At 52.9% G+C, this 58,764-nt stretch overlaps 1 protein-coding gene across 2 annotated transcripts; it reads right to left on the reverse strand.

Annotated features, from left to right (window-relative positions):
* Nucleotides 1-27,343: 27,343 nt before the first annotated feature.
* MCM5 (minichromosome maintenance complex component 5) lies at nt 27,344-52,916 on the reverse strand. Of its 2 annotated transcripts, none has more exons than XR_013399183.1 (17): nt 52,150-52,916; nt 51,759-51,933; nt 48,409-48,535; nt 48,200-48,328; nt 45,700-45,872; nt 43,898-44,053; nt 41,862-42,028; nt 40,118-40,289; nt 38,952-39,063; nt 36,688-36,831; nt 36,256-36,321; nt 35,878-36,054; nt 34,844-34,956; nt 32,379-32,539; nt 30,983-31,188; nt 28,507-28,634; nt 27,344-27,694 (listed from the first exon to the last, which is right to left on the reverse strand). XR_013399183.1 is itself a non-coding variant. In XM_015150118.3 (17 exons), the coding sequence occupies exons 2-17, from the start codon at nt 51,923-51,925 to the stop codon at nt 27,593-27,595; spliced, it is 2,205 nt and encodes a 734-aa protein (XP_015005604.2). In that variant the 5' UTR covers nt 51,926-51,933; nt 52,150-52,916; the 3' UTR covers nt 27,344-27,592. The 2 variants fall into 2 exon arrangements, 1 of the variants encoding a protein (XP_015005604.2); XM_015150118.3 differs by having other exon boundaries at nt 30,983-31,125; nt 32,411-32,539.
* Nucleotides 52,917-58,764: the final 5,848 nt, after the last annotated feature.

Here is a 58,764-nt window from a genome sequence, read left to right on the forward strand (position 1 = left end):
TGCCTCTTTCCCAGGACCCACTCCCTCTCCCTCGTGCTCGCTCGCTCTCTCTCCATATATGTATATATATATGTTTCTATTTCTCTCTCTCTCGTCTCTATCTCTGTATTTGTCCCTCTCTGTCTCTATTTCTCTCTCTCTGTCTCTGTGTTTCTCTCTGATTCACTCCGTCAGTGTCTCCTTCTCTGTCTTTCGTCTCCATCTCTGTCCCTCTCTGTCTCTGACGTGCTTGCTCAGCCCACTGTTGTCTCTGTCTATCTCTGTCCCTCTGTCTCTCCGCTGTCCTGTCTGGAAACACAGACTTGTGACATGAAACAGGTGACAGCACTCAGGTCCAGGCTCTGTGAGGCCCAGTGTCTGTGCCTGGACCCAGGGAGGCTGCGTGTCTGCAGGGAGGGCAGGCCCATGTCATGTCAGGATGGACAGGCAGGCTGAGGTCTTCGGGGAACAGAGAGGCAGAAGCCAGGAGGCAGGAAGTGGCCAGTGAGAGCCCCTTCCCCAGACAGCAAGAGGCCGTCCCCCTCCCCCTGCCCCTGAGCTGCACAGATAGCATCTCAGCCCTCAGCTTCACCCTGAGCAGCCCTCTCCACGCCTCCCAGCCTCAGTTTCCTCATCTGCAAAGCGGGGATAGCAACGCCTTCCTCTCGGAGTGGGTGAGGTGCTCCAGAGTGACATGAAGGAAGCCGCTGGTGAGACCCACAGGCAAGGCGGACGGGACACACAGGGTCCTGTCCCTGTCCCTCAGGGCTGAACTCTACAGCACGTAAATATTTGCTGAACGAGGACAAATTCCGCAAGTGGCAGAACAAGCTTAAAAATGTTCTATTTGCACAAGAACTGGACGCACTGGCACCACGACCCCAGCGGAGGAGTCAAGTTGATTATTGAACACAAACACACACACAGAGCCAACCAGAGTCGCAGAGTCGATGAAAAGCCAGGCTTCCAGCGCCCAGCGCTTCTTTCTCACTTTACAGCTAGTACAGAAAGCGAAGTGCCCTGCCCTGCCCTGCCCGCTGCCAGGCGTTTCCACGTGGTGTTTTATGTAGCCCAGAGGTGACTATGATCCTTAGTGTCACTTTACCATGGAAGAACGTGAGGCGGCCACCCACCTGTTTATTCAACACACATCCACCAGGCACCCGCCCGGCTCCATGCTCCAGGCACAAAGTGGCCGACCAGGAAGCCAGAGTCCCTGTGGCGTGGAGCCTACGTCGTACTGTGGTCGGACAACAGAAATACCACACAGTTCCAGGGTGTGACATCTGCAATAAAGAGAGTGGGGAAGGCCGGGGGCGGTGGCTCAAGCCTGTAATCCCAGCACTTTGGGAGGCCGAGACAGGCGGATCACGAGGTCAGGAGATCGAGACCATCCTGGCTAACACGGTGAAACCCCGTCTCTACTAAAATACAAAAAAAAAATTAGCCGGGTGAGGTGGCGGGCGCCTGTACTCCCAGCTACTCGGGAGGCTGAGGCAGGAGAATGGTGTGAACCCGGGAGGCGGAGCTTGCAGTGAGCTGAGATCCGGCCACTGCACTCCAGCCTGGGCGACAGAGCGAGACTCCGTCTCAAAAAAAAAAAAAAAAAAAAAGAGAGTGGGGAAAAGAGGTGTGGTCAAGGCCAGCGTGGGGATGGGAAGTGGTGGAGTGATCCAGGCGGGGGGTGCCACAGGTGCAAAGGCCTGGGGGCTGGATGAAGCTGAAGGCTCTTGGAGGGCCAGCGAGGAGGGCAGAGTCGTGGAGGCCTAGGTCAAGCGAAGCCCAAGCCCCCTGCAGGTAAAGGCAGGCACCATGTGTAACCCTACTCTGAGGCTCAGCCCTGCTCGTTTTTACACACGGATGAGGGGAGCAGGACAGGGAAAAGAAAAGGGCAGAAGCCAGGGGCTGAGACAGCACAGGGCAGGTGGGGGCCCAGGTGCATCTAAGCCCCTCCCACCCCATCACCCTGCAGGATCAGGCACCTGAAAGGGGATCTTGCCCCAGGGAGTCTCAGTCCCCTGTGGAACCCAAAGGGCCTGGATTCCCTGGAAGCGGCCTTGTCTATGGACAGGTCAGATCCCAGCTGCTCTCCTTACCACCCACGGGCCTCAGGGCTTCCCCGCCTCTCATCCTCCCTTCCTTCTCTCTGGAGAGAGGGGCTCATCCCTTTTACCCACTCAGGAACCGCGGCTGACAAAGCCGGGTGCCAGAGCCGCTGACATCATATGCTGAGGGCCCTCGTCTGCTTCTGCAGGGGGACAAAGGACAGACGTGTTCACAAGGACAGGGACAAAATGAGGCAGTAACTGAGAGCAAACCCAACCCCTGGGTCCAGCACAGAGATAAATGAGGACACAAAGCACCCTCTCAAGTCACCTGGTCAACCTGGAGACACTGCCAAGCTCGAGGCCTGTCTGGGGATTGTCATGAGTCAGAGAACTCTGAGGATGGCAGATCAAGAATTGTCGGAAACAATTGGCCGGCTGGGGTGAGGCTGGGGGCCTCCCCCGTCTCCATGAATGTGCAGTTTGCGTTGGCAGAGCCGCCTGGCAAGGGGGCCGATCTCTGCACCTTGCTGAGGATAATCTCCCCACACTGAGACCCGCAAAGTTTGACTTAAATGTTCCCGTTGCCTGGGCAACCTTCTCCGCTGGTTCTCCCCTGTCATTCTTCATCGAAAACCCGGGTAGGAACTTTTTGCTTCAATTGGAAACTTACAGTTGCCAAGGCAACTCCATCAAAGCATCCTGAGGTTGCAAGTGGGCTGTAGGTGATGGAGGGGTCCCATCTGTTGTTGGCCCAAGGTGGCTGCAGAGAGGGGAGGAGGGGTGGGATAATGGTGGGTAGAGCATGGAGGGGGAAAGATGGAGAGGGAGTTTCCGGGAAAGAGAGGACAGCAGACCTCCACAAGTGCATTCATTCATTCACTTGCTTGTCCATCATTCATTCCTTTGCTCATCTACAACCACTTCAGCACTTGTTATGTGTTGGACTCTCTTTATTTCCTGAGGGCTTAGGGGACGGAGGAGTGGCTAGACCCCTCCTCAATACACACAGTCCTCTGACATGGAAAAGCGTGAGCGGACAGAGTGCTGGTTTTGGAGTCAGATTGACCCGGGTTTTTATCCGGATTCCTAAATCCTTCCTCATTGACAAATGGGGCATAAAAGTAGAACCACTTCTGAAGATGTGGGGAGCCCCAGAAGAGGCCTCGGGTGGAGAGGACCAGTGTCAACACGTTGCTGTGGGGACGGGGTTGTTGGCTGCATCTTCTCATTCGATGCTCCTCCTGTCTTCAGAAATGCCTGGTCAGTGACTGCGGCTCCGGTTGGATTCTCCAGTGGGGGTGAAAGGGCCAACCCCAAGGGTGGCCATTCGGTGGCGAGAGGGTGGCAACGTGGAAACCAGGCGGAGTCAGGCGGGAGAGTCTGGGCAAGTCCTCACCCACTTAGAGACAGCGCTTCCTCCCCTGGAGTCTGTCCCAGGGAGAGGGAAAGGAACAGGGGAGGGAAAGAGAGAGGTGTGTGACCCTGGAGGGGGGTTCTTCCTGCAAGGGCTTTCTAGGCACGATCTCATTTAATCCCAGCAGTCCCGGGAGACAGTTTTCCTTCCCCCTGTTCTACAGATTGGGAAACTCACGTTCAGAGAGGTGGAATAAGGTCGCCCAGAGAGGAAGCAGCCTCTCCGGAACTCAACCGGGGGCCATGTTCTTTCCAGAATCCCTCATCTAATTGTCGTGACAGTCCCAGGAGGTGGATTCCATTATCCCCATTCTGTTGATGAGAAGAACAAATCTGAGAGGTCAGACAGCTCACCTAGGATCACACAGCTCCTACAGCCCCTTCCCTGTCTCCTTCTCAGCCCAAGGCCCAACCATCCCAGTACCGTGGGAGGCTGAGGCAGGAGGATTGCTTGAGGCCAGAAGTTCGAGACCAGCTTGGGCAACACAGCAGGACCCCATCTTTACAAAAAAAGATTTTTAATTAGTTGGGCATGGTGGTGCACACCTGTAGCCCCAGCTACTCCAGTGGCTGAGGCAGGAGGATCACTTGAGCCCAAGATGTTGAGGTGCAGTGAACAGTGATCGTGTCACCGAACTCCAGCCTGGGAGAGAGTAAGACCGTGTCTCTAAAAAAAATAAGAATAAAAATATAAATCTTAGGATGAGTAGGATTTGGCCCAAGAAAGAGGAAGGGCTTTCCAGGCAGAGCATAGAGCATAGCCAAAGCCAGTAACAGGACAGAGCAAGGCGCCGGAGAACTGCCATGTGTCAGCATGGGCAGGGGCACAGAGGCCACGGCAGGGGCAGAAAGACCACGGCTGGGACACAGGGGCCACAGCTGGGACAGAGAGGCCACAGCTGGGACAAAGAGGCCACGGTTGGGACAGAGAGGCTATGATCGGGACAGAGAAGCCACAGCTGGAACAGAGAGGCCACAACTGGAACAGAGAGGCCACAACTGGGAAAAAGAGGCCATGACTGGGGCAGAGAGGCCACGGCTGGGACAGAGAGGCCATGGCTGGGACAGAGAGGCCGTAACTGGGCCACTCAGCATGGACTTAAGTACAGACACAATAGGGGCAAGGAGTCTGGGCCTCTGTCAGTTCCAAAGACACGGCAATTCATTTCTGCACTTGCTGGAAGTTCTTCCCTGACTGCATGGTCGACTCTCCTCCTCCTTCAGTTCTAGGCCTGAGTGACAGCGGCTTGGAGAAGCCAACCCTGACCAGCCCTGAGAAGCGGACGCCTCAGTGAGTCCTCATCTCAGTACCCTCGGTTTCCTGCAGAGCCCGTAAGGGTTGCTTTCCTGTTCCTAGTTCTTCAACCCACCCCGCTGAAAATCCCCCTTTCCTCCTATGGTTTTTCCCCATCTCCCACCAGAGGCAGTGTGTCCTTTCCCACCACACTGATGCTGGACTTGACCATGAGGCTTCCTTTGGCCAACAGAATGTGGGCAGAAGTGAGAGTGTCCCAGTGCTGGGCATTGCAGGTCCCCATTCACTTCTTGCCCATCTGCCACCACCTCGGGATAAACAAGTCCCAGGTGGCCCAGTGGTCCATGGATGAGAGGCCCAGGAAGCAGTCCTGGAGCTTAAGGCCGGTCTAGTCGCTCCGTCTGTTGATCCCCACCCAAAAGACAGCCTTCAGAGTGAGAATAATGAGTGTTGTTTGAAGCCACTAAACCTGGGGGGTGTTTGTTTGTGGCATCATTATAATAGATGACCGATGTCCAGCACTTAACACCTCCCTCTGGTTCCCTCTGTCTCCTCACTGCTGTCTCCTCCCACACCAGGCTGGACACACGCTCCTGGAGAGCCAGGACCCTTGTCTGTCTCACTCCCCGTTGCATCCTCGGGGTCTGATGCCCGGCCTAGGGCACTGCGGAACTTCAGATGTGTGCTGAGTGAGTGAAGGAACAGACACGATGTTTTGTGGGGCCTTCAGCAGGAGTGGAGGGTCTGGCATGTGGTTGGGAAGATGACTCTGGCTGCTGGAAGAGGGAAGGGATGATGGTGGGGAGGACTCTGCAGAGGGGGCCAGTGGGGAGGCTCCCGCCACGGTCCAGAGGGAGATGAAGGAGGCTGGGACTCCAGAATGAGCAGAGACGAAGACACAGCTAAGGCCAACTTCACCTTCCCATAGGCCAGGCTCTCTGCACAGCTCTCTTCATTCGATCCTCATGACCACTGTATGAGGCAGGCGCTTTGATCATTCTTATTTTCTAGAAGAGGAAACTGAGGCATAGAGAGTCTGGCCCTGGGGTCCTCAAGCTGACTCCTCCCCCAAGCCCTTGTTTCCAGTCTCATTTTCAGAGTAAACATCTCCCCACCTGGGGAGAAACCAGGGAAACGGCATTGTTGCTTCCGGTAGTTTTATCAAACCTGCTGGGTCATTCCCCTGGATGTTTTTGTGCACAATGCCAGGCCCCAGGGGTCCCGTTTCCCTGGGTGGACTGGGGGAGGCAGGATCTGTGAAGACTGAGGGGGCTAAGGGTGTAAGGGGGCTTCGCAAGAGCACGCTGCTGCCCGGTCTCTCCCAGCCCCTCTCCTTGCCTGCCCCAGCCTGAAGGCTGTGCATCGTCTCCTCCTTAAGAGTTAGTGAGCTGGCCAGGTGCGGTGGCTCACACCTGTAATCCCAGCACTTTGGGAGGCTGAGACAGGCCGATCACTTGAGGTCAGGAGTCTGACACCAACCTGGCCAACATGGTGACACCCTGTCTCTACTAAAAATAGAGCATGGGCATGGTGATGTGTGTGCATAGTCCCAGCTACTCAGGAGGCTGAGACAGGAGAATCCCTTGCACCTTGGAGGCAGAGGCCGCAGTGAGCCAAGACCTTGCCACTGCACTCCAGCCTGGGCAATAATACGACTCTGTCTCAAAAATAAATAAATAAATAAATAAATAAATAAATAAATAAATAAAATAACAACAACCAAAAAAGAGTTCATGAGCCCATGCAGAAGCCGCTCACACCCTTCTCCCAGGAATGAGAGGATTCCTGATAGACAGAATCTCAGGCATCGCTAAGCTATGTGTCGCTCAAACCCAGGAGCAACAAGGGGCTCTTGTGCAGGCAGCAAAACACTCATGTGGGCTGGGAACCCCCCAAACCCGCCGGGGAAGGAGTGCGGAGAGTAACACTCCCATCTGTTCCACCCTTGGCAGTTTACAAAGCACTTTCCCACACAACTTCATGTCGAATCCTCACAGCCACACAGAGAGGGACCCAGCTTTCCCACCCAGAGCCGGGAAGCCCGAGGCTGATGCTGCACACCCGCAGCCAGGAAGGACCAGCCTTGGGGCTGAACCCCTGGTCTTCTAGCTGCCGTCCCTGAGCTGGTTCTGTCCTCCTAGTGAAGCGCGGACCCCGGCCCCGAGTCAGGGGGCAGAGCAGGCCGACGCCTTATGGTACAGGTGGTGCTGAGGCTCCCGGAGGGCTTGGCTCATGCAGGGCCTCATGACCCACCTGGGGAGTTGGGGCAGGACACTGGTGACCGGAGGACTTGTCTCTGTGGAGGGAACTAGAATCTCTAGAACAAACCCCACCTTCAGAAAAGACTCTCAGAAAGGATTTGGGTGATGAAGATGCTCAGAGAACCGAGGTGAGAGAAATATGAAGGTGGGGGTGCGGTAAGGCCAGGACTAGAGGAGAAGCCAATCTGGAAAATTCTGCGGGCAGAGTTCAGGGAGGCTTCCATTCCTCACTGCTTCCTCCCACTGCGGACGGGCAGCCACTCCCTCCTGCAGGCGCCCTGGGCGTTCCTCTCCACACGCCGTAGTGCTCACCGGGGGCATTCTGCTTGTTCATTTCTTGTCTGCCTCACCCACAAGACTGTGAGCTGGCCTCTGAGTCATCTGCTCGTCCACTCGCTCACTCACTTCCAGGGTGCCCAGCAGCTCTGGGTGCTGGAGGTACAGCAAAGGGGGGTACTAGACAAAGTCTTACGTATGGCTGGCGTGAGACACACTGCTAGAGTCAGGAGAGAGGGCCTCCCTTTCATTTACACCTGGACACTCGGCTTTCTCTGTGGGGAACCCCAGTGCTAGAATGTTCCAGCCGGGGCCTCGTTCTAATGACCCACTTTCATGGGATCATGGCAGGGACACCTCTCCCGGCAGCACCCTGACATACCCTTATTAGGGCTGCTTTTTTCCTTTTGCTCTAGACGTTGCTTCCTGTTAAATTCGGATATACCCACCGGAGGAGAACGCACAGAGCCTCATCCATCATTGTGCTGAGTTTTTTATCGGGATGATTTGTTCCAGTGCTCAGTACAGAGCCTGGCACAGAGAAGCATTTGCTAAACAGATACAGACCAGTCCACTCACTCTGTAAATATGGGCGCAAATGCCCACTATGTGTCAAGCACTGGGCTAAGCAGGAAGATGTGGAGATAAACCAGATGCAGTATCGCTGACCTCAAAGAACACAGGTTGCAGTATGACCCGATTGAGAAGTGCCATCTGGGAGGTCACTCCAATTTTCTGAGTATCGGTTATCAGTAAAAGTTATCTACTCAACTGAATTGAACCAAATGCTAAAACATCTTCAACGCATAGTCAAATGTAGGGCTGAGTATGGTGGCTCACGCCTGTAATCCCAGCACTTTGGGAGGCCAAGGAGGGCCGATCACCTGAGGTCAGGAGCTCAAGACCATCCTGGCCACCATAGCAAAACCCTGTCTCTACTAAAATTACAAAAAATTAGCCGGGCGTGGTGGTGGGTGCCTGTAGTCCCAGCTACTTGGGAGGCTGAGGCATGAGAATGGCGTGAACCCAGGAGGCAGAGCTTGTAGTGAGCTGAGATCGCACCACTGCACTGCAGCCTGGGTGACACAGTGAGACTCTGTCTCAAAAAAAAAAAAAAAAAAAAATTAGCCGGGTGTGGTGGTGCATGCCTATAATTCCAGCTACTTGGGAGACTGAGACAGGAGACTCACTTGAACCCGGCAGGTAGAGGTTGTAGTGAGCCGAGATCGAGCCACTGCACTCCAGTCTGGGCAACAGAATGAGACTCCATCTCAAAAAAAAAAAAAAACAAAAAAAAACCATAGTCAAATGCATCTAACACAGGTTACACTTTCCCTTAATGGCCCAGAAAGCCCATTAGGACTCTGAAACATGCCAGGGTCTGTGTCAGGAGCAGCTGCCCTCAGGTGTATCCACCTGTGAGGTCACACTTATTCCAAATTCACAGGTGAGACAACTGAGACTCAGGAAGTTCCCACAGCTAGGAAATGGCAGAGCTGGGGAGCAAACCCAGGCTGGGGTGACCCCCCAGTCTATGCTCTTTCCAGACAGCCCAGCTCTTGGTTTCCAAATAGAATGTCCACCCGGTAAGTTCCCACCTCCATCTCATTGGCCAGAAGCAGGTCACAGGGTCACTCTGGCCACAGAGGAGTCTGGGAGGTGAGTGTGTTCACTGGGCTGCATGGACATAACTGGCACCTTTAGACAGGAAGAAGGAAAGGGGGACATGGGTGGGCAACTTTGCTGCATCTGCCTCATTTTCTAAATTTTTTGTATAGACAGGGTCTTGCTACATTGTCCAGGCTGGTCTCAAATGCCTGGCCTCAAGCAATCCTCCCACTTCCGCCTCCCAAAGCGCTGGGATTACAGGCGTGAGCCTCTGTGCCCAGCCTCTGCCTCATTTTGGATGATGATGCTCAACACTGCCATAAACGTCACTATTATGATGGCCATTACCTGCCTATCTCCAGCATACTCCCAGACCCGGGCCAGCAGGGCAGCTTCCCCTACCCCTGCCCACCACGCACACAGACCCCACAGGAAGGATCCCCAAATCTCCAACTCAACCACAAGTCACAGGCCATGGGGGCTCTCGCCAAGCTCTGGGCCATGACAGCCCAGGAGGGATCCAGGATGTGCCCAGATGGGGTTCCCAGCCCTGCCCCTCCATCAGCCCCAGCTCCAGCAGGGGCAGCTGTTTTGAGAGCAGCTGGCTGCAGACAGCACCTGGTGATGGAGCAGATCTCACTCCATGCCCTCTGCTCTCTCTCTGCTTCCCCCTTGAGTTACCTGGCAGCTTTCACTCCCCAGCCTCATGCCCCCCTCTCCCCACCTCTCCCACTCAGCAATTCCTCCCCATTGCCTCTCCCCCTCTCTCCCTCCTCCCCTTTCTTCTCTCTCTTCTGTTTTCTCTTCTCTCCCTTCTCTGTTTTCTCTTCTCTTCTCCTCTTCCTCTCTCTCTCTGTCCTGCCTCTCTCTCTCTCTCTCTCTCTCTCTCTCTCTCTCTCTCTCTCTCTCTCTCTCTCTCTCCCCTGCCTCTCAGTTCTAATAAATTCAGTCAACCATTCCTGAGTCCCTCATGATGACCACAGCACCAATGCTAACATGGATTGAGGCTTTACTGTCTGCCAGGCACCAGACTCTTCCTTTGTAGCATCATCTCACTTAATCAGCAAAGCCATGACAAGAGGCAGGAACCATCCCTGCTCCCATTTTACAGATGAGGAAACTGAGGCATAGAGCAGCTAAGTACATTGCTCAAGATCACAGACCCAGTAACGGCAGAGCAGGGGAAACAACCATGTGTTCTGGCTCCTTACCCTCCAAGTCTACGGCCCACGGCTTCCTCCGAGGCCTGCACTGGGCTCAAGGGACGCCATCCTGAAGGAGGAATTCACATGCAGTGGGGGAGGCAGAGCCACCAACAAGTGCAAGGACCTGGCAGACTGGACAGACAAGAGCATCCCCTGTGGGCCTCCGCTGTGCAGGCGGCTCAGGGCTGGAAGCAGAGGAGCTGTTACCAGAAGGTGGTCTGAGCGGGCTGCATTTGGAGAGGTGGAAAGGTGAGGGAGAAGTCCAGGCAGAAGGCACAGCCCAAGGGTGTGAGCAGGTTTGGACAGGAAAAGATTCACAGGCCAGACCAGGGTGAGGTAGGCACAGCACTGGTGTGGCCCTGAGCACAAATTTTGCACGTTGGGGCCAGACACGGTGGCTCATGTCTGTAATCCCAGCACTTTAGGAGGCCGAGGCGGGAGGATAGCTTGAGGCCAGGAGTTTGAGACCCGCCTAGCCAACATGGCAAAACCCTGTCTCTACCAAAAATTTTAAAAAAATTAGCCAGGCCTGGTGGTGCACATCTGTAACCCCAGCTACTGGGGAGGGTGAGGCATGAGACTCGCTTGAACCTGGGAGGCAGAAGTTGCAGTGAGCTGAGATCATGCCACTGCACTCCAGCCTGGGTGACAGATTTTTTTTTTCGACTCCATAAAAAAAAAAATTTTTTTTTTGCACCTTGGGCACCTTGCTCGCCTCACCCTCATGTGGCAATCGAACGAGTGGCAGTTTAATGAGGAATGGCGAGGAAGGTGCAGGGCTGGGCTGAGGAGTGCTGAGAGGGAGGGTACGGTCCCCAGGCTGAAAAGCAAAAGCCACCTCCATGGCTGCCCAGAGGAGGATGCAGTTTCCAGAGCTGTGAAAGGGGGGCCCAAAGGGCAGGGCAGGAGCTAGGACCCCGTGAGAAGGGAGGCCAAGGACACGTACCCTCACCTCACCCTCCTGCCACTGTCCAATCTCCAATGTTTCCATGGCAAACCCAATGGGAAACAAACAGAGCCCACTGATGCCTCCTGTCGGGGGCGGAGTAGTGGCCCCGAAAGATGTTTATGGACAAATCCCTGAAACCTGTGAACATGGCGCCTTCCATGGCAGAGGTGCAGATGAGATCCAATTAAGATGGGGAGATTATTTGGGGATCATCAGGATGAGCCCAATATAATCACAGTCATTAAAGGAGGAGGCAGGAGGCAGAACCAGAGAAAGGAGAGATGGTGACGGGTCCAGAGGGTGGGAGGGAGACTCAGAGGAGCGTGGAATGGGATATGCTGCTGGCTTTGAAGATGGGCTTAGAGGCCCCGAGCTAAGTAATGTGGCAGCCTCTGGAAGCTGGGAAAGGCGAGGAAACTCGGGTGGGGATTACAGCCAGGCCGCCTTCCTAGGACAGGGTCCTGACCCAGAATGGCCTGTGGCCCTGCCCCAGTGGGTTTGGACATGGGAAGGTGATGCAGGCGCAGAGAGCCAGGGCTGGGAAGAGCTGAGCAGCTCTGCACAGGAGTAAAGGGGAGAATTGAGGGGGAGAGGGCACGAAGCCAGGGAGATGGTAAAAGGCCAGGAGCCCCAGCCCATGAGATGTGCAGGGTGCAGTGACCGTTGGCAAACGAGTAGAAACAGCAGGGCCCCCTCATAGAAAACGTGAAGCCCCCAGGTGCCCCTTCTGCCCAGCTTTCAATAAAGCCTTGCATGTTAAGAGAGGGCTTTGGTGGAAACTGAGGAAGGGGCTGAACTCCGAGTCTGGATGCTATCACACATAACAGACAGTGTGTGGAGGTAGTGGCAAGGCCTGGAAGCTGCAGGTCAGGGAAGCAGGAGACTGAAGCCTTTGGGGCCATGTGGTCTGTGGGTGGGGAGGCTGTTAAGAGCTGGATCTGCCGGGCGTGAAGGCTCACACCTCTAATCCCAGCACTTTGGGAGGCTGAGGCGGGCGGATCATGAGGTCAGGAGATCGAGACCATCCTGGCTAACATGGTGAAACCCCGTCTCTACTAAAAATACAAAAAATTAGCCGGGCGTGTGGTGGGTGCCTGTAGACCCAGCTGCTCAGGAGGCTGAGGCAGGAGAATGGCGTGAACCCAGGAGGTGGAGCTTGCAGTGAGACGAGATCATGCCACTGCACTCCAGCCTGGGCGACAGAGCGAGACTCCGTCTCAAAAAAAAAAAAAAAAGAGCTAGATCCAGGCTGGGGAGGGCAGGGGTCCCGTCTGGGACCCATCGGGGATAGCCATTTTCCCTCCAATTTTTTTTTTTTTTTTTTGAGACGGAGTTTTGCTCTTGTTGCCCAGGCTGGAGTACAGTGGCGCAATCTCGGTTCACCACAACCTCCGCTTCCCAGGTTCAAGTGATTCTCCCGCCTCAGCCTCCCGAATAGGTGGGATCACAGGCATGCGCCACCATGCCCAGCTAATTTTTGTATTTTTAGTAGAGATGAAGTTTCTCCATGTTGGTCAGGCTGGTCTCTCCCGACCTCAGGTGATCCGTCCACCTCGGCCTCCCAAAGTGCTGGGATTACAGGTGTGAGCCACCGTGCCCGGCCATTTCCTTCCATTTTCATTCAACTGTGGGAAGCACAGCAAAAAATACCCTCTCCTTTTCCCTCTCAAGCAGACAAGCCGGAGAAGTCACCGAGCAGGCCTGCAGCAGAGGCAGGACTAGAACCCAGACCTCCGCCTCCAAGGCCAGGTTAGGGAGGCTGGCAGGGGCCACCTGCTGGGTCTCCTCCTCCCTCTGCCTGCCCCTCCTGGCCAGGGCTGTGTCCCACTCAGACCCACTGTTCCAAGGCTTCAGGGGACAGGCCCACAAGACAAAGGCTGCAGCAGGAGGACCCAGGAACAAAGCTGCTGCTGGGTAGACCAAGTTCAAAAATAAGCCTGACTCCCCGAGAGTCTGGTCACCATGGCAACGGGCAAGTTGTTCTGCAGAAGCCTCCTCACTGAAAGGCCCAATGGCCACTGCCTTCTTCTTCCCCTCCCCGAGGAATCAAGTCCCACCAGCACCAGGAGGAGCCTCCTATCAGGGCCAGCCCCCAGGGTAGGCGTCTTCACACATGCACATGCTGTCCCACCAAGGCCCCACCGCAGCCCTGAAAGACAGCCATGGTCATCGTCACTCTGTACACTGGACCCCTGGGGTCCTCACCAGGGTCACACACAGCTCAGGTCTGTCTGCCTCCAGGTCCAGCAATGCACAGCAAATTGGGAGGCCTGGATTCAAACTCTCATCTCCCTCCCTGCCTCCCAGCCTCCGCCTCATTCGTTTTTTTGTTTGTTTGTTTGTTTTTGAGATGGAGTCTTACTCTGTCGCCCAGGCTGGACTGTAATGGTGCTATCCCAGATCACTGCAACCTCCACCTCCCGGGTTCAAGCAAAGCAATTATCCTGCCTCAGCCTCCTGAGTAACTGGGACTACAGGCACCTGCCACCATGCCCAGTGAATTTTTGTATTTTAGTAGAGACGCGGTTTTGCCATGTTAGCCAGGCTGGTCTTGAACTCCTGACCTCAAGCGATCCACCCACCTCGGCCTCCCAAAGTGCTGGGATTACAGGCGTGAGCCACTGCGCCCTGCCTCCTCATTCCTTCTGGGCCTCAGTTTCCCCCTCCCACCCAAAGCATTGTCAGGGTAGAGATGGGGAGAGTTGTGCGTCCTTCCCAGGCTATTAGTGGTGAACAGGCATGATCACCCGTGAGCAGGAACTGTGGGACTCTTGTCATATTCTCCTGCCCTCAGGGTTTCATTACAGCACTGTCCCGTATGGCACTAGTAGTTCCTCCCTGTGGGGTATAGGTGGTGTCAGACAGGCTGTGGTAGTGAATGCCCAAGCTTTCTCATCCCACTTCTGGGGACGGGCCCTGTCCTGCCTGGTCACAAAAGTAGGAGATGATCTGGACCTCACCAATTGACCTTGGCATCTCATCTCCCTGGCAACTGTGATTGGTCCAGGAGGTAATGACTGGCCCAAGCACAGCCAATCAGAGAGCTCCCCTGGGACAGATAAATGGATACTGAGAGAAAAAAACTCTTGCTCTCTTGGCAGAGAGGGTGGGGAGTTCAGGTTGCTGACTTGGGACTTCCATGGGGCCTTGTCCCACATACTGTGTAGAAGATGTATCATCAGGGTTCAGTGACAGACAATGGAATCCATTCCAGCTAGTAGGAAAAAAATGGAGATTTTTTTTTAAAGCATATTATTACTAAGTGCCTGAGCATCCAGGAAAGCCACCCAAAACCCTGCAGAATTGGGCTAAGATGCCAGGGCTCCTGCCTTCACTGGGAAGCTGTGGAACTGGGAAGCCACCATTACAACTGCCAGCTCCAGAATTATGCCTGCATTCTGCTGCCAACCATACAGCAAAATGGATGCTTGGATGCTCCGTGCCCTGCCTCTCTCCCCACGAAACTCAGTTCCAAATTCTAGTCTTGTGCGTGTGCCTTCAATGGAAGGATTTCCATGCCATCAGAAGCACTAGCTGCAAAAGAGTCTGGAAATGTGGTTAAGTTTCCCAGCCTCTGCAGCACAGGAAGGGATGCCACATGGGATCCCTTGAGCCCAAGGGACCTTGGGGCCATTTAGTGGCTGCCCCCCACAGGGCTTGAGGGGAAGGACCTCACCACAGGCTCCAGTCCCCGGCCCACTGCCTCTAAGAAAACGGATGAGGAGGGTGGGGTAGGGGAGAATATTCCCAGCCTGTGGCACCAAATGTGCTCAGCCCTGGGTCCTGCAGATGGAAAAGTGGAAAAGAAGCCTTGCTTGGCTGCTTCCCCCTCTCCTGCAGGATTCACCCCCAAGAAGGGGCAGAGTACAGAGTGGGGATATGAGGACAGAAGAGCAACTTACATACACCAACAATGGCAACACATAACAACCAATACCATTAGGCATTCCCAGTAAAATGAGAGACCCCCAAGGTCCCCAAAGGCAGCCTGGGTTAGGAGAGGAGCACTGGACTAAGAGCCAAGGGGTCTGGGTTCTGACCCAGGGGAAGCCCCTAACAGGCTGTTTGTGAGCATGCCACAAGCTCTCTCTGGGCTGTGGTCAGAGAGCTTGCAGTCAGGGCTGTGATCTCATCTGAAGGCTGGGTGGTGGTGTTATAGATGGTGATGTTATACATGGTCTCATCTATAATATGGATGGTGACTTCATACTGCCTGGATCCTCTCGGGCTCCAAGGGCTGAAGTTCTATCACGCAAAGGGAATCAAGGGGCCAGGCCCAGTGGCTCACACCTATAGTCTCAACACTTGGGAGGTGGAGGCAGGAAGATCTCTTTGAGTCCTCGAGTTTGAGGCCATCCTGGGCAATAGAGCAAGACCCTGTCTCTACAAGAAATTTAAGAAATAAGCCAGGCATGGTGGTGCATGCCTGTAGTCCCAGCTACTCCGGGAGCTGAGGTGAGAGGATCCCTTGAGCCCACTGGATTGAGGGTGCAGTGGGCCATGATCACACTACTGCACTCCAGCCTGAGCAACATTGTGAGACCCTGTCTTAAAAAACAAAGAAGATCAAGGATGATGGGACAGAGACAACCTAGGGGGTTCACCTGGGGTCCATCATCTGCCCCCAGAGACACCTGCCCCCAGCAACCCTCATCCTCCCAGCTCTCCTGAGTGCCTGATTCCCTGGTCTCCCTCTAGGACCTCCCATCTCTAACCTCACACAGTGCTGCCTGGCCCCAATCCCCGCCCCCTCCACTCTCCTCCAGCCTCCCACCCTGACACAGAGCCAGATGAGGCTGGGCCAGGCTGGACTTGCGGAAGGGGCTGAGCAGATGGCCAGGGCCAGGGACTAGATAGCGACTGAGAATTATTCACCTCACTCCAGGGGCTGGTGTTAGAGTCTGGGCCCTTGTCTTCCTCCCCAAGGAAGTTGGAGGAGATACTTCCAGACTCCATGCAGCAGCTCTCTGGGGCTTCGGGGGCTGTGAACAGAACCGCCACACAGTACTTGGGCTCCCAGGCTGAGGGGCTTATGTAACTGATGCCTGCCTGCCACCTGCACTCCCAGCTAGCCCCTCTGGCTTCATCTCAAAGCACAAGGCCACCCCGGTACCCACACACCAGGCCTCCATGGGATCCCGTGTCTTGAAATATCACAGAGCACTTGTTGTTTCTCACAAGGCTCTCCATGCTGGCACTGACATTCTTTCTGGATCTTTCTCTCCCAAGCAGGAAGAAACATGCTTTGTTCTCTGTATTCCCGGTGTCCCGGAAACCTGTGAATGCTTGGTAAATTTAGTTGAATGAACTAAAAGTATCAATAATAATAGAAACCCATAGAGAATGTAACAGGCACCAGTCTAAGAGCTATATGTACATTCATGCATTTAATGCTCACCTCACCCTTTATTGTAGGTATAGTCATTATCTCCACGACACAAATGGATGAAAGAACAAATGCCACCACGTTCCTTCTGTGGGCACTGACCCGAGAGATCAGGCTCATCACCAGGCATAAAGCGAGAGGGTGCCATGCTGACTGTCCTCTATTATACCACCAGGAGCAGGTGGGGTGTTTCTGGAAGGAGGGCCCCCTGGAGGAGGAGAGGCACAGAGGGAACTGAAGTCTAGGTCGCTGTAGAGAACAGCCCCTTAAATACCACCAAACCCTTCTAAAGGAGTAGCTGGGCCTGAAGCTGGGGGGCTCCAGGAGCCAAGATCCTCAAACTCACCAGTGAGCTTGACTTTGACAGGGATGTCAGTGGGAACCTGAGGGCTGGGTGCTAGAAGCTGATGGATCCCAGAGACCAAGTCACCCAGAAATCCCATCTAATTATAAGATTTGATGAGTCCTATATCAGGAGGAGACAAGACCCAAGAAACTATCACTGTGGTCACCTCCAGAGTGGCTAGGGACAGTCAGAGAGAAGGGGGACTGGTTTTACTTTTGTCTTTTCACCCATGCGCTACCCATGCAAAAAATAATACACACGTATACTTGAACTGAATATTTCTAAGAGTCTAGGCTTCTAGGCTTCCAAGATTATTACAATCATTCTGAGATCCAGACTGATTCTCAGAGACTGCTGGCAAAGATTCAGGGGTTGGGCGCCCCGGGTTTGGATCCCAGCTCCGTCCATTTCTGTGCCTCAGTTTCCTGGTGTGTAACCCAGGATGAGGATATCCACTTCCCCTGGAGCATGGTAACAATAACTCAGGCCTCCCCCAGGGTCTGGCACGCAGCAGAGCCTTTGTCCAAACAAAGCCAGTGGTGAATGCCCAGAGCCAGAGGATCCTCCACGCAGTGTCTGGGCTGCTGAGTCTGAGCCAGGGAGTTTCCAGATTCCCAGGGTAGGAGGCCAGGAGGTCCCTGGGAGCGCCTGGAGAGCTGGCCTTGCAGGCCAGGATCGGCGGGTGTGGGAGGCTGCGGGCCTGAGCCTGGTGCTCTGGCGCCCCCTCATGGACACTGTCCTCCTCACACCCCTGGGAGAGTTGGAGAGGAGTGCCCTCTTCCATCAAAAAAATCTCCTGATTATTCCGGGTTACTTTTTTTTAAAAGGACCAAGGCTAGAGACAAGATAAGAGTCCCCACTGGTCCTTCTGTGTCCTGCATGGAAATACGACTTAAAAAAAAAAAAAAAAAGGCCTGTAATCCCAGGACTCTGGGAGGTCAAGGTGGGCAGATCAGGAGGTCACCAGTTCGAGACCAGCCTGGCCAGCATGGTGAAACCCCATCTCTAGTAAAAAACACACACACACACAAAAGTAGCCAGTCATGGTGGCACATGCCTGTAGCCTCAGCTACTTGGGAGGCTGAGGCAGGAGAATTGCTTGAACCTGGCAGGCAGAGGTTGCAGTGTGCTGAGATCGCGCCACTGCACTCCAGCCTGGGCGAACAGCAAGACTCTGTCTCAAAAAAAAAAAAAGTCCCCACTGGCTGGTTTTGCGGCTCCAGGCCCAAAATACAGCATTAAGTGTTCAGAAGCTTTTGACACCTTTCAAGCCACACAATGATTAACCACAGGCTCTCCTGCTCAGTAGGCACCAGGTGACCACTTCCTGGTGAAGCTCTTGAACTGTTATTTCACTGTATCCTTCCTATATTCTCTCAGCCCACACTATTATCATCCTCTTAACATCTGGGATAACAGACCCAGGAAGATAAACTGAACTCAGGGCACACAGCTGGAAGTGGTGGCATTAGGCGTCACACTCAGGCCATGGACTCCGTCACTTTGTGTAAGGAGCAGTAATTTTCTCTCCCATTCTCTGCAGGCCTCTGAAAGGTACCATGATCAGTACCAGTGTGCACTGTTCATCTCAACCTGACCACAACTCTTCCAGATGGACTTTCATTTCCCCCATTTTTAGGGTGACCAATGGGTATGCCTAGGGCTGAGGGGGTTCCTGGGATGCAAGACTTTCAGTGTTAACATCAGAAAAACCCGACCCAGGCCGGGCGCGGTGGCTCAAGCCTGTAATCCCAGCACTTTGGGAGGCCGAGACGGGTGGATCACGAGGTCAGGAGATCGAGACCATCCTGGCTAACACGGTGAAACCCCGTCTCTACTAAAAATACAAAAAAACTAGCCAGGCAAGGTGGCGGGTGCCTGTAGTCCCAGCTACTCGGGAGGCTGAGGCAGGAGAATGGCATAAACCTGGGAGACAGAGCTTGCAGTGAGCTGAGATCCGGCCACTGTACTCCAGCCTGGGTGACAGAGCGAGACTCCGTCTCAAAAAAAAAAAAAAAAAAAAGAAAAACCCGACCCATTTTATAGACACGGAAACTGAGATTTGGAGAGACTAATAAATTCCACAGCTATGAAGCATGGAGCCCAGAAATCTTGCTCCAGAATGAGACCTACTGGCTGAGAAGCACTGGGCTGAGCTGGTTCTCTAAGGAAGAACAAAAAATGGCCAGGTGCGGTGGCACAGGCCTGCACTTTTTGAGGCTGAGGCGGGCGGATCACCTGAGGCCAGGAGTTTGACGCCAGCCTGGCCAACATGGTGAAACCCCATTTCTACTAAAAATACAAAAATTAGCTGGCTGCAGTGGTGCACGCCCGTAGTCCCAGCCACTCGGGAGGCTGAGGCAGGAGAACTGCTTGAACCAGGAGGTGGAGGTTGCAGTGAGCCGAGAGCAAGTCCCTGCACTCCAGCCTGGGTGACAGAGCGAGACTATATCTCAAAAAAAAAAAAAAAAAGGAAGAACAAAAAACAAGGGCGGGAGGGTTAAGAAGGAATGGCAGGAGAGAATCCTAGAATCTCAGGGCCCGAAACAATCAACCTTGAAATCTTGAAGACAATAGTATCTCCTGAGAAGACCACCCTTGGTTGCTCACCCAGATCCTTCACTTCTGGCTCTGAGACATTTGAGTCATTTCCTCAAAGTCTTGTTGCCTCAATTTCTCATCTGTAATTTGGAGATAATAACCTTAGGACCTAGCATTTCACAGAAAAGAGTTGGCCGGGCGCGGTGGCTCACACCTGTAATCCCAGAACTTTGGGAGGCCGAGGCAGGTGGATCACCTGAGCTCAGGAGATCGAGACCAGCCTGGCCAACATGGTGAAACCTTGTCTCTACTAAAAATACAAAAATTAGCCAAGCATGGTGGCAGGCGCCTGAAATCCCAGCTACTTGGGAGGCTGAGGCAGGAGAATTGCTTGAACCTGGGAGGCAGAGGTTGCAGGGAGCTGAGATCACGATACTACACTCCAGCCCCGGCAACAGAGCAAAACTCCGCCTCAAAAAACAAAAAATAAATAAATAAATAAAGTCAAAGAAAAGAGCTGGGAACACTGGCATGCACCTGTAGTCCCAGCTACTTGGGAGGTCGAGGCAGTAGGATCGCTTGAGGTCAGGAGTTCAAGGCTGTAGTGCACTATGACTGTGTGAATACCCAGAGCTGGAGGATTCCAGTCCAGGCAATACAGAGAGCCTGTCTCTAAAACAACTAGTAAATAAAAGAGAAGATAATATCTATGAAATAGGTGGTGGTGAGCCCTGAGTAGGAGCCGGGGAGAAGTCTCCACTCCCCAACCTAGAAGACCAAGCCCTTTAACAGATGCTGGGTTGCCTCTACTTGACCACGTGCAGAAACAGGGAGCTTACTACCTCACAACACAGCCTTTCTGTGAGAGCAAGCCAATGCGTGCAGGTTTACATATGTAAATATATTTTTTACATATGTAAAAACCTATCTACATATATAGATAGTTTACATACAGAACACTGAAATAGCCTTTACCCTGGGCCAGGCGGTGTTCTGAGTGCTTTGGCCCTATTAACTCCTTTAATCCTGGCTGGTACAGTGGCTCACGCCTGTAATCTAAGAACTTTGGGAGGCCGAGGCAGGAGGATAGCTTGAGTCCAGGACTTTGAGACCAGCCTGGGCAACACAATGAGATCCTTGTCTCTAAAAAAATAATAAAATAGGCCAGGCGAGGTGGCTCACGCCTGTAATCCCAGCACTTTGGGAGGCCAAGGAAGGCGGATCACCTGAGGTCAGAGATTCGCGACCAGCCTGGCCAACATGGTGAAACCCTGTCTCTACCAAAAATACAAAAATTAGCCAGGTGTGGTGGTTTGAGCCTGTAGTCCCAGCTACTCTGGAGGCTAAGGCTGAGGCAGAATGGTTTGAACTCGAGAGGCAGAGGTTGCAGTGAGCCGAGATCGTGCCACCGCACTCCAGACTGGGCAACAGAGCAAGACTCTGTCTCCAAAAATACGTTTTATATTATTATAAAATATATATGTTTTATATGTTTAAAAACATATAAAAATAAAATAAAAATAACTCCTTTAATCCTCAGCATGTGGGCGGGGGTTGGGCTGGAGTTATCTGTGCCAGCACAGGAGAGATCTCTGACTGACTTATGAGGCATCCTCCCTCTTTCTCTCTGCCTGTCCTGCTTGAGTTGGGGCTCACCCTCCCTTGAGAGAGCCTGGTCCTGTTACTGATCTGCTTCCTCAAGGGAATACTTCATCGGCTCCCAGCCCTGCCCCTCCCCCGGCCCAGTCCACTGGCAGGATCAACCTGCCACCAGGGCTCCCTGAGAAGGGAGGTTCTGAGTACCCCACCCCTTCCAGTGATGAATCCGCCATCATTACCCCCCAGCCCCCACCATACTCCCCACATTGACCAGGAGACATTCCTTCACCTTCTGAGGCCCCTCCTAGGCCTAGAGGCCTCCTGGGCCAACTGTGTGTCAGGACAAGGCTGAACACCCGGACTTGATATCTGCAAAGTCCTCCCTGGGAGTGGCAGAAGCTTGAGAAGAGACCCCGGCAAAGGCCCCAGGGGTCTTCAGGCCCCAGTGATGGCACAACACAGGGTGGACACATCAGATCCTTGTCCTGCAGTCTTTTCTTCACTGTGATACCATTTACAGCCACACCTCTTTCAGGCAGCTCATTTGCTCATGGTGAGAGGCAGAGCCCTCGGTTTGATCCCACCGTGTGACTGTGGGGGTTATCCCACCCCTTCTGTGCTCAGTTTCCTCATCTGTAACAGGAGTCATAAGCCACTAACTCACAGGGTCGTGGGGAGGATGGAATCAGGGTGGTTAGCACATAGGGAGTGCTCAATAACTATGAGCTATTGTTACCATTCACTCCTTCCTTCATTCATTTGACAAGCATTTTTTAGGGAACTCGACAACCTACACATGGGCTGTCAGGGAGCGGCCCAGGGCAAAGGGAAGCCCCAGACACCCCTGGCCTCCAAAATCAGACCTATCCCCAGCAACCCCTCCAGGCTCGCTCCCAAATCCCCTACATGTGCCCTATGCCACAGGGACGGGCCTTGGTTCTCCTGACTGAGCTGCCACACATTTCTGACTTCTGAGCCTTCACTGTTCCCTCTGTCTCAAATGCCTCTCCCTCTTCCTCCACCCCGGATGACGGATGAAGGCTGGGACCACCTAAGACATACTTAGCTGGCACTTTCCTACCTTGCATCCATGAAAACTCATTCTGTGGGCAAAGGGGACTTGCTTTGTTTTCCCTGTCACTGGTCCCTCCAATCCGTTCTGCCCTAATCCCTCTGCTAGAGGCTGAACTGTGACCCTCAAAATCAGTATGTTGAAGCCCTAGCCCCCAGCACCTCCGAATGTGTGAATATTTGAATACAGGACTTTTCAAGAGGTAATGTATATTAAAATGGGGTCATAAGGGTGGGCCCTCATCCAATGGCTGGTGTCCTCATAAGACGACATTAGGATACAGACATGCGCAGAGGGACAACTAAGTGAGAACATAGAGAAGGCGGCCATCTACAGCCACGGATAGGCCTTAGAAGAAACCCACTTTGTTGGCTACTTGATTTTGGACTTCCAGCCTCCAGAACAGCGAGACAAAAAATTTCTGTTGTTGAAGCTGCCCGGTTTGTGGTATTTTGTTGTGGATGCCCTAGCAGACTAATACACACCCGCCACCACTAGCACCCTCTAAATCCAAAGGGTAGAGCACAAACTCCTCCAAATTGGCCTTTTGCAGAATTCTGGGAGAAGGTGCTAGTTATCAATCTACTACTCACAGCCAATTCTCTGACCACTCACTAAAAGGAATCTGAAGACTTAGAAAAGGGGACAAAAAAAATCAACTGCCTCTTGCAAGGAATTCAGTTTCCAAATAACTTTCTTTTTTTTTTTTCTTTTTTTTTTTTTTTTTTTTTTGAGACGGAGTCTCGCTGTGTCGCCCAGGCTGGAGTGCAGTGGCCGGATCTCAGCTCACTGCAAGCTCTGCCTCCCGGGTTTTTACGCCATTCTCCTGCCTCAGCCTCCCGAGTAGCCGGGACTACAGGCGCCCGCCACCTTGCCCGGCTAGTTTTTTGTATTTTTTAGTAGAGACGGGGTTTCATTGTGTTAGCCAGGATGGTCTCGATCTCCTGACCTCGTGATCCGCCCGTCTCGGCCTCCCAAAGTGCTGAGATTACAGGCTTGAGCCACCGCGCCTGGCCAAGTGCTAGGATGTCTTAATTACTCAGTGGAGGTAACGGATCAACTGGTCTGAGGAACGGCCTGCCACACCCACTGGCCCTGCTCTCTTCTCTTCAGGAGATAGGCACTAGTATTTGCCTCAGTTTACAGGTAAGGAAATTAAGGCTCAAGTGGCAGAGCTGAGATTCAAACTCAGACCGTCTGGCTCCAAGTCCATGCTCTTTTTTGAGAGACGGTCTCGCTGTCACCCAGGCTGGAGTGCAGTGGTGCAATCACAATTCATTGCAGCCTCAAACTACTGGGCTCAAGCGATCATCCCACGTCATCCTCCTGAGTAGCTAGGACTACAGGCACACCACCACACCCGACTAATTTTTTTTTTTTTTCACCTTTTGTAGAGATGGGGGTCTCAGCTGGGAGCAGTGGCTCACGGCCGTCATCCCAGCACTTTGGGAGGCCGAGACAGGCAGATCACTTGAGGTCAGGAGTTCGAAACCAGCCTAGCCAACATGGTGAAACCCCATCTCTACTAAAAATACAAAGAAATTAGTCAGGTGTGGTGGCAGATGACTGTAATCCCAGCTACTCAGGATGCTTAGGCAGAATTGCTTGATCCTGGGAGGCGGAGGTTGCAGTGAGATCGTGCCTATGCACTCCAGCCTGGGCGACAGAGTAAGACTCTGTCTCCAAAAAAAAAAAAGAGAGATGGGGGTCTTACTATGTTGCCCAGGCTAGTACTGAACTCTTGGCCTCAAGCGATTCTCCTGCCTCAGCCTCCTAACGTGCTGGGATTACAGGCATGAGCTACCACACCTGGCCCCAAGTCCATGTTCTTAACCGCTGTGCTTTATTGCCTCATATTTTTAGTAAAAAATGCTTGTTTTTGATCTATATATTACTAGAGTCACATTGAAAACCATCTTAATGTACTCTTTGGCCATACTGTAATGTGTTAAAATCCAGACTTGACACCCCTAATTAAACATTTGTTAAACACCAAACAGACTTATTCATGTTTACAAACATATGAAAAATAAGTCCAACGTCCAAAAACATAAAGCCTTCTTCCATGAGCTGCTGTTTGGAATGCTTAACTTCTGCATTTTTTAAATTCAACATTTTTGTGATTTTGTTACTTATAGGCAAGATAATGGGGTTTTAGACTGCTCTTTATAAGCATTCTCTAAATAACATAATTGAAGTGTGGGCCATCTTTATTTCCAATAAAGAAAAACCTAAATTGGATAGAACCTTTGCGAAGTTCCCTAACACTGGGTTTGTAAGTCCCTGTGCTCTGTGACTTCAGATCTGATGGCTGGAAGCTCACAGGTCTGGTGAAGATCATGTGGTTGGCATGTATATCCTCCTCAGTGATAGTCAGGCTTCCTGCCTGACACCAGTGGCCCACAACGGGTATAAATTAAGTCATATGTGACTAAGGACAGGCAACATGGTCTTAGTTCCCAAATCAACACAGAGGTGGTATCCGTGAATGGATAGAGAAACCAGGTAAAAGGACTCCATCACGAGCAAGCTTGTCTGCTCTCTCCTTCCCAGACCCGGAATTGGAGAAGGGGTGGAGCGGCTCTCATGGTGGGAAGAGAAGAGACCCATGCAGCCAGGAGTAGAGTGGGGCAGGGAACGCAGGAGAGGCTCTGCCTCTGCGCACACGAAGGCATGAAAAGGTGAAACCTGAGATGGCAGAGGCTGAGGCAGGGAAAACCACAGGCACCCAGACCTTCCTGGGAGCACCTCTCTGGGGCCAGACCCAGCTGCTCTGATGTCTGCCTCTCAGTTAATCCTCTCAGCCACCCCAGGATGGAAGGGCTACTGTACTGCTGTGCCCTTTCTACAGATGACAGGAGGCTGAGGGGTGAAGTGCTGTGTCCGGCAGAGAGAAATGTCCGCTGGGCTGCAGCCTGTAGCTGATGAGGGTAGGGACAGATCTGAGAAGACAGGCCTAGGGGAGACAGGTCACAGGTGAGGGAAGAGCTCAGCCACCCTGAGTGGCAGCAGCAACTCGGGAATCCAGTCCCCCTGGCACTCTCCGCCTCCCTAGATGTCACTGAGGCCTGCCTGGAGAGTCCACTAAGCCCAGCCCCCACTACTACTCACAGCCTGAGTGCTCCCCTCTCCTGGCCTCCCAATCCTTGCAAGAGGCTGGCTCTGCTGGTCTCCCTTCAGGCTCTCCCCTCAGCCTTTGCTTCCCCGAACGAGCAGCAGTTTCCCTGGCCCTGGGCCTCTCTTCATGCTGCTGCCCCGATCTGGAAGGAGACTAGCACAACTGCTCCTCCTAGGAGCCCCCCCACCCACCACAGCAAAGCCAGTTGGGTCCCCTTTGGCCTCTCAGTCCTGTGCCTGCCAGTCAGGCCACCTACCCCTGGGAACCTACCCCTGGGTCAGCCTCCCCCACCTAACGGGCACCTGCCTCCCCCAGGCCAGGACTGTCTCTGCCCAGTGTCCCACTCAGACCGGGATCAGGGACTGCCCAGAGAGCATGTGGCAGAAAAGATGACATGAGTGGGGATCAGAGCCACCAGGTGTGAAGCCTGACGCTACACTCCCTTACTGTGACACCTGCCTCTCTGAGCCTCAGTTTCTCCACCTGTAAAACAGAGGTGACCACAGCAGCACCACCCACCACAGGGGTGGAGAAAAGGCCACCAGCAAAGTTGCCGCTGCAGGGTGAATCTCATGCGAGTCCCACACTCCACGAACGATCTGGACAGGAAGACCTTGGGCCTGAGATGCACACAAGTTCCCATCTGAGCAAGATGAAAGGCTAGCAGGAACCGGAGATGCGGCCTCGAACACAAAACCTACAGCGCACCCAGTAAGGTTGCCACCCCACCAAGAAAACAAAAGCTGTTGCAGACATTCTCAACATTATCCAAAAAGAAACGGGCTTTGAACCTGAGTGAGTCAGAGGAAAGCTGATTTAGCTGCTCTCATCTCTCCATTTCCCGGAACAGTATGGAGTCAGAAAGGGCTTTGAGCTGCACGCATCTTCTGCACAAAAATACACTTGTGATTCAACAATGACCACGCGGATGCACCAAACTTTCTTGTATTTTTAGAAAAATCAAATCATCTTTCTTTAAGTTTGTGTCATTTTTACATGGCAATTACTTTTAAATACCTTATCTAGTAATTAGAAAGCTTCGTAGATTTCCAAATTCATGTTTTGCTTGACACTTTCTTTATATTTCTAAATGTATTTTAAATATCAAATATTTTATTTCACTGATTCCTATTTAATTTTATGAATCCTAGCTTTTTTTTTTTTTGAGACGGAGTCTCGCTCTGTCGCCCAGGCTGGGGTGCAGTGGCCAGATCTCAGCTCACTGCAAGCTCCGCCTCCCGGGTTCACGCCATTCTCCTGCCTCAGCCTCCCGAGTAGCTGGGACTGCAGGTGCCCGCCACCTCGCCCGGCTAGTTTTTTGTATTTTTTAGTAGAGACGGGGTTTCACCGTGCACCATGTTAGCCAGGATGGTCTCGATCTCCTGACCTCGTGATCCACCCGTCTCGGCCTCCCAAAGTGCTGGGATTACAGGCTTGAGCCACCGCGCCCGGCCGAATCCTAGCTTTTTTAACACAACAAAACATACCAAGTCAGAGTGACTTTCTGAAATTAGGCAAAGTGACCAAGACACTTGGCAACACTCCTTCCTCCAACATCACTGTCACTAGTGCTTTCTGTCATTCAATCCTCACAACTCAGGGTGAGGAACCCCCCCATCTCCAGTTCACTGAGAAACTCAGGCACAGAAAAGTGAAACGTCTCGCCCAAGGCCATAGTTACACGTGGCCCACCAGGAAAGAACTGGCTGGAGTCCTAGTTCCTGCCTGGTGGGCCACTACACTCCCCTCACTAACAGCTGCTCACCGACCCTAAGCACAGCCCTGAGTACAAAGTTCCCAGTGAGCCTGGGGATGTCTGGGCTCTGCTGGGGTCCCCTCTGGCAGCACACAGACTTAAGTCCATCTGACTCTAGAACTGAAGCTCTGCACCTTCTCTAAGCCGGTTCTGGTGTCAGCCTGCTTACAGATGAGGAGACTAAGGCATGGAGAGAGTCAATGAATCCAAGCAGTCTGACCGCGGCACCACGGCTCGCAGTCCCCCAGTAAGTTGCAAAGGGGACAGGTGAGGCGGATCAGACTCACACACTTTGAGAAGCACTTCCCCACTCCCTGGTCTCACTGGATTCCCAGCATCAAGGCAGTGGCTTTAGGAGCCCCCTTAAACGGATGAAGAAACCGGAGCACTAAAGTCACGTGACTTGCCCGGAAGTCTGAGTGGCAGACCCAAGTCAAGACACCCAGGTGTGTCTGGCTCTGTTCCCCCATACTTACCCTGCCATGAGGGCCCGATGGAGGTGACAGGTCACCGAGTGCACAAACCCACAGATACCCGAACACATCGTGGCTTTATTATTAACAGATGCCAAAAGCACACTTGCCAGAACTGCGCTAGAGGCGGTCGCCCAGAGGCAGCAGGACACTACAGCTCCTTCCTCTGGGGCAGAAAGGAGGGTGCCTGGGAAGTTCGAGGACTGCAGTGGGGAGGCAGAGGTCCCGGCAACATTCTCAATGGCAGGCAGCGGCAGGAGGGGCGAAAGGCGTGGGCGAGTCCATGAGTCCAGGGAGGCGGCGCGACTCACTTGAGGCGGTAGAGAACCTTGCGCTGCATGCGATGCTGGATCTCGCCGCGCCGCAGCATGAGCTGCAGCACCTTGTGGATGGCGTGCTCCGGGTATTTCTGTGGGAGCACATGGGTGGTTGAAGGCGCGTGCTGCCCGAGGGGACCCCATCAGAGTCCAGACATCCCCAGGCTCACTGGGAACTTTGTACTCAGGCTCCTTTGAACTAAAGGGCCCACACTTCCTGAGTGCCTACTGTACACCAGACACTGAGGCACACAGACGCTAAGCTACTTGCTCAAGGTCACAGCAATTAAGTGCTAGAGCTGCGACTTAAGTCCATCTGACTCTAGAACTGAAGCTCTAAACCTTTCTCTAAGCCTCAGTCTGCTCACCTGTAGAAAAGCCCGGTACCACCCATTACATATAACTGCCCTGAATCAAAATGAGATGATGTCAAGGAGCAGAGACCGGAAACTAGGATTGCTCCTGAGATTTTAAAGGTGACAGGTTCTCCAGAGCATCTGGAAAATCCCATCTTCTCTCTATGGGGCCAACAGCACCCTCCTCAGTGGGCTAGAAAGCTCACCCTCATGGCTCTGCCCCTTCCCGCTCCATGAAACGCCCAACGGGGAAAGAACAGACAGGAAGGGCTGTGAGGAACTTGTATGGGGTTTCACCAGAATCCAACCACCTCTCCTCTCCTCTCCCCTCCCCTTCGTGGGATAGAAAAAATACCCCCACTCCTGCTCCTGATGATGTTCCTAGGGAAGGAATGATGGCTAGAAGAGGTCTGAGAAAGGGACAGTTGTCCACCCTACCCCCACTCAGGGCCTGTCTGCTGAGTAAGACACCAGTGCTGAGTGGGTGGGAACCAGCAGAAGCCCGGCACCCCGTGCGGACTCACAGCCCCACTCTAAGGCAGGCTCACCTGCTTGGTGAAGTCCTTGATGATGCTGTGCTCAGACACCTGGGAGCCAATGGCAAAGCGGCGCTTGAGCTGCTTCTCGATGCGGCTCAGCATCTCCTGGTCCTCCTGGCTGGTGAAGCCCTCCACGCCTGCGGGTGTTGAGAAGTGAGGCAGCCGGGGTCAGAGGGGCTGGGACAGTGGGGGTTCTTGGAGACAGACAGCTTCTAGCCCAAGAAGAATAGCCTGAGCCAGGCCTTGAAGAGTAAATCAGAAAAGGGCACCAAGTGTGCCAGGGTGGTGCGGGCCTGACTGAGTAGACAGGACACGGCACACATGTGGGGACACTCCAGCCAAGCACAAAGGCACAGAGGCAGGAACACACCTGTCTCATTCAAAAAACAGCCCAGTGGCCGGGAGCGGTGGCTCACGCCTGTAATCCCAGCACTTTGGGAGGCAGAGGCGGGCGGATCACGAGGTCAGGAGATCGAGACCATCCTGGCTAACACGGTGAAACCCCGCCTCTACTAAAAAAACAAATACAGGGCCGGGCGCGGTGGCTCAAGCCTGTAATCCCAGCACTTTGGGAGGCCGAGACGGGCGGATCACGAGGTCAGGAGATCGAGACCATCCTGGCTAACACAGTGAAACCCCGTCTCCACTAAAAATACAAAAACTTAGCCGGGCGAGGTGGCAGGCGCCTGTAGTCCCAGCTACTCGGGAGGCTGAGGCAGGAGAATGGCGTGAACCCGGGAGGCGGAGCTTGCAGTGAGCTGAGATCCGGCCACTGCACTCCAGCCTGGGTGACAGAGCGAGACTCCGTCTCAAAAAAAAAAAAAAAAAAAACAAATACAAAAAATTAGCCGGGTGTGGTGGCGGGCGCCTGTAGTCCCAGCTACTCGGGAGACTGAGGCAGGAGAATGGCGTGAACCCAGGAGGCGGAGCTTGTAGTGAGCAGAGATGCGCCACTGTACTCCAGCCTGGGCGACAGAGCGAGACTCCGTCTCAAAAAAAAAAAAGCAGACCAGGGCCCAGTGCAGCAGACATGGCCAGAGTGTCACTAGGGACCAAGTCTTGCGGGCCCTTGGAGGTCACAACAGGACTCCTTTTGTTGCTGGAGCAGGTTAGAGAGAGAGTTGGAAGGGGCCCATCAGTGACCCAGGAGGGAAGCCAGGCTGCCCTGGACACATCTACGAGGTGCTCTGAGGAGCCCTCGGCAACCAGGAGGCTTGTGACTTTCAATTACTGCTGCAGAGGCCTTGGGGTTTCAGCTAAGGAGATGGTGGGCTCATGGTCAAGAGGCCATTGAGAGAGGAGTCTGTGAGGCAAACTCCTACACAGCCCGCAAGACCCAACTCAAATTATCACCACTCCATATCACCCCTGCGCTCGGTGCCTGCAGCATCCCAGAGGCCTCCATTAGCAAATGTCTCATGTGACAGGAAGTGTCTCCAGGGCAGAGGCTGAGTCTTCACCAAGGGGGACAGGAGGAACAGGCCCCACCCACCCCATTCTTCACCCAGTGCCTCCCCACTCAAATGCACCAAACCTGCTCCCTCCTGGGGAAACTGACACTTAGCGCTGCCTCCACCTGAGCAGCTCTTCCCACAAGGAGCCACCCTGTCCACTTCATGCAGCTCCCTGCCTGGCATCACCTCCTTGCAGAGGCCATGCCCACTCACTCTGTGGGAAAGGAAAGAGCACGCCCTCCTTTTCCAACACACCTGGACCTGCCATCATCTCCCTCACTGCCCTTTTCACTACCTACACTGGCATTGGTTTCCCTACTGTCTATCTCTCCCCAGCTAGAATGAGAATGAGAGCCCAGGAGGGCGGGGACCTTGTGATTGACTGCTCTTATACTCCCAGCACCTAGAACAGTGCCTGGCAAACAGTAACGCTAACGAAGTATCTGCTGGGTGAAGAACAGATTTTCCCCAGCATGGCCTGGCTCATCATCGGTGCCTGGGGCAGTCTGTTGAAAGGCTGACCTCAACCAGACAGTATGGCTTATGGCGTGGGAAGCGCTGGCCTAAGGGGTCAGGAGATTTGCATTCCAGTCAAGCGACTGTGATCTTGGGCACCAGGTAAAGGCCCCTTCAAGTGTCACCTGTCTCATTTCTAACATGGGAAGGACTGACTGTTCACCTGACTTCCAGGAGGCAGCTGTAAGGAAAAATGCAAAAAATAGCTCTGGAAGCACTGAAAATGCCGATGAGCCCAAGAAGCAGAGCGTCAACTGTTGTTCTTAGCCAGTGAGAAGGGTAATTATCATCAACGACCTGGGTCGAGGATTGTGTTCAAGGATCTGGAGAGAAGCTGCTTCTTCCCATCTTGGAGGAAACAGCAGTGGGGAGAAAGGAGAGGGGTCTTATTGCAAAAAGAAACTCAGAGAAGCAAGACACACACTGCAGGCCCCCAGCATGCCAGAGCCCTGCCCACAGAGCTCTGAGCCAGGGAACCCAGATCAACTGAGACCATGTCCCCTGCATCTGCTCACCTGACAGGGTACCAGACAACGCAGCATCCAACGTGGACACTTGGAAGAGCCGCAGGGCCTCCTCCACATCTGCCTCTGTGGCGAAGGGCTGCAGCTTCATCTTGCTGAGCGATTCCGCGATGCGCACAATGGCCTCCAGCTGCCTGTGGGGGCAACAGCGCGCTCAGGGTAGCCTCGGTCTGCTATTCCCTTCCTCCCCAGCCACCCTGTTACCAGGGAGGTGCTTGCCCAAAGTGTTAAGACTGTGGTGGAGACTGGTAGGTGTCCCTATAATCCATCTCCCTTTTGATCTTAGTCATAGCACTGCAATTTTTTTTTGAGACAGGGTCTCGCTCTGTTGTCCAGGCTGGAGTGCAGTGGCATGATCATAGCTCACTGCAGCCTCGAACTCCTGGGATCCAGTGATCCTTCTGCCTCAGCCACCTGAGTAGCTGGGTCTACAGGCACACACCACAATGCCTGGCTAATTTTTTATTTGTTGTAGAAACAGGAGTCTTGCTATGTTGCCCGGGCTGGTCTCAAACTCCTGGCCTCAAGCAATCCTCCTGCCTCAGCCTCCCAAAGTGCTAGGATCACAATGTAGGCCACTGCAACTAGCTTGGAAACCCAGTTTTTAGACTGGCACACAGCAATCCACTAAGACACATCCAGACATCTTTTGTACCAGGTTGTATTTGTGACCATACTATGGCCAATAAGTTGTAAGCCCAAGCATTGTGTGGGAATTCATGAAGTGCCCTTAAAAAGGGAACCTCTCTTTCCTTCCTCTCCTGCTGCCTGGAAGTGATGGCTGAAGTTCCAGCAGCCAACTTGGACTAAGAGTAAGGGGGAACTTGAGAAGTCCTCACACCAGTCCCATACCATCTTCCTCCAGACAGTGCTACAGAAGAGAGAAATCAACTTCCTATTTCTTTAAGCTACTTTATTTGGATTTACCATTACTTATAGCCAAATCCATTTCCAACCAGTCAGTGCTGGAGACAGGATTCAAACCAGGTAAATCCCAACTCTTACCCACTGTACTGTCTACTAAGTCACAAGAATGAACAGAGTTAGGAGCTAAAAACACTGAGGGTCAGAGAAGCAATGAAATTTCCCTATAGTCACACAGTGGGCTAGAGGCTGCGACCCAAGACTCCTGACTCCTAGGCCTGGGTCCATCCCTCCCTTCAGGCTTCCTGCAATGGGAGAAAAGCCAGGCCAAATTCAGACAAGAGGGGTCCTGGTTTGCCCAGCCTTAAATCAAGGAAAACAGATCAATGAGATCAAGAAGGCCATAGCTTATGCTCCAAAGGGACTCTTCCCGCCCAGAGCTACTGTGGGCCTGTGCCAAGTGAAAAACCTGGACACTGCCCCTGGTTGCCAGGCACACCCTGCTGTGTAAAGCAAGCCCCACCTGCCCCGGCCCCGCCCTGCCCGCCTGCTCACCGCACAGTGATGGGGATGCTGGAGCGGCGGTCACTGTCCCTCTCATGCTGACGGGCCCCGCTGCGCATGATGATGTAGCGGTTCTTCAGTTTCTCTGCAGCTTCTGCTGAGAGCCGGGGGCCACACTTCCTGCAGGACGGGGGGGAGAGGCTGCTGTGAGGCCAGCAGGGACTCTTAGGGCACCTACCCTTTCCCCCAGCCCTCTGCCGGCTTCCAGACATGCACCTTCCCACCACACCACAGCTGCCCACTCACATGGGCTGGGAGACAACAATCGGAAGAGATTTAAGTGAAATCTGGCTATGGGCAGCTGCCACAAAGATCAACACTGGGGAGAAATATGGGTGCCTCTCTTAGAAAACAGGTGAAGAAAAGCCAGGCACGTGTGCAGGGTGAAAACCACCTCTTCCCCGTTGTTAGTTAGACGTTGTGTGGTGTCTTGCCACAAGGTCCCCATACATGTAATTAACAATGGCACAATCACAGTGGCATGGAGGCCCACTAGGTGGTGGGCTTTGCAGCAGTCTCAAACTCCTCCACCCAACACATCTGAAGACACGACAAGCTGATGACACCCACAGGAGGCTTGGCAGTGACTGTAGTCCAGGGGCTGGGAGCACCTCGGACTTTCCTGGGAGGGTAGGTGTGGGGAAGTCTGATCAGCATCTACCCTACCCCATCCCCTCCCCTCTAGCCCCCAGGTCAAATGACAATCACTGATATACCGAAAGCCTTAGCTCAACCATCCTAAGGACATGGAGACTGAGGCCCAGAGGGAGGGAGGGAACTCCCCAAGGCTACCTGGGGACTTAGTGCAGAGGGAAGATTAGCATCCAGGGCTCCCTGACTCATAGCTGTGGGCACAAGTCTCTCAAGACTGGGCCATACAGAGCTCAGACTTGGATGAAGACCCAGGGACTATCCACTCACTGTGTCAGAGGTGCTGAATCAGGGATCTACCAGGCCCCCACTGGCAGTGCACTCAAAGAGCCCTCGACCCCTGGGTTTTAGCTTCTTCAAAAGATCACCAAAGCACTGTACGCCAAGAATCTAAGCACTGTGGTCAAGAGCACAGCCTCTGGAGGCAAGCAGCTGGGTTCACATCCTGGCTCCACTACCTCTGGCATGTGACCTTGGACAAGTTACTTAACTTCCTTTGCCTCAGCTTCCCCATCCACAAAGGGAAGGGAATAATAGCACACCTAACCAGGTAGGTTTTGGGGGAGGGTTATAATTTATTCATATAGAAAGTACTGAATAGCCGGGCGCGGTGGCTCAAGCCTGTAATCCCAGCACTTTGGGAGGCCGAGGCGGGTGGATCACGAGGTCAGGAGATCGAGACTATCCTGGCTAACATGGTGAAACCCCGTCTCTACCAAAAATACAAAAAACTAGCCGGGCGTGGTGGCGGGCGCCTGTAGTCTCAGCTACTTGGGAGGCTGAGGCGGGAGAATGGCGTGAACCCGGGAGGCGGAGCTTGCAGTGAGCCGAGATCACGCCACTGCACTCCAGCCTGGGAGACACAGCGAGACTCCGTCTCAAAAAAAAAAAAAAAAAAAAAAAAGAAAGTACTGAATAATAGTTCAGAATGCCTGGCACAGAGAAAATAGTGTGTGAGTGTGTGTGTGTGTGTGTGTGTGTGTGTACACATACATATATATATTTTTTTTTGAGACAGAATCTCACTCTGTTGCCCAGGCTGAAATGCAATGGCATGACCTCAGCTCACTGCAACCTCTGCCTCCTGGGTTCAAGCAATTCTCTTGCCTCAGTCTCCCGAGTAGTTAGGACTATAGGTGTATACCACCACACCCGGCTAATTTTTGTATTTTTGGTAGACACGGGGTTTCGCCATGTTGGCCAGGCTGGTCTCACACTCCTGACCTCAAGTGATCCACCTGCCTTGGCCTCCCAAAGTGCTGGGAGTACACCATGAGTCACTGCAACTGGCCAGTGCTATGTATATAATTATTATTATTGAAAATGTGAGAACAATCAAGTTGTAGCCGCCACTCACTGAGTATTTACCCAGGGCAGGACTACGCCAAGCACTTATTAGCAAACATCGGCCTGGGGAAATCAAGGCTCAGAGAGGCCAACCAACTTGCCCAAAGTCACACAGTGAAGGCGGGTATGACCCAGAGCCCATGTCTACCATGTCTACACTTCACTGCCTCCCTGCATGTCAGACTCGAGGAGGTCTTCAAGACCATCTAATCCCACCTGCTTGGTGTGGAGATGGAAAAACTGAAGCCAAGAGCCAGTGAGCTGTGCAAGGTGAGAAGGGAGCAGAGCAGATTCAGTAGAGCTGAGGACCTCAGAACAGCAACATCTGGGCTGTTCTTCATGAGGAGGAGCAGGACAGGGGAATGGGTTCTCCCACCCAGGGAAGCTGGGCAACCTCACCCCTGTGGGCCTGCGTCCAGGACTCACGCTCGGCAGTAGGCAATAAACTTCTTCAGCTTGGCCAGGTCGATCTCGCCCTCCACGGCCTGTGTCTGTGTCAGCGCGCTCACGTGCAGAGTGATGACATGCTTGGCCAGCATCTGGGGAGCAGAGGGGATACTGAGCCATCCCACAGGCCCTCCCAAGCCTGAGTCCCAACACTGAGGTGGAAAAGCCAGAAAGAGCTGATGGGGCCCTGGCATCAAGGAGCCAGAAAGGGTGCTGAGAGCTCAGGCGTGCTCAGCCTGTTTGCTCAGCACCAGGCCCTTGTTCTGATGGGCGCATCTGGATTCTCCTTTAGAGAGAAGTTAATACTCCTTGCTTCTCTGTCCTGGTCCATAAAGGGGTGGGTACAGCTTGTCCACCCCAACCTGGGGCATGTATCTGCTTCAAGGATGGATACTTAATCTACCCAAACCAGTGGGAGTCTACCCTGGGACTTTTGCTAGAAGTACTGGAAAAGAGGGGGCCTCCTCTTTCCTGGGGGCTGTTAAGTTACAAGCTAATAGGACAAAATCTTATTTTGTCTCTGCCACCACAAGAGGAACAGCTGCCCAAGTACAAAGATTCCACCAAGGGAAGCAGAGGAGAAAGGCAGAGATAGTTGTTTGAAAATCCAGATCTACCTGGGCCTTAAGCCGCTGGACTTCTCAATTCTATAAACCACTATGTCCTTTTCTTTGAAAAATTTACTAACCAGAACTGAGGTTCTATTACTCATAACCCAATGTCAACTCCTCTGTTTCACATATAAGGGACTGAGGCCCAGGGAGAAACTGATTTAGCCCGAATCACACAGCTTACCACTCACAACAGAGGCAGAGCCAGGCCTCAGGACTCCAGACCCCTACTTCAATCCTCTGCAGTCCACAACAACCGCCCTCTCACGTGCTCCCCAATTTCACAGCCTGACAGTCAGGACTTCACCAGCCAAGGCCCTTGTTCTCCATTCTCCTTCCCACACAATCACAAGCCTGCTTGGAGGCAGGCCCCATGGCCACCAGCCCTGCCCCTGGACGCACCACATCCCTCTCCTCATTGTGCTCATCCTTGACAATGAAGATCATATCGAAACGCGACAAGATGGTGGGCATGAAGTCAATGTTGTCCTCCCCCTTCGTCTCATCCCAGCGTCCGAACACTGAGTTGGCAGCAGCCAGGACAGAGCAGCGTGAGTTCAGGGTGGTGGTGATCCCGGCCTAAGAGGCAACAGACGATGAGAAGTGGGAGGAGATGGCAAAGATGCCTTCTTACATACACGCTTACACACACACACACACACACACACACACACACACACACACGATTCCAGGCCTGGGCAAAGAGAACTTGGTCCCAGCCAATCAAGGCAGGCTGAGGACAGCTGGGCCAGGCTGGGCTCTCCACGGAGGGCCACTCACCTTGGCGATAGAGATGGTCTGCTGCTCCATGGCTTCATGGATTGCCACACGGTCATCTTCTCGCATCTAAGTGGAAGAGAGAAATGTCATCAGACCTACTGAAGTGAGGGAGCAGGGAGCAGTGGCAGCAGGAAAACTAACGGCAGGCCCTACTCCTGAATACCAGCTCCATGCAAGGCCAATGGCAGCAACCAGGTCACCTCTAATCACAGGAACAACTGTGTGGGCTTGCCTTTCTTCTCCCCACTCTTCAGATAAGGGAATTGAGGCTTGGAGAGGTTAAGCAACTTCCCACAGTTACCCTAGAGTGACAGGCCCAGGGATTGAAAACATGTCTCTCAAGTCAGAGGTGATTTCTGCTGGCTGAGCACAGGAGGTCACATACCCTGGTGCCACCCACCATTTGGCTACTACCCATCTCATTAGACTCACCTTGTCAAACTCATCAATACAGACGACCCCACCATCAGCCAGGACCATGGCTCCACCCTCCATGATGAAATTCCGAGACGAAGGGTCCCTCATCACTGAGGCTGTCAGTCCGGCTGCACTGCTGCCTTTCCCAGACGTGTATACCTGGGGCAGTGGGGAGGTGTCAGGGCCCAATAACAGCTCCATGCTTTGACCCCAGTAAGTCAAAAAGACCCACTGAGGTGGTTATTTGCCCAAGGTCACACATCAAACTGGCTGCAGAGTATAGAATAGGACTCAAGGCTCCAACTCAGTGCGTCTCCCTCTGGAAGGGGAGGCTGCCCTGGGCCTTGGTGTGCCCAGATGTTCTCCCCGCTGAGGGCATCACATCCATGGTTCACCTGAGCCTCACCACAGCCCTGTGACACAGTCTTGTGGGGCCCGGCTCACAGATGAGCAAACTGAGGCCCAGAGAAGAGGAGTTAGCCTCAGGGCTAGGATGAGGACTCCTGACTCCCAGGAAAAGGCTGCCCCCATCGTGAGTCCCTTGTCGTCTCTATATAGACCTACATGCCACATACTGTCAGAGCCCCTGAAATTGGGAAAGTCCTAACTGAGTTGTCCTTAAGTGCAAAATACTCACGATTTAAGACTCAGAGCTCTTAAGAATGTAAAGTATCTCAATAATCTACATATCAAACATGTTGAAATGAGATATTAGATGTAGCGAGTTAAACAGAGTAACTTCACCTGTTTTCCCTTTCCTCTTTCCCCTTCTTCCTTTTAAATTCAAAAGGGGTCTTGCCACGTTGCCCAAGCTAGTCTCAAACTCCTGGGCTCAAGTGATCCTCCCACCTCAGCCTCCCAAGTAGCTGGAACTGCAGGCATGCACACCACTGCACCCAGCTACTTTTTCATGTGGCTACTAGACAATTTGAGAAGACATACATGGGCCGCATTTGCAGTTCACGTATTTCTACTGGACAGTGCCAGTGTGGCCAATCTGGCACTCCTCCTATCTATCCAAAGATCACCATCTTGTCCTATACAACCCCGCCACTCAGATCATGACAGTCAGACCCTCTCTGGCTCTGATCCCCACAGTCCCATTCAACAGTACAGCCGAGGACCCAGCTCATCAGACACGGGTTCAATCACATCCTGCGCTAGTGCCACCAGCAGTGAGACCTGGGGCAAGACACTTAACCATTCTGCCCCTGAGTTTTCTCACCCATAAGACGGGGTAATAGTACCTACCGCAGTTGACATGAAGACTAAGTAAATATATGCAAGGTATTTCAAGCAGTGCCTGGCCCTTCATTTTAGCTATTTTTTTTTTTTTTTTTTTTTTTTGAGACGGAGTCTCACGCTGTTGCCCAGGCTGGAGTGCAGTGGCGCGATCTCGGCTCACTGCAAGCTCCGCCTCCTGGGTTCACGCCATTCTCCTGCCTCAGCCTCCTGAGTAGCTGGGACTACAGGCGCCCGCCACCGCGCCCGGCTAATTTTTTGTATTTTTAGTAGAGACGGGGTTTCACTGTGGTCTCGATCTCCTGACCTTGTGATCCGCCCGCCTCGGCCTCCCAAAGTGCTGGGATTACAGGCTTGAGCCACCGCGCCCGGCCATTTTAGCTATTATTATTATTATTATATTTTTGAAACATGGTCTCACTCTATCACCCAGGTTGGAGTGCAATGGCACAATCTTGGCTCACTGCAACCTCCCCATCCTGGACTTAAGTGATCCTCCCACCTCAGCCTCCCAAGCAGCTGGGACCACAGGTGCATACCACGCCTGGCTAGTTATTTTGTATTTTTAGAAGAAACGGAGTTTCACTATGTTGTCCAGGCTGGTCTCAAACTCCTGAGCTCAAGCAATCTGCCCACCTTAGCCTCCCAAAGTGCTGGGATTACAGGCATGAACCACCATGCCCAGCCAGATTTTAGCTATTACTGGTAACAATATCATTATTTAGCAAATGGATGAACTGGCGCTCAAGGAGACTGGGTGACTTACTCAAAGCCCACAGCCAATCACTGGCCAGGGTGAGACCCAAACCCCATCCTGACTCTCAGTCCAGTGTACTCACCCCCTGCCCCAAACCTACATACACCTGTTGGCTCCTTTCTTCCTCCCATCTCCTCGGCCATCCTGACCACAGCCAAGAGAAATGAGGAAGAGATTCTGGGTAAGCAGTCGACCATAGGTGTCCTGGGGGCCCAGAGGCCCTGCCCTGCAGCCTTCCTCCCTGCAAACCAAGGTGGAGAAGGTATCCCAGACCACTCACCCCAATGGGAGAACACTTCTCCACAAACTTCAGAAGCTGGGACTTGGCTGTCCCAGGGTCCCCTAGCATCAGCAGGTTGATGTCTCCTCGGCGAGTAAGTCCATCAGGGAGCCTGGGGGAGGAAGGGTAGATGGATAAGGTGAGAATCCATGAGGGCATCGCATGTGACATGCAGTCACCAGACTGGTGGGCTGGCAGTGTCACCCCAACTATCATGGGCCTCAGAGTTGGCAGCAAGGTAGGGGCTGTGGCCTGAGACCCATGTTCCTACCCAGCTCTGTAGCTCTCAAACCATGCTAGGTCTTGCCTAGCAATAAGGACAGAGCTTGCCTCCCAGAAGAGGAGGGTTAAAGGAAATGGCTCTTATGGCTGTGCTCCGACACACCCAGCATCTGAGTCACGTTCCTCCCAGCTGGAAAGAAAAGGACAGGGAGCTGCCTGTGGGTTGTGCATGGTGTGGCAGAACAAGCACCATGACAGCAGGCTCCTGGTTCCCCTGCATGTGCTGAGAAGCAAGTCCCTTTAGCTCTCTATGCCTCAGTTCCCTCATCCACAAAATGGGCACGACAGCTGCATTCTCAACAGGTTACTGTGAGGACTGACTGGGCTTCAGACACATAAAGCACGTAGAAGAATGCCTGTGCATAGGAAGAATACAGTAAATGGCAGCTGCTAATACTATCCCTGCTACTGTCCATAACTCTGATTTTATAGTTTCCAAAGGATACATAATGTTCTTTAAGAGTCAGGTTTCTCACCTGTTCCATTCATTGGAAACCTGGGTTCAAAAAAAAGTGATTCTCACTCCAGGTACCTGCATGACCCCAAGCTCAGGGTTGAGATTTAAGTCCTGGTACCTGCATGACCCCAAGCTCAGTGCTGAGATTTAAGACCTGGTACCTGCATGACCCCAAGCTCAGTGCTCTCCCACTACATTTGCCAGGTCACCAGTCCTCCCCCTGGCCAGGGTCAGGGCATCGCAGAGACAGGTGCGCAGATCAACCACTAGCCAGCTGATGGCAAGCTTGGGGGCTGGCAAAGGTGCCTGGCAGACTGAGGGGCCCAGGAAACACAAGAGTGTCCAGTCCTGATTTTCCAGTAATTATCCTACCACGAGCCCCGTCACCAGCTGCCTCCCCAAACCCAAGGGAACTCAAGCCCCCTACCTCTTTCGGGAGCCCCCAAAGAGCAGGCAGGCAATGGCCTTCTTCATGTCCGTGCCCCCAAAGATGGAGGGGGCGATGCTCTTGGAGATGACCTCATAGACATTGGGGAGGGCGGCCAGGCGACGGAACTCCTCCTCCTCCTGCGGGCTCACGGCCCCAGCAAAGCTGCGGCCTGGGTAGGCAAAGCAGGCGCTTGAGTGAGTACAAGGGAGCTTCCAGCCCACTGCCCATCCTGGCACCAGCTCAGAGACCTCCCAGAGGGCAGAGCCCTTAGGGCCAGGACAGCACAACCTGTCTGAGTAAATAGAGATCCCAGCTCTCAAGCCCTCAAGAGTGGGCCTGGTGTGTTCCAGGGTCCAAAAGGTGAGGGCAGGTGGGCAGGGGGGTTCTGAAGAAACAGAGGGCCAGATGGCATAGGACCTTGGAAACCACTGGAAAGTCTCCCCTTTCAGCTGAGGAGTGATACAGTGTCTTGGTCATGGCAGCATCGCTCACTGGCTGCTGCAGAACACAGCAGGTAGGGGCAAGGTGGAGATGGACACTAGGGAGGATTAACGGTGATCCAGGAAGGGCTGACAAAGGCTCAGAGCAGGTGGCGAAGTGGTCAGATCCTGGACATGTTTTAAAGGTGGAGCCGGCCAGAGTTCCTGAGTGATTAGATGTGGGGCATGAGAGAAAAGAGCACCAAGGATGACTTGGGGGTTTTTGTCTGAGCAACTGAAAGGGTGGAGATGGGAAGATTGAGGGGAGCCAGTCTGAGGGTGGGGAAAGGGGAGCTTAGCTTCAGCCATGGAAAGTTCAAGATGCCTTTCAGATATCTAAGTGAACGTGTCAAGTCAGCAGTTGGTTATTAGTCTGGAACATGGGGAGAAGCCCAGGCTAGAAACGGAAATGTGAGAGCTACTTGCCTGTCAGTGGTTTTAAAGCTGTAATAATCTAGGCAGTTTGTGTAAATGTGGGGTGGGCCATGGACTGAGCCCTGGGGAAGCCACTCCCCCAAATCAACTCACTACAGCCAGGGGGCTGCAACAAACCTGAAAACCCTCAAAGTGGCCCCTGCTGCCCTCAGGTATAAGCAGGAGGTCCCTATCTGGGCACTCAAGGCTTCTTACACCGCCTGGTCCCTCATCCCCTGGACTCCCACTCGGCCCTCCAGCCACTCAGTACCTTGCCCAGGCTGGGGTCTTCACCTGCTCCTGCCATCCCCTCCGGCCTGGAAGTTCTTCCACACCCACCACTCTTCAAAGCCCAGCTCAGATTAACCTCCTTCCAGAAAACTTTCCCCCAGGCCCAGCCCCCACCTCCTCCTACTCCTTTAGCACCTCCTTGGAACTGCATGATCCACATCTGCTGCCCCTTTACCCACATGTCCCCAGGGGTCTCACTGTTTTCTTATTTCTCCAACTAGATGCTAAGTGCCTGCCCTCCTGGAACCCTACATTTCACTTCTCTTGCATCTCCTGTCACAGAAGTGAAGACGGGGCATTCAGTAATTCCCCAGTGATTTGACCTCAGTCCTTTTGCCTTAATCCTGCAAGTAGGCAAACACCTTCAGCCCAGGAGCCACAGGAAGGACCAACATGTGCAAGTTCTGGGGATCACTCAATATAAAAATGAACGTTCTAATGATATGAGCAACACAAGGATATCCTGGGCTACCTCATGAAGTAACGGGCTGCCTGTTACCAGATATGCAAGCACAGCCTTTTGGCAGGGCTAAGCCAGGACCCCAAAGCCAACTCACCAGAGCCATCCGTATCCACCTGGATGCCCAGGACACGGATGTAGGAACTTCGGATGCCCACGCCCACCCTGTCACGGCCCCTGCTGGAGGTCAGGCCAAACTTCTTGATGGAGTAGATGCCCATGATGGTAACCCTGTTCCCAGGGACGACCTTGTCACACAGGTACCTGAGAGGAGGGGAGAGGAGAAAGGAGAAACGGTGAGATTCTGACTTGGACAGCAAGTCTCTGACTCCACCCATCCCCGGGACGCTCAGGGTCCACCTCAGCGTTTACGCCACAGGCACACGCTGAGCTGGCTCCATCCCCACGGAGCCCAGAGAATGGCCTCTCTCCCCTCATCGCTCCCCAGCCCAAGCTCAGCTGCTTGGAGGATGGTGTTGCCGACGGTGACAGTCAAACAGAAAGGCAGGTGGTGGCCTGACTCTCGCTGAACTCGCTAACTCATTTGTACGCTGGTTTAGAAGGAGGCTTAGTGCCAGCCCACAGCGCCCTCCAAAAGCCCCATCTCCACATGTCTGCTGTCAGCTAGCTGTGTGGCGCCCTTCAGCCTCTCAGGGCAAGCCTTCCTCTTCATGCCCTCCAGCCTCCTTGAGGAGCCACTTGCCCTTTCTGCCTCTTCATGGCTCTGTGAACTCATTTTGCCTCTGGGTTTTCATTTCCTCTTTCAAAAATGAGATGTTGAAACAGGGAAGTCTCCAAGTCCCCTAGTCAGAGCCAGTGTGGTGTGGAGGGACACTTAGTAGCTGTGTGACCTCAAAGAAGTCATTGTACCTCTCTGAGCCTAGGGGGGTGATAAAGTGACCTGCCTCTGATGTTGTAGTCAGGTGAGGCAGCAGACATAGAAGTGTTTTATATCATCAGGCGTCACAGCTCCAGAAAAGACCATCACCGTCATTTCATGAGCCTCAACTCCCCTCTTCCCATACCCACTTCGTAAGTTTTCAGGATTCGTGAACTGCTTGGAAAATCACACATCCTGAGAACGTAATCTGCACGAAGGAATTGTGCTTACTTGACATGCATTTTCAAGCAGCCCTCTGAGAGATTAAGGACTGTCCTTATCCCCATTTTACTGATGAGGCAACTGCAGCTTGACAAGGTCACATAATGCCCAAGAGAGCAAGAGCCTGACTCCTACACACTCTGTTGCCACTAATGAAGTTAATGGAAGCTATGGCTCCGCTCTCCTCAGAACATCTGCCTGCAATTTCAGGATATGCAAGCCCAGGTTAGAGCCCTAATCAAAGATCTCAAAACCTTCCACCCAGCTTACTATGGGGGCCCAGGCTCAGCATCGTCTCCCCCTCAGTAGAATCTTTTTTTGTTTCCTTTTTGAGACAGAGTCTCACTCTGTCGCCCAGGCTAGAGTGGAGCAGTGTAATCACAGCTCATACAACCTCAACCTCCTGGGCTCAAGTGATTCTCCCACCTCAGCCTCCCAAGTAGCTGGGATTATAGGTGCCTGCCCCGATACCCAACTAATAACATTTTTTTTCTTTAAGATACAGGGTCTCACTATGTTGCCCAGACTGGTCTTGAACTCCTGGCCTCAAGCAATCCTCAACCTCTCCAAGTGCTGGGATTACAGGCATGAGCCACCATGGCTGTTCGGCAGAATCTTAACAGAAAGCCTGGGGTAGGAGGTGGGGTGTCAGGCTGGGAAGAGGCTTTACCAGCTATTGGTTATCTAGCTGTGAATCCTGGGCCTGTTATCCCAGGAAGAACACAGACTTTGGACAGCAACAGACATAGGCTGAAATCCTGGCTCTCCTCCACACAGGAAGTCATTTAACCTCTCCAAGTTACATTTCCTCATCTGCAAAATGGGGTTGACATGCCCCTGCAGATTATGGAAAGACGAGATGAGAGGAACTTATGGAAGCATTAGGCACAGAGCACGTGCTCTGCAACTGGCCACCTTCTTCCACCCCACTCACCCTGCTCCAGATGACCCACTCCCAACACTCGGGTTAGGGCCACGGCTGGGACATCCACCCTCGTAGATGCCCACCTCCTAGCCCCTGTCTGCCTCACCTGTCGCAGTAGAGCTGCATGTGTCTGGGCATCTCCCCGTGGGGGACTGCATCAGGCAGCTCCTGCAGCTTCAGGGTCTGGAAGTCCACGCATTTGCATTTGTCGGGCATGATGAAGTACGGGTCCAGTGGGCACTTGGGGCGCCCAGCCTGATCTCTGTACAGGGGAAGGGAAAAGAGTCACCAGAGCTACCCAGAGAATCCAAAGCAGGGCTCATTCATCCCAGGAGCCAGCCAGATGTTGCCAGCAGCAATCTATGGGGTCTCCAGGATAAGCTGGAGAAAAGCCCTAAAGGAAGGTAACGCTGACGGACCCAGCACTGGACTAAGAGTCCAGGGAACTGCTTGAGGCTGGGTTCTTCCATTAACTTGCTGAGGAGGCAGACAGGTCACACTCGGTCTTCTTGCAGGGTCTTGGTGTCCTCATGGGTGAAGAAGAGCTAGTTCATCAATTCTCTTACTAAAGCCCCACTCAAATCCCAAGATCTTTTCCAGTGAGATTCCAAGCACTTCTAGACCATTCTGAGGGTTTAAGCCTCTATGTATCCCTAGGTAATTATGTCATTATTCAGTAAATATTGTAGCAACATAAAGAAGCAAACATCATAGCAAAACCTACTATGTGTCTGGCACTATTCCAGGTGCAGTGGGCACAGCAGTGAATAATATGTCCCTGCTCCTGTGGAGCCTAAGTTCCTATCAAGGGAGGCTGAAAAGACATACAAGTAAATAACCACATAACAGAGTGACAGCTACATGCTGTGAAGAAAAGTAAAAAAGTAGGCAGGTATGGGAGAGACCAGGTGTGTGTGCACCAAACTGATGACAAAGGGTCGGGCAAGATGCCCCTGATGAGGGGACATGTGAAGAGGAGCCTAAAGAAGTGAGGACCCAGACTATGGCGGCCTGAGGAACAGCACTCCCAGTGGAGGAAACAGCAAGGTCAAAGGCCATGAGACTGGGGATAGTCAGTGTATTCCAGGAACAGGAAGGAGGCAGTGCAGCCGGGCCTGGAGAGAGGAGGGGCAGCGAGGCCTGGGGGAGCCGGGAGCAGACCCTGGGGGGCCATGCAGGACTTGACTAAAAAGTACGTGACTGGACCACCTGCAGTGTCAAGGGACACCTGGCTGCTGGGTAGAAAACAGACTGAGGGGGCAGAGGGTGGATGCAGGGAATCAAGGAGGAGGTGCCGTGCCACTCCAGGTGAGAGATGCCAACAGCATGGATTGAGGCAGCTCTGCCGTCCCGGGAAGCTGAGGAGGCACCAGTGAAGAAGCCAAGAAAGAGCAGCCAGTGAAGAGGGTGGGGCTCCTTCAGACTGGGGTCAGCAAATGTTTTCTAGAAAGGGCCGGAGGGTGTGTATTCCAGGTTCTGCAAGCCAAGAGGCCACACACTCTGCCTTTGTAGTGCGAAGAGCTGTGGGCAATACTTGAATGAACGATCATGCTCCTGGGCCATAGGGTCAGCAGACTAGATCTGGCCTAGTGAGCAAACCATAGTTTGCTTCAGAAGATTCCAAGTAAACTCATTCTCCTGGGCTGCTTTTCCCTCCCAACCCTGGGCTCCCTACAAGGCTGTCTGGGTATCCTGGTGCGACAGAACTCATCAATGTAGAACGACACTGTTCAGAGTGTCTCAGAGCCGCAGGGCATCAGATCTGTGCCAATCCCAAGGGCACACCCCTGCCCAGTCCATCCCAGTAGGTCTCTAGAAGCAGCTACAGGTAGTGCTTGCTACTTGTTCTCATCCTTTCTGATCTTCACTCAGGTCACCTCCCACAGTCCTTTTTGGCCACACACTCACGTGTTGCACTTCCTGGGCAGGGCATAGCCCTCCAGGCCAGGGCGCATGGCAATGTTGGTGAGGGTGTTGCGGCAGCTGCGGCACTGGATAGAGATGCGGGTGGCCTTGGCACGGACCGCAGATGCCGCGATGATGATGCCGGGGATCTTCACCAGGTGTGACATCATGTCCGACTGTAACAGAGCCATCGGGAGGCTTGTTGGTTAAGGGGAGCCAGGACACACCTGAGATATGCCAGTAAATGTCCTGGGCAGGGGCCTGAAGGAGGTGGGCACAGAGCTGCAGGGAGAGCCACAGCTCTTCTGTTCAGCTCCAAAACTGCTCCCAGAGCACCCACCCAGTGCCAGGCTACCTGGACCCGGGGGTTCACATGGCAAAATAGTTTCGGATCAAATTATGTGATGTATGGGACTTGTTTCAAAAGAACTCCAAGGCCACAAATGAAACAAGATTTGGCCTCTATGGATCACCTGAGGTCAGGAGTTCAAGACCAGCCTGGCCAACATAGTGAAACCCCGTCTCTACTAAAAATTAGCTGGGCATGGTGGTGTGTGCCTGTAATTCCAGGCACTTGGGAGGCTGAGGCAGGAGAATTGCTTGAACCCAGGAGGCAGAGGGCGCAGTGAGCCGAGATCGCGCCACTGCGCTCCAGCCTGGCAACAAGAGCAAAAACTCCACCTCAAAAAAAAAAAAAAATTTGGCCTCTAATTGATCATTATCAAGCTGGGTGGTGAGTACAAGAGGATTCGTTATACTGTTCTCTTTATATTCTAATGTTTGAATTATCCATAATAAAAAGTAAAACATAAATTCTCAGCCAATCTGCTCCTCCCTATGGTCAGCCCTCGCCCTTCACAAAGCCCCTGAGCCACTAGTGTACAGGACTGGGACAGTCTCTCTCCACCTTGTCTCCATTCCTCAACGCCCTCCTCGGGCTGAACAAGAGAACCCGACATGAGCAGAAGTTTGGCTGGGGCTCTCAAAGAAACCAGGAAGAGGCTGTGGGAAGTAGAAGCGAGGCTGGGGAGGCGTAATTCATGGCTCCATGCCTGCGTCATTACAGTGAAGTGGCCATCACCACCTCAACCTAGCACCTGGTCAGTCTCAGCATAGTGGATGGTAGGATGCAATGAGGGATCCAGCATCACCCACAAGCATTCTTGCCCGGTATGTGAAATCGAAACACCGTCAGGCCTTTGCATCTAACTTCCAGGTTCCAAAAATCACAGAGGGGGAAGGGGCATGTTTTAACCACCCCAAGGAGGCCTTCAGATAAATCCAAAAGGCAGCACATTCTACCGGATAATGGCCCCTGTTTCTTCAGCAAATCAATAATGTCTTTGTGAAAGAACTTACACCCAGAGTAAAGGAAGCTGCTCTGGATTGAAAGAGACTTAAATAATCCAATACATACAATGCCTGGTCCTGGCTGAGACACACAAGCTGTAAGAGGCATGTGAGGAAATTAGATCAATCTGAACCTAGACCGCATATTCAATGATACTAAGAGATCTTTGATGTTTCTGATGATGGTATTGAGAGTATGTAAGAAAACTTTGTTTTTTTCCAGGATAAAGTGTCACATCTGTAATTTATTTTTCATTTTTGGAGACAGGGTCTTGCTCTGTCACCCAGGCTGAAGTGCTGAGAGGCACAATCAGAGCTCACTGTAACCTCAAACTCCTGGGCCCCTTGATCCTCCCACTTCAGCTTCCCAAGTGGCTTGGACTATAGGCATATGCCTCCATACCTAGCTTTGCTGCTTTGTTTTTGTTTTTTGTTTTTTTGTTTTTTTGGAGAGCCAGGGTCTCAAACTCCCGGTATCAAGCAATCTTCCTCCCTCGGCCTCTCAAAGTGCTAAGGTTAGAGGCATGAGCCACCGTGCGTCACTTTACTTTAAAATTCTTTTTTTTTTTTTTTTTTTGAGACAGAGTCTCGCTCTGCCGCCCAGGCTGGAGTGCAGTGGCGTGATCTTGGCTCACTGCAAGCTCCGCCTCCCGGGTTCACGCCATTCTCCTGCCTCAGCCTCCGGAGTAGCTGGGACTACAGGCGCCCGCCACCTCGCCCGGCTAGTTTTTTTGTATTTTTTAGTAGAGACGGGGTTTCACTGTGTCAGCCAGGATGGTCTCGATCTCCTGACCTCGTGATCCGCCCGTCTCGGCCTCCCAAAGTGCTGGGATTACAGGCTTGAGCCACCGCGCCCGGCCTACTTTAAAATTCTTTAGCAAAAAATAAAAAGGACAAAATAGGAAACAATGCAAAATATTAATTATTAAATCTAGGTGAAGCTATATGGGGTTCATTATACTACTCTCTGCTTTTGGGTGTGTAATTTTTCATAACGAAAAGCAAAAAAAAACAAGAAAAGTTCCTTTTGTCTCCAGGAGGAGACAGGTTCAGAAAGGTCAAGTGCCTTGCTCAAGGTCACACAGCTGGCACTCAGGTCTGCCTGCATCCAAAGCCCTCTGTACCACGCAGCAGCCACTGCCCCCCGACCCACCTTCAGGCTACGAATGCTGGAAGGGCTGGCATCCGACTTGAGCATGACCTGGATGTCCTGGAGCACCTCCTCCCCTGAAGGCCGGGGCCGGGTCACCTCATCAGCTACTTCCTTGGCAGCTTCCTCAAGCTGGAGAAAGGGAAGAGCACAGGCTGTTAGTAGCTGGGGCAGAGCAGCCCTGGGGAGCTCAGGGATGGGGTCCCACTCACCAGCTGCAGGTGCTCGGCTGGCTGCTTGTACAAGTAGTCGGCCAGGTCCTCATCAAAGCTGGCCAGATCCTCCATCTCCACCTCAATCCAGTACTCCCCCAGGTTGTAATGCCGCTTGAGTTCATCCCTGGAGTGGGCACACAGCAGGGTGGGGCAGGAAGGGTGCAAAGAAGAGGAAACCAACACTGGTTGAGGTGTGCCTGCACCCCTGAATCTGCCCACACCACAGCCAGCATGACCTCACCATTCCTCTTCCCAAACACACATCTAATTCCAGATCCATTATTTAACCCCGCAGAGGCTACTCACTGCTGGCACAGGCATGCCCTAAAGAAAGCTCCAAGCCGGGCACAGTGGCTCAAGCCTGTAATCCCAACACTTTGGGAGGCCAAGACGGGCGGATCACGAGGTCAGGAGATCGAGACCATCCTGGCTAACACGGTGAAACCCCGTCTCTACTAAAAAAATACAAAAAAACTAGCTGGGCGTGGTGGCGGGCGCCTGTAGTCCCAGCTACTCGGGAGGCTGAGGCAGGAGAATGGCGTGAACCCGAGAGGCGGAGCTTGCAGTGAGCTGAGATCCGGCCACTGCACTCTAGCCTGGGCAACAGAGCGAGACTCCGTCTCAAAAAAAAAAAGCTCCATGGAAGGGGTTCACAAGATAGCCAAAGGATGTTTTAACACTCAGGCCAGTGTGCACAAAACAAACCAGTTCTGTCACTGAAGGACTCTGCGGAGCCTTTAACTTACTCTTGGAGACTGACAATGCACACACCTCAAACTTGGGGCCCAGCGCAGTGGCTCATGCCTGTAATCCCAACACTTTGGGAGGCTGAGAAGGGTGGATTACTTGAGGCCAGGAACTCAACACCATCCTGGGCAACATGGCAAAACCCAGTCTCTACTAAAAATACAAAGATTTGCCAGGCATGGTAGCGTAAGTCTGTAGTGCCAGCTACTGATGCATGAGAATCGCCTGAACCCGAGGTGGAGGCTGCAGTGACCAGAAGTCTTGCCAGGGCACTCCAGCCTGGGTGACAGACTAAGACTCTGACTCAAAAAACAAGAAAAAGGTACCAGCCTTGCCAACATGGAGAAACCCCATCTCTACTAAAAATACTTTTTAAAAACTAGGTGGGTGTGGTGGTGGAAGCCTGAGATCCCAGCTACTCAAGGGACTTAGGTAGGAGAATCACTTGAACCCGGGAGGCAAAGGTTGCAGTGAGCCAAGATCATGCCACTACACTCAAGCCTGGGTGACAGAGCAAGACTCTATCTCAAAAAAAAAAAAAAAAACCCAAAATAATTTAAAAAACTGGAGACACCAAGGCAGCAGAAAACACATCTGCCTTATCAACATCTGGTCAGACTGTTTTTTGTTGTTTTTTTTAAATAGAGACTCGGCCGGGTGCGGTGGCTCAAGCCTGTAATCCCAGCACTTTGGGAGGCCGAGACAGGCGGATCACGAGCTCAGGAGATCGAGACCATCCTGGCCAACACGGTGAAACCCCGTCTCTACTAAAAAATACAAAAAAACTAGCCGGGCGAGGTGGCGGGCGCCTGTAGTCCCAGCTACTCGGGAGGCTGAGGCAGGAGAATGGCGTAAATCCGGGAGGCGGAGCTTGCAGTGAGCCGAGATTGCACCACTGCACTCCAGCCTGGGCGACAGAGCGAGACTCCGTCCCAAAAAAAAAAAAAAAAATAGAGACTGAGTTTCACTATGTTACCTAGCCAGGTTTTGAACTCCTGGGCTCAAATGATCCACTGGCATCGGCCTCCCAAAGCATTGCGATTACAAGCAAGAGCCACTGCGTCCCACCCAGATGCTTAGCAGAGCATCCCATAAGACTCCTGTTGCAAGAACACATTTGGGGACCACTGACCAACGCACAGGCTGCTCCCCAGCCTCGCAGTGTCACAGGCCTGAGCCCCGTCTCCCTTATGTCCAGGAGCCAGTAAAATGGCCAGACTGGCACTGAAAGCCGCTTGCTGCGAGGACACCCCAGACCTCTATACAAGCAATTGCTCCTACCTAGACAGAAAGCTTTCTACACCTGCAACTCTGCCCTTAGCTCACCGGTCACCTCAAACTTCAGCCCCGCCCTCGGGAAAACTTCCCTAAGTCCTTTCACTTTCCTCCGTGGAGGAAATGACCACCGTGGAATTCATCTGTTGGTCTTCACAACTCACTCCCCTGACTTACGAGCTTCTCTAGGACAAGAAGCATGTCTTTTCTTCTTTGTATCGCAGTGCCTGGCACACAGGTGGGCGGTACCAGCTGCTACATGAATAAGTGAAAGCAGGAATGGCTTTGCCCATTTCTGGCCTGGTAAGGCCCAGAGACACTGACACCTGGAAGTCACTCGGCTAATAACGGCCCAATGCTGAGCCTGCAACCGCATGTTCTCTGCATTTTAAAGTCTCAGGGATAGAGGCTGGACCTGTGAGGATTCTCATGATGTCACAGGTCGTACAATCAACCAGAAGCAGGAGCCAGGTCCAGCTTCAGTGCTGTAGCCCAGCACCCAGAACAGTATCTGGCAGGAAGTAGGGTCTCAATCAATGAAGGTGCAAGACTGGTATAAATAAATGAATGAGCGAAGTGAAGTGAATCCTAACTGCCATCTTCACCTTTTACACCTACAGGGACCTTGAGTTTGTAAAGTCTCAGACGTGACATGGAAGGATGATAGGAAGCAGATGAACAGGAAGAAGATCTGGATAAAGAACCAAACGGTCCAAGTGGCACTGGCTGGTTGCTGGTGGCCCACTCAACAGGTGACTCACCCAGAAGTTAACTCCAGGTATAGATAAAATACACAAAGCAGGCCGGGCACGGTAGCTCACGCCTGTAATCCCAGCACTTTGGGAGACCAAGGGGGGGTGGATCACTTGAGGCCAGGAGTTCGAGACCAGAATGGCCAACATGGCGAAACTCCGTCTCTACTAAAATTACAAAAAATTATCCGGGCGTGGTGGTGGCGGGCGCCTGTAGTCCCAGCTACTCGGGAGGCTGAGACACGAGAACTGCTTGAACCCGGGAAGCAGAGGTTGCAGTGAGCCGGGAGCAGTGAGCCGGGATCGCGCCACTGCACTCCAGCCTGGCGACAAAGCGAGGCTCTGTCTCTAACTAAATAAATAAATGTAAATAAATAAGTAAATAATAAAATAAAATACACAAAGCCTTATACCAAGGGGTGAGGCTGCCGGGATGAGCCCTGTGACCCAGGACCGGCTCTTTCCCCCGTCTGGGCCCATCTGTGCTCGGACTGTCCAGGACTCTAGCAGGCTAGTGGAGGCGTGTGTGCGGCCACACTGCAACTGCGAGCCCCGGCCCCGCAGAAGCCGCACCTGTATTTGAAGGTGAAGCCCGTGCGGTCGGTGCCCACTCGGTACTGCCGCAGGAACTCCTTGAAGCGCCTCTGCAGCTGCGATTTGCGGGCCTGCCCCTCGTCGGCCGCGGCGTCGCCCCCGAAGCTGTCGCTGTAGAAAATGCCAGGATCGTCGAATCCCGACATCACTGCGCCTGGCGTGGGAACAAACGGCCAGAACAAGCTGGGGGCAACGCCTGGCACCTCCTCCCCTCCGACGCCTGGGTCCCTGCCAGGAGTCCGGAGCCGAGGGGACCCGGGCTGCGCTCCCGGACTCCAACCCCAGTTCCCGAGAAACCCCTGTCCCACTCCAACTACGCCCAGAAACCCTGATGCCTGCAGGCCCCCAGTCCCAGTCCCACTGGCCTCACCTTTGGTTTTCCGCACTTCACAAACCAGGGGAGACTAGAACCTCCACGCTCAGCCGCCGAGTTTCGCGGGAAAAACTAGAGGCGGCGTTCGGAAGCCACAGCCGCTGCGCTCCCATTGGTTCGCCGGAGACCCGCGGCCAGCGATTGGACCGTTCTGAGCCCTCCAGCCCCGCCTCCCGGACGGGCTGCCGAAGATGATTGGCTGCAAGGTGCATGACCTCGCCTCCTTCCGGGCTCCATTTTGTGTGCGGAACAATTTGGCGCGAAACTTCTGGCTGGAAAGGAAGCGGCTGCGCTGGACTGGGCGGACGCAAAGATGGCGGAGGGGCCGGCGCTCGGAGGGTACCTTTATGTGCTTTCTTTTTAATTTTCTTGCTTTTTTTTCCTAAGGCATGGTGTCGCTTTGTCGCCGAGGATGGAGTGTCGCCGAGGATGGCGCGATTACGGTTCACTGTAGCCTGAACCTTTGGGCTCAAGCGATTCTTCCACCTCAGCCTCCGGTGTAGCTGGGACCACAGGCGTACGTGATTTTCTTAAAATATTTCATGAAGACGGAGACTCACCATCTTGCCCAGGTCTCGAACACCTGCTCTCAAGCGACCCGCCCGCCTTGGCGTCCCAAAGCACTGGGATTACTGGCCTGAACTACCGGGCCGGGCTTGCGTGTTTTTCTTAAGCCTTCTTTTAAAATCTTTTTTTTTTTTTTTTTTTGAGACGGAGTCTCGCTCTGTCACCCAGGCTGGAGTGCATTGGCCGGATCTCAGCTCACTGCAAGCTCCGCCTCCCGGGTTCACGCCATTCTCCTGCCTCAGCCTCCCGAGTAGCTGGGACTACCGGCGCCTGCCACCTCGCCCGGCTAAGTTTTTGTATTTTTAGTAGAGACGGGGTTTCACTGTGTTAGCCAGGATGGTCTCGATCTCCTGACCTCGTGATCCGCCCGTCTCGGCCTCCCAAAGTGCTGGGATTACAGGCTTGAGCCACCGCGCCCGGCTTAAAATCTTATGAAAAAAAAAAAAAAATAACCCGTTTCATAGCCATAGGGAGAAAAAACTAGAAGCTCAGAAATGATTGGGTCCAGGTGCCCATTTTGCAATGGGAGACCGTGCCCTGAGGAGTAGTCGCTTGCCCGTCTTGAGGCCGGTTCTCTGGGCCTGAGGCTCCGAGGAACCCCTGTCCTCCCGCTTGCCCGTCTTGAGGCCGGTTCTCTGGGCCTGAGGCTCTGAGGAACCCCTGTCGTCCAGCTGGTGGCGGGACAGGGCGATCGCGACTCACCCGCGTCTCTGACCCGGATTCTCGCAGCCTGACACACTGCTTTTATTTGTTTATTTATCTATTGAGACGGAGTCTCGCTCTGTCGCCCAGGATGGAGTGCAGTGGCAATCTCAGCTCACTGCAACATCTACCTCCCCGGTTCAAGCGATTCTCCTGCCTCAGCCTCCCAAGTAGCTGGGACTACAGGCGGACGCCACTACGGCCAGCTGATTTTGTGTTTTTAGCAGAGACAGGGTTTCACCATGTTGTCCACACTGGTCTCGAACTGCTGACCTCAAGTGATCCACTCCCCCTGGCCTCGCAAAGTGCTGGAGTTACAGGCGTGAGCCACCGCGCCCGGCCCGACCTCGTTCTGTTTAACAGATGCTTAATTTTCTGTAGTATAGCGACAAAGACTCTCCTTGACCGAACTCTAGCCATGTTCCTCTGGGCTCCCTTCACTCCTAAGCCTCAACCTTGATCTACAGGCACTGTTAGGAGGCCAAGATGAGAGGATCCCTTGGGTCCAGGAGTTGAGACCAGCCTGGGCAACATAGCAAGATCCTGCCTCTCTAGAAATTTGTTGTTGTTTTTTTTTTTCTTTTTTTTTTGAGACAGAGCCTCACTCTGTCACCCAGGCTGGAGTGCAGTGTGGCATGATCTCCGCTCACTGCAACCTCCACCTCCCAGGTTCAAGCAGTTCTCCTGCCTCAGCCTCCGGAGCAGCTGGGACTACAGGTGGACACTACCACGCCTGGCTAATTTTTGTATTTTTATTAGATACGGGGTTCTACCATGTTGGTCAGGCTGATCTCGAACTCCTGACCTGATGATCCGCCCACCTCGGCATACTAAAGTGCTGGGATTACAGGTGTGAGCCACCACACCGGGCCTTTTTTTTTGTTATTGTTTGTTTTGTTTGAGACAGAGTCTCGGTCTGTTGCCCAGACTGGAGTGCAATGGCAATTCTGGTTCAAGCAATTCTCCTGCCTCAGCTTCCCAAGTAGCTGGGATTACAGGTGTGTGCCACCACGCCTGGCTAGTTTTTTGTATTTTTAGTAGAGATGGGGTTTCACCATGTTGGCCAGCCTCAAACTCCTGACCTCAGGTGATCCACCCGCCTCGGCCTCCCAAGGTGCTGGAATTACAGGCATGAGCCACCACGCTCAGCCTGAAATTTTTTTTTTTTATTAACTGGGCATGGTGGAGCACACCTATTGTCCTAGCTACTCAAGAGGCCAAGGTGAGAAGATGGCTTGAGCCCAGGAGTTTGAGACTGCAGTGAGTTTCAATTGCACCACTGCACTGCAGCTGAAGCGACAGAGCGAGACTCATCTCTAAAAAGAAAAAAGGACAGGCCAGGCATGGTGGCTCATGCCTGTAATCCCAGCATTTTGGGAGGCTGAGGCGGGAGTTCGAGACCAGCCTGGCCAACATGGTGAAACCCCGTCTCTAGTAAAAATACGAAACAGCCAAGCGTGGTGGCAGGCGCCTGTAATCCCAACTACTTGGGAGGCCGAGGCAGGAGAATTGCTTGAATCTAGGAGGCGAAGGTTGCAGTGAGCTGAGATTATGCCACTGCACTCCAGTCTGGGCGGCAAGAGTGAGACTTGGTCTCAAAAAAAAAGAAAAAAAAAGACTTAAACACTAACAGTTTCTAACAGCTGCTAACATCTCTGAAATGACTCTAGCCAGCCCCCGCTAAGGTGCCTGCCTGAGAAAACTCAAGGCTTCTGATAAATGTTTACCGTTTATTCCAGGCAACAACTGAGAATGTGACCTCTGTCTCCCAGTCTCTGTAGGAGGCAAAAATTCTAACTTTGATCATTGCCAACTGGCAGACACAGCTAGCCTCAATGCATTTACACTGACTTAACCTTTTGTAATTTTTCACTTCACTGACTCTGCTAATCACTTGCCCACCCCTTCCTCCCTCAATCTTCCTTTTTTTTTTTTTTTTAATTTTTTTTTTTTTTTTTGAGACAGGGTCTCTGTTGCCAGTGCCGGAGTGCAGTGGTGCGATCACAGCTCACTGCAGCCTTGACCTCCCAGGCTCACGTGATCCTCCCACCTCAACCTCACCACCACACCCGGCGAATTTATTTATTCATTTGTAGAGATGGGGTTTTACCATATTGCCCAGGCTGGTCAACCTCCCTTTAAAATACCTCTGTACAAATTAAAGCTGAGTTCAGTTCATACTGGACTCTTTTCCCTATTGCAATAAGGAAAAGATCATTACTGATTAAAATCTGTGCTTACCACTTTAACTAGCGTCTGGCTTTGTTCGACAATTGATAGGAAAAAAATATTCAGCCATTCTCCTATTGGTAGAATTCAAGATGATTTCTCTCTCTCCCCTCCCCTCTCCCTTCCTTTCTTTGTCAGTACAGTGAATATCTATGCCCCTTTCACAGATGAGGAAACTGGGCCCAGGGCAGGAGAGTCCTAGCTGCTATTTGGTTTTCGTTTTGTTTTTTTGAGACGGAGTCTTGCTCTGTTGCCAAAGCTGGAGTGCAGTGTTGCGATCTCGGCTCACTGCAACTTCAGCCTCCCGGATTCAAGTGATTCTCCTGCGTCAGCCTCCCGAGTAGCTGGGATTACAGGCATGCGCCACCACTCCCAGCTAATTTTGTGGTTTTAGTAGAGATGGGTTTTCACCATATTGGCCAGGCTGCTCTCGAACTCCTGGCCTCAAGGAATCCATCTGGCTCAGCCTCCCAAAAGTGTTGGGATTACAGTTGTGAGCCACTGCGTCCGGCTCCAGTTGCTATTTGAATGCCTGTGCTTTGCATACGTGACCATATGTGCTCCTGGACCTGGGTGTGTGTTGGAATCTCCTAAGGTACTTTTCATAAATACCAATTCTAGGCCAGGCGCGGTGGCTCACGCCTGTAATCCCAGCACTTTGGGAAGCCGAGGCAGGCAGATCACGAGGTCAGGAGATCGAGACCATCCTGGCTAACACAGTGAAACCCCGTCTCCACTAAAAATACAAAAAATTGGGCCAGGCGCAGTGACTCATGCCTGTAATCCCAGCACTTTGGGAGGCCGAGGTGGGTGGTTCACGAGGTCAGGGGCTCGAGACCAGCCTGAACAACATGGTGAAACCCCCCGTCTCTACTAAAAATACAAAAATTAGCTGGGCCTGGTGGCGGGCGCTTGTAATCCCAGCTACTAAGGAGGCTGAGGCAGGAGAATTGCTTGAACCCAGGAGGCGAAGGTTGCAGTGAGCCAAGATGGCTCCACTGCACTCCAGCGTGGGCGACAGAGCAAGACTCCATCTCAAAAAAAAAATTTTTTTTAATAAATAAATACATACATACGTTCAAAAAATTAGTCGGACGTGGTAGCGGGCGCCTGTAGTCCCAGCTATTCGGGAGGCTGAGGCAGGAGAATGGCGTGAACCCAGGAGGCAGAGCTTGCAGTGAGCTGAGATCATGCCACTGCACTCCAGCCTGGGCGACAGAGTCAGACTCCGTCTCAAAAAAAAAAAAAAACAATTCTAGAGCCCCATCCCAGGTCTCCAGAGTTAGGATCTCTCCGTGTGGAGCCCTGGATTCCGTGGTTAAGTATCTCCAAGTAATTCTGATGCCACCATGCACAGACTGGTGTTTAGACATCGCTGGATCCTCCCACCAGCTGTGAAAGGTATGTGTATTCTTCTCATTTTACCAGTGAACAAAATGAGCCTTGAAGTGGAAAATCGGACTAGGGACAAAGGTCTCCTGACTCCCAGTCCTCAGGTACTGGTCCTATAAAGAAACACCTTGGCTGGCCACAGTGGCTTGCACCTGTAATCCCAGCACTTTGGGAGGCTGAGGCAGGTGGATCACAAGGTCCAGAGTTCAAGACCAGCATGGCCAACATGGTGAAGCCTTGTCTCTACTAAAACTAAAAAAATTGGCCAGGCGCAGTGGTAGGCGCCTGTAATCCCTGCTACTTGGGAGGCTGAGGCAGGAGAATTGCTTGAACCTGGGTGGCAGAGGTTGCAATGAACTGAGATCGTGCCACTGCACTCTAGCCTGGGCAACAGAATGAGACTCCATCTCAAAAAAAAAAAACCACCTTGACCAGGCATAGTGACTCACGCCTGTAATCCCAGCATTTTGTGAAGCCAAAGTGGGAGGATCACTTTAGTTCAGGAGTTTGAGACCGGCCTGGGCAACATAGCAAAACCTCGTTTCTACAAAAAGATACAAAAATCTGGTGTGCACTTGTAGTCCCAGCTACTCAGGAGGCTGAAACCACAGGATGGCTTAAGCCCAAGAGGCGGAGGTTGCAGTGAGCCGAGATCGCACCACTGCACTCCAATGTGGATGACAAAGCCAGACCCTGTCTCAAAAAAAAAAAAAAAGGCCGGGCGCGGTGGCTCAAGCCTGTAATCCCAGCACTTTGGGAGGCCGAGACGGGCGGATCACAAGGTCAGGAGATCGAGACCATCCTGGCTAACACGGCGAAACCCCGTCTCTACTAAAAACACAAAAAATTAGCCGGGCGAGGTGGCGGCGCCTGTGGTCCCAGCTACTCGGGAGGCTGAGGCAGGAGAATGGCGGGAACCCGGGAGGCAGAGCTTGCAGTGAGCTGAGATCTGGCCACTGCACTCCAGCCTGGGCGACAGAGCGAGACTCCGTCTCAAAAAAAAAAAAAAAAAAAAAATTGTCCTGTGCTCTGCCCAGGACACCTTCAGCAAAGGTTTTTCACTTTCCCAGATTGGGAGGCTACATATTCAGTATTTTCTTGATTTAGGGTCATAGGAAGGGCTTAGATTTTAGAGCTGAACAGACCTCAGTGAAATCCATCCTGACCGTCAGACACCCCCGAACATAGGGATGCCATAGATGAAGTGACTCCGCAGTACAAGAATCACCAAACACTGGTCTCCTTCTTTGCATAATAGCAGCTAACCGTGTATGGCGTTGGCATTTCACATGCATCTCATTTGCTTCTCAGGACAAGATAGGTGAGTTAGGTATCACTGTACTCATGTCACCAGTGATAAAATGGAGCCCCAGAGAGGTTAAGTGACTAACCTCAAAGTGGTGTAGCAGGAATTCAAACCTAAGAATTTCACTCCAGTCCCTGTCACTGGACAGGAAATACAAATTTTGCCCCAGAATCTGCTCCTTTCAGCCAAACAGGGCAACCCCGTCCTCCATAAAGGCGAATCTTGCATCAAAGCAGGGTTCAACACAAATATTCGCCCACCAGCTGCTTAAAGCTCACCTCCTGGGTCGGGCACAGTGGCTCACGCCTGTAATCCCAGCACCTTGGGAGGCTGAGGCAGGTGGACCACCTGAGGTCGGGAGTTCGAGACCACCCTGGCCAATATGGTGAAACCCCATCTCTACTAAAAATATAAAA

This window comes from Macaca mulatta, chromosome 10 (assembly GCF_049350105.2).
Source record: "Macaca mulatta isolate MMU2019108-1 chromosome 10, T2T-MMU8v2.0, whole genome shotgun sequence".
Lineage (NCBI taxonomy): Eukaryota > Metazoa > Chordata > Mammalia > Primates > Cercopithecidae > Macaca > Macaca mulatta.

What these genes read in the sequence shown, in the direction of transcription:
- MCM5 (XM_015150118.3), bottom strand. Translation starts at nt 51,925, where the DNA reads ATGTCGGGATTCGACGATCCTGGCATTTTCTACAGCGACAGCTTCGGG. An exon ending in GTATTGATGAGTTTGACAAG is followed by an intron (nt 36,322 to 36,687) that starts GTGAGTCTAATG and finishes TCTTCCACTTAG; the next exon opens with ATGCGAGAAGATGACCGTGT. An exon ending in GTTGTCTGGTACCCTGTCAG is followed by an intron (nt 28,635 to 30,982) that starts GTGAGCAGATGC and finishes CAACACCCGCAG; the next exon opens with GCGTGGAGGGCTTCACCAGC.